The 72,089-nt window shown below is 40.5% G+C and overlaps 2 protein-coding genes and 2 long non-coding RNA genes across 5 annotated transcripts in view; 3 read left to right on the top strand and 1 right to left on the bottom strand.

Moving 5' to 3' along the window:
• The window catches only part of LOC119725849, a 15,245-nt gene extending 1,182 nt beyond the window's left edge, over positions 1 to 14,063 (top strand). The window contains exons 2-5 of one of the 2 annotated variants that reach the window (XR_005270742.1): positions 9,935 to 10,084; positions 11,160 to 11,208; positions 11,536 to 11,599; positions 14,022 to 14,063. This is a non-coding gene — a long non-coding RNA (uncharacterized LOC119725849). Of the gene's footprint in view, positions 1 to 9,934; positions 10,085 to 11,159; positions 11,209 to 11,535; positions 11,600 to 11,851; positions 11,882 to 14,021 lie in introns of those variants that run through there. The other variant, XR_005270741.1, reaches the window with a different exon arrangement.
• Positions 14,064 to 22,396: 8,333 nt separating this feature from the next.
• On the top strand, positions 22,397 to 37,422 carry LOC119731824 (centromere/kinetochore protein zw10 homolog; the record flags this gene model as incomplete). The annotated part of the gene is made up of 14 exons (XM_038205101.1): positions 22,397 to 22,423; positions 23,292 to 23,348; positions 23,665 to 23,800; positions 23,989 to 24,066; positions 24,273 to 24,352; positions 25,336 to 25,513; positions 25,872 to 25,951; positions 28,767 to 28,834; positions 29,770 to 29,842; positions 33,986 to 34,105; positions 34,307 to 34,431; positions 35,160 to 35,241; positions 35,882 to 36,067; positions 37,304 to 37,422. Coding segments are annotated over 14 exons (1,323 nt in total), but the record flags the coding sequence as incomplete, so codon positions are not given.
• Positions 37,369 to 49,256, top strand: LOC119731832. Its single transcript, XM_038205112.1, has 5 exons — positions 37,369 to 37,396; positions 38,108 to 38,166; positions 41,008 to 41,106; positions 42,285 to 42,430; positions 47,466 to 49,256. Exons 1-5 carry the CDS (start codon positions 37,369 to 37,371, stop codon positions 47,494 to 47,496), a joined length of 363 nt encoding a protein of 120 aa, XP_038061040.1. The 3' UTR covers positions 47,497 to 49,256.
• A 15,798-nt stretch (positions 49,257 to 65,054) lies between these two features.
• The window catches only part of LOC119725860, a 9,007-nt gene continuing 1,972 nt past the window's right edge, over positions 65,055 to 72,089 (bottom strand). The window contains exons 2-3 of the long non-coding RNA XR_005270743.1: positions 67,572 to 67,748; positions 65,055 to 65,727 (exon numbers count right to left, since the gene is read on the bottom strand). This is a non-coding gene — a long non-coding RNA (uncharacterized LOC119725860). The remainder of the gene's footprint in view (positions 65,728 to 67,571; positions 67,749 to 72,089) is intronic.

A 72,089-nucleotide genomic window follows, 5' to 3' on the forward strand; every position in this document is an offset into this window, starting at 1 on the left:
TGTAGAAAGTTGTAATCTTTTTTCCAGTGCACTTTTTACAATGCCTGTACACTTTAATAGTTGTTTCTACTGTTGCTGTGATATCGCTTTAGGTATTTCACATTTACAGCTTTGTGATTTTCTGTGTAACTTGTGAAACTAAAATTCATTGCATTGAAAATGTACATATTATGTACACGTAGCAGTTTGTTGTTAAAGTATCTGACTGACTGCCTGTGCCTCGTGCACAATGAACAAACAGTCACATCAACCTCAACCAAAACACTTTGTAACTTTCCGTCCTTAAACAGCAGTGACACCGAAGTTCCAGCTCATGACATCACTGTATTGCTCATGAATATGGAACTTGGCACTTTCTTAAAAGTATTTTAAAGCCTGGAGCATCGTAACCCTTCATCAACTAAAAACCTCAAAATCTGTTTCAAACACACTTTAAATATCTGCAGTGGAAAATGTAGGGTCATACTGTACAAATGTACAGTGTAGATGTTTGTGCCAATTCATGTAGATTTTCACACAGACAAAATTTAAAAACAAACTTGCTCATTTAAACGCACACAAAAATCTCATTCAAGTAACATTTAACCTGTACATAAGTATGCAGTTTTGTAATCCATTTGCCTAGACGATCATTTTCAAGTATTTCTGAACCAAGAATGTAAGATTTGCTGTGATCTGGCAGATGCAAGATAGGCGCAGATACAAGTGGCGCTTTCAGCGTGCTCAATGCATGTTCCTGTGCCTCTTCCCATTTCACATGATTTGGTTTTCCTTTCTTAGACAGATCTGTAATCGGTACTGCAATAGCTGAAAAGTTCGGAATGAATTTGCAATAGTAATTCACAAGGCCCATTAGTGATCGAACTTCCTTTTTCATTCGTGGACGAGATGCGTTCAGGATTTTTGTGATCTTTTCCGGCTGTGGCTTTACACATCGTTTCCTACAATGTGCCCTAGAAAATCAAGGGAATCATATCTGGCCATACATTTTGTTGGTTTAGCAGTCAAATTAGCCTTGCGCAAGGGGTTCAAAACATCTTGAATTATTTTGATGCGTTGCTCCCAAGTATCCGTGTATATCAGAATTTCATCAATGAAATTCACGACATGCTGTATGGGGCTGAAGAAATATGTAGCACATAGAATAACAAAATTAATATGGAGCGCCTCAATGGTTTTTGCTAATTCCCAACACTATTTTTGTGCTTCTGTTCGACTCACACAGATCTGCTCATCTTGCCAAGTTTCAGTTTGTGTTATCGGTAGTAGTTTTACCTCCATCATTCCTTCTTCGATCTCGTCGTCGATAACACTGTGGCTAACGTGGGTGAGACTTGCCATGGCATGGGTGATTTCTGGTGCGTTTTGGGTTTCTGATCGAACTACATTGTATGTACTTTTTGAGGAGATTTGTGTGAAATGTACGCAGCTTACCGTTCATCTCGATACAATAGTCACGTTGTGCAACTTTCTGTAATACAGGAAAAGACCCTTTCCATTGCATCAGTAATTCGTTCACGTCAGTTGGCAGGACAACTAATACTCGGTGGCCGGTATCAAACTTTCGATCTCAAGTACCCGCGTCGTAGTATTTCTTATAGCGAGTACTGGACTTCGCGAGTTCTTCTCAGGCTAGTTCGCAAGTAGACTCTAGCGGTTCACACAAGTCTATGACATATTGATAAGTTGTCTTTACCTCTTCATCTAATTTTTCTCCAGTCCATAACTCTCTGAGGATAGTAAGAGGACCTCGTACTGAATGACCGTACATGAGCTCAAAGGGAGAGTAGCCCGTGCTCTCTTGCGGAGATTCTCAATACGTGAACAACAGCGCAGGGATATACCAATCCCAATCACGCGGTCTCTCACTGCACATGCGCCTTAACATTCATTTCAGTGCACCGTTGAATTTCTCAACAAGTCCATTACAGATTGGATGGTAGGGTGTAGTTTGCAGTTGTTTCATTGACATAAGTCTGCCTATTTCTTTTATTAGATCGGAGGTGAATTGTGCGCCCATATCTGATAGCATTTCATTTGGATCGCCCATTGGAGTGAAGATTTCGAACAACGCTTCCACTACGCATTCTGTTTCAATAGGGCTACGGCTTCCGGCTAGCGCGTCGCATAGTCGACCAAAGTCAGAATGTATCTATTGCCTCGTTCCGTGATGGCGTGAATTGGTCCTATCAAGTCTACGGCTACTCGTCTAAACGGCGTATCAATAAAGGTATTCTACCTACATGTAGAGTAACCTGGCCGACACGACCTTTTGCGACCGTTATTTGGCATATGTCACAGGAAATGCAGTATCTTTGGACGTCGCCTTGCACGCCTGGCCAAAAGAAATTTGCAAGTACGCGGTCTGTTGTTTTCTTGATACCAAGATGCTTTGCCATGGTGGAATTGTGTGCATGCTTCAATACCTTCGAGTGCATTTTCCTTGGGAGTACCAACTGTGTGACACGATAGTTTTCTGTCGACGGTGAAGCGAATTCATGGTAGAGTAATCCGTCCGAGACGTAATACCTAGTTTCATTATCCTTACCCTTTCGTCGGCTTTGACCTGTTTCCGCGAGGGTCAATAGCTTTTCCAACAACGGATTTTCATGTTGCGCTTTAATTATTTCCGTACAAGATTTGGAGAGATTTTGCACTTCGGGAACTTTAAGATGACGCAAGTTCGTGACTTTCTTTAGCTTTTGTGCTCTTGTCTCAACTGCTGCTGTTTTCTCGTCGCGAGGGCTTTGGCATTTCTGTTCTGGTGTGTCATTTCGTTTACCTGACCAACTGGGATCAGGATCACGTGGGTCTCTAACACCTGTTATGTTTCCCTATAAGATTGTACAAGGGAATTGGCATACACAATGCATTCACGGTTCCTACAAACTACAGCGAATCTATTTCAATACGCACGACTGAAAAATTCCGTGTACTGTCTAGAAGAACACACTTTTGTTTTGTCTCCAACATTTGTTCCTTCTTAACTAAACTCTGTTTGACGATAACCGTACCACATCCGCTATCACGCAGAACCTTAACCGTTTTGTTGCCTTACTGGAATTTGATTACCGATTGTACACGTGACACTAATCATGGGGACTTCATGCCCACAAGACAGTTTCAAATTTTCTCCTATTTGACCTGCACATTCGCATAGCGCAGGCCTCGATCTTGGGCAAAAAAGGGGCAGGCCACTTTGGCCTTGCCCCCATCAAAATTCCACAGGGCACCAAGGCCAACTCAAGGGGGCACCAAGGCTAATCATTTAAAAACCTTTAATTTACATTTATTTACAGCCAGTGTACACACGCCTATTTTCTAGGTCACATAAACAATCTCAGAGTATTCAGTTCTCGTACAAATGTACACATGTCCAAAGAGCTTCGTTTCCGATTTCGCTTTATCGCTTGTAGCTTTTAATGTTCTGATCAAATTTTTAAATAAATCGCTTTCTTTGTAATATAATACAGTTGATGTTTCTGTAAGATAACATTTGACTAATGTTGATCTGGAATCTTCAAACTTAGGCACCCAAATAGCACTGTTAGCAGGCGGAGCCGAATGAAGACTGAGTTTTGTAAAATCTCGGTAACGGTCGCCAAATTCAAAATTGTACATAACACAGCAAAAAATTTGCCCATACGATCCCAGTATATTTGACGCACAGTTTTCTCTAAACGAAAGCAATGAATATGAATTATCAACTCATTTAAAATAAAATTAATTAGCAGTTAGCAGTTAATTAAACTATATTATACTCGGGCGCTATCCGATTGTCGGCGAAACTTCAGACATTTTCGGAAAAAGGAGGAATTCCTCCCGTTTTAGTCATGTGACGTAAATTGTAATACAATGTATTACTGGAGGCTATCGGACCTAAGATTCATCAGGAATAGTCAGAAATCTTTTGGTCTGGGAACCAGACTAGCTTATCGAGCCGCATTCGGAGCCGCTTCAACCTCCTCCTCATGGGTTTCAACCTCCTCCTCATGGCGACCAACTCGCAGTTGCATTTTGTCCAAACATTGCCTTGCGCGATACCCATTGAGACGAGGTTGAGACGGCTCCGAATGCGGCTTGATAAGCGCAGACCCGCCAACCTTTGGGATCAAAAAACTGTATTCTGAATCTCCAAAAATTGTATTTTTCATTACAAAACTGTATTTTTCAAAAATATGCATAGACGGGCTATACGAACAAATAAATGTGGCTGCAATGCTCCATTTTTAATACATCTTAATTAAAGTTATAAAAACAATGACCAGAGGTCTTCCTGCGGGTGGTAAACCCAATCAAACAATTTGCATGAATAAGGATATTGATCATATACCTTACTCATAAGCAAACTGCTTTAAAAACTATTTAATGCATGTCTACTTAAACATAAACTAAAGACTAGACTTCTTCATGTTTGAAATAAATAAACCATTAATGCAGGTGAAACATTCATTTGGCCATGTTCAGACACCGTGTTGGCTAAAACGGTAAAAGTTAAAATGGTCGCTCGCCACGGGAGGTCCGGCCGTCGTAAAAAATAAAACTACCGAGCGTCCAGACATCGTTTTAAGTATAGCAAGTTCAACTCGAAGCAGTTTATCTTAGTTTCTAAGGTCACGTACAACATCCGCCTCAGCAAAAACCGCGCGCTAAAAAGAGCCTTCACTCTTTTGTTTTGACAGTTCGCTACACGTGGTCTGAGCCTCTCACCGTGTGATGCGTGTTGCCATGCTGTGTTTGACATCGCAGCCCCGGCCGGTCATGTAGCGTGGCACACCGTAAACATGACGACAGTCACTTGTCCAGCGCGGCGATTCCCCCATTTTTTAAGTATCGTGTACATGTAGGCCTTACACCATTTGTGTTAAAATTTGGGGGGCTATTTTCTGTACCTTTCGTGGTGCAGAAAGACATAAAAATGTTCTAAAAAGTTGATTGAAAACAAACACGTCATTGAACAGATTTCACTGCACTCATCAACTTGACAACTTGCCCGCACAATATGTCAGTCACGTGAAAATACACATGATATTAACGTTGCAATATTGACCAATCAACGCCAAGGTTTTCCTGGTAGTTGAATATATTAGTGTAGTATGATAATTACGCTCCGGTTAGCGGTTGTTGCATTGGCATATATGCATAATGTACATCGTACAGTGGCACCGCGCCGTATGTTGGGCCATAGCCGGGAGATCGGGAAGGGCTGCGCGCTGGGGTATGGTGTATCAGATGACCCGCCTGTGTACGTACATACGAACACAACAACGATAACCATAAAAAGACGTGTATTATTTTCGCCGCGACTAGACGTTTGTTGAATGGTGTTTGTATGCACAGATCCTCTACACAATATCTGTGATGTATGATTGTCATGACGGGACATGCAGAGGTAAAATACAAACATGACAAAATGGCATGTGGCCGAGTTGGCCGCGACGTGTGTATTTTCTGAAGGGGCATTGCGGCCAAGTTGGAAGGGCATGCGGTCATTGGCCGTAGTGGCCGCTGTAAAGATCGAGGCCTGATAGTGATGACTTTTTGGTTATGCACCCAGCAACTTCTTGTATTTCTTGCCCTGTTTCTTCGTCGGTTCGTTCTGTTACTTTCACACTTGCATATTGAGCTAGATAGCCCTATGAACAAGAACAATACAAGCACTATCAAACTAATCCTAGCGCAAGTGCGTTTGTGAGGGGAGATTCTAGAAATACCTAACTTACGCAACAACAGCTTGATTCCATGTGACTTAGTGCGCGTTACATAATCGCCAACATGACATGACAATCTGTCTATAGGCATCGCAATTTGGGCTTCTCAATGCACGCTGCCTAGCAAGGGCTTCCATAAACCACCTTGAACATCTATCCTGTATAACCACACACCTGAGACTACCGGCTTTTCTCAATTTGTTTTTTTCATTTCCCGGACGAGCCCCCATTTGTCACATTCCCTGGTTTGCTCCTCCCCAAGAAATATAACCCTCAGTAGTCTGGTACACCGTCACACAAAATAAATTGTCGAGTAAATTGACAATTTATTTTGTGTGACAATTTATTTTGTGTGACGGGTGTACCAGACTTCTGAGGGTCATATTTCTTGGGGGGGGGGGGCAAACCAGGGAATGTGACACTGACAGTTGGTTGCAATCTGTTCTGGTCCTGCACATTACTAATGACACAGGAAGTATTGACAATTCCCTACTTTAAAGTAAAATACGTTTCTATTCCTGATAATATGCTGTGAATGTTTCTCGTTACCAGTAAGGTGTTTCATGGTAATATGCGCCAATCACAAGATGAAAATCAAATTAAGTTTCGCCCTTCTCCGACGTATATACACTGTTTACTCAGTGTGTTAAGGGCCTGTCACATTATATGCGATCTCATAGGAGACCTTACGGCGACCAAAAATATTTCATAAATTTATGCGAGGACATAAAGAAAATGCAGCCAGGACACAAGAAAATGACAGCTTTCTGTATCAAAGATTGATATTATTGATAAGTCTGAAGTCTGAAGGCAAAGTATAAGTTGTCCCCAGAGTATAAATAATTGCAGCTGAAACGTTGAGTGAGTTCAGAATGAAAAAAAATGGCAGTATTGATGATAACCATACAGAGGACCTTGCCTGCTCGCTTGGGACAATTTGGCAACTGTGCTGATTGCTTGCACACTTTAACTACTACAAAGATGTACAAAGCAAGAGTGGCTACCAAACAGGTAGTGTTGGTAACGAAATTAATCCAAAAAATGATGTCTTTAAAGACAGTCTCTGGCAAGAATATCGGAATCACACCAACAATAATTGTTGGCACCCAGAGTCCTGCTGATATCTTTGCTGCTCGAGATTTAGAGGCTTTTTCCTTGAATGTCAGAGGATTACGCACTGCAGAGAATCCCTCAGCTGCTATGATCTCTACAAAATACATGTAACTAGAAACAATAACAAATATGTAATTGAATCCCAGGACATACCCTTATTTTGTTTTACCGTTTTGGATTTCCTCAAAAACAAAAACCGTGAACGAACAGTTTACAGTTTTGTAAAACGGTCAAACGGTATTAAGTCGACACACAAAAAATACTTTTTGTTGTTGTTTTTAATTGTAGAAAGCGTTAAACGGTTAGTTGCTTTATTTTTAGAGTGTTGTTTTACAAAATCATGACAATGACAAAACGGTCAATAGTCTTGCCGACCATTTTTTTGGATTTAGGTTTGGCAATTAAGCAATGCTCCAAGGAATGTTAATGCGTCCTTGGGATCGAGTCATTGCCTGTGCCCTCCTTACATTTTCGTTCTCACGACAGAATTTGCGAATTAGCTATTGAAGAGCCGCGTCGACTTAAACTCCAATTTCCTTCAAAATATCTGCAACTTCATCTAACGTCTTACCATCCTGTATCCATTGTGAAAAGTAATGCCCTCCCTTGCAGTTTTCCAGCGCCATTTTTGCTTGCAACTCTTTAAGCCCCACCAACTGAATCACATGAGAAGGGGTCAGGGTCCGCGCCAGGAATCACACCACGCATTAATTATGGCGAGCCAACACTCGTGTAAAGCAGGGTCCCCCTCCACCCCCTTGCCCACCGCCACAAAATGCACCACGGACTGTTAACTATGACACTAAAATAAAAAAAACAGTGTGTATTCAATACTGACCGTTTTGCTGTTTTTCAAAGTTATTTGTGTAAAACTGTAAAACAAAAATAATGGATCGTTGTGCTATAATGACTTTTCCTAAACTTATAAAACGGATAAACCATATTTATGTTAATACTGTTTGTCGTTTTATAAAACTGTAAACGACAAAACGGTCAATGGTTCGTTTACTGTTTTTGTTTTTGAGGAAATCCAAAACGGTAAAACGAAATAACAGTATGTCCCAGGATTTATTTGACACTCTGGAATGCTTTGTACACTTCGGATGAACACAATACAAATATACATTGAGTCATAAGGAAGAGCAAGTCAGCCACGGCCAGATTGGATAAGTAGATGTTGATGATTGTACGCATTGACTTCACTCGAATGACTGTGAAGAGAAAGACAAAGTTTAAGAGGAGGCCGATTGGTGCATTGATTTCAGTAATTAACCATGGTATTTGTTAATTTCTTTTATGAGTCTTGATAAAGTTCTCAAGGTGCTTTTCAACTTCATCGTTCTCCATATCCAACATTTGATTCAGATGTAGCAAAGAGTGTTCTGTCCTATTTCAAGATCACTCCAGTTTTATACTAACAGCGAATATAAGACATGGAGCAATGTGTAATTGAAATAAAAAGCTTCTGCATTTTTTCCCCTTAGTGTTTCTTTATCTCTAAGATTTGTAAGGATAAGTTCTTTGTTCCTTGTTTTGAATGCATACTAAACCAAAGTTGACATTAGAGTTTCACAGTTGACTTTGGCATACTTTTTTACATGTTCATTGTGTAATCCGTCACTAAGGTTTTGCTCAAATCTAAGTTATGCCCAAAAAAAGAGTTTTTTTTTCAATGAAAGATGATGTCTCAAAACCGCCAAACTCAACGGTTTGACTGGAATCCTGCTGCTGCACAATTTTAACGTGTTTTTAGATGGGGTTATGGTCGAGAAAAAGCTTTATGTGGCCTCTCTGGACTCCCATACATTTGCACTAAGTTTTATAGTCGGGCACCATTTGCAGTCATCAGCCGACATTTGAAGCAACAAACCAGGTAAAAATAATAATAAAATAGCCGCGTCGCCACACCACTTTTTGGGCAAGCTCCATACCAGAAACCGGAGACTTTTTTTTTGGCCTTTCTTTAAAAAAGGTGAAATGGCACTCTGCACTTTTTACATGTAGAGTTTTGCAGCTCATAAAAGATCACAGACATAACGTAACACTTGAATTATCTGTAACTGAATAAAATTAGATGCAGATCAAAAAATGACACAAAATCTTTCAGGTCGTTCACTACATTTTGCTTACAACATATTTATTTATATCTCACATATAGAAACTTGACACAAGCTTTAGATTTGGTGTTTGGATAATCAAGAAAGACATTTAAAATACAGATACAACTGCATCAACAAAGATTTGAAACCATGGAATTCCTACACTGTCTTGCTTGAAATTGAAAGTGTACTTAGATTTCTGCTATCAAATGTTATACTAAGAAATTACCCATGATTGGCTCCCGTCCGTACATTATTGATACTGATTGTGGTGGGGGGGGGGGGGGACCAGCCTACCCAGCAAGAACAGAAATTATGTTTGGCAGCCAATAATTTGGAATTGTAAAGTAATAATTCAATAACTGAACGTGAGCTTTTTTGTGTTTGGTGTTTCATTCAAAAGTGAATAACTTTTGTATTGCTTGAAAAATAGCAGATTGGTAAAGAAATCTGTTTTTCGGGATGAAACTCGAAAATAGCACGGAACTTTAAGTAAATTCAGTACCTCATCTGGCATTTGTTGAGCAAAACTGTTATGTGGACAGTTTTCCTTGTTTTTTTTCCTAGAAGGTACCGTACAGCATTAAAGGTTGCATATGTCTGTGTAGAGTGTGTGTGCGATTTACAGTTTCAGATGATTCTTATTTTATCTGATAAACTGTCTAAGTTGAACACATTACCCTCATTGTTTCAAGCTTAAACTTTAATTTGCAATGCACCACCAGAACTATGAACTGAAGTAAGGAGAATGGTTGTATGTAGAAAGATGACAAGTTCCACACACAATCCATTACCCTTTGGAGATACGGTGGACACAATACGAGGGCGCTATTTGGTTTGGGTCTAGTCTTTTGCATAATCTAGCCCAATATACCCAAATCAAATAACACCCTTGTATTGTGTCTGCCATATATCGCAAAAGGATAGCAGTTGAGCTATTCACTTTTTCCAATATTTGTTAAGACTCTGGAAAAACTGAATGTGCTTTTCACATCTTTTTCCAATCTACAGGTTCAACAACATGCTGACTCCACTGTGGAACCAGCTGTATGAGGACCAGCTATCCACCAAATAGACCAACACCAGGGAGTTTCTGAGGAATTTATCCAAGATGCTGCAACGGAACATTGGGGAGATGTCTCCCTGGCTGAAGCAACAAAGGTGAGCTACTCACCAAAGACACGGGATGGTTGTGGGCCAGAATGGAAATGTGATCTTTGTTGACAAAAAAACTGTTTCCAGACACAGTTTTCTGGCAAGTGGACTTACATGTACATGATGTACATGTACAGCTGCCCTGAAATTTCATTTAAAAGTCCAGAAAATGATGCCTCATTTTTCTTGAGAATCAATTAAAACTCAGCAAGCTTTGGGCCAACTTCTGAAATAAACTTCCTTTCCACATACAAAAGTCCCAAAGATTAAAAGGGGGGGGGGAGTTGGTAAAAAAATGTTTACAAACAAAAAGCAGAAAAATGAACACAAAACCAAAACTTCACAATTCATAAGCTGCTCGAATGAGACTCGCACCAACAATCTCCTGCTTCCTAGTGCAAATGTCTCAGGTACTTGACCATCAGACTTGCTGGGGTTGGCTGGCTGGTCCCAATCTGATACAGCAGGTTGTTACAACTGATAATGTAGTAACCAACGGATAATGTATCACCAACTGATAATGTCACACAAATTGACCGATACTGTATCACTAACCGATAATGTAACAGAAATTGACCGATAGTGTAGTAAAAATGTACACACTATCAGTCCATTGTTGTTACATTATCCGTTTTAATTGATAATGTAACAAATATTAACCGATAGTGTAGTAACATTTACTACACTATCGGGCAATTTCACTATCAGTCATTATCAGTTGTAACACAGGTACTACAACCAATGAGTTTAATTAATTGTTTACCTAGGGGAGTTGTGAATGTGAATACCTGGTTTTGACCTTCACCAATGTAAATTTGAATGCACTGTATATTAGTGCTGTCTGAAAGCTTACGAGCAAAGATTCTGCAAGCTTGCTTGGGTGAGATATGAACCCATGACCTCCTGCTTACTAGTGCAGACATCTTAACCACTCAATAACAGAGCTTGCAAAGATTAGTGGGCCAGTTTGAATCTTGTGCATATATAGCTGTGGTTACCACAAGAAATTTACAAGCCTGTTGGAGTGGGATTCGAACCCACACCCTCATGTTGAATAGTGCACTCTTCATTTGATTGACAGGAAGAACCACAGTAGGATGGCATGTGAGTTGGAACCAATTAAGCCATCGGTGAGTAAGCTAGGTGACAAATATTTGTTGATAAAAATATAGATTTTATTTAAATTTATTTGTAGTATTGTGAATGATTTTATGAATTATAATCTCAATGATAGTTCACATTGGCACATAGTGTTAGGTTAATAGCTTGACTGGTGTGATCTTTGAACTCGGGTAGATAGATAGAGTCACCTTACTTGTACTAAATTTATATTTCAACCTGGATTTCTTGTTAGATAAACTATACAGCATGTGAATCTTTTGTGGGGTAAATATTCCTGACATTGGAGATGTCTGATTTGTTCCTTTCATTTTCATTGTTTGTTTGCACAATCACAGCCAGTATTAGAGAGTTATCGCAACAAGTGTGAGTTTACCATCGGCAAGAGTGTAGATGGCATCGGTGAGTGAAACTGGAATTTATATGCAATCTCTTCATTTTGTGTGTGTAGCACTCCGTTCACAAGTACCCCCTCGCCTGGATATAAAGTGTGCACACATGTACTTAATGCACCTGTTATGAAAGCTGAACAGAAAGTTCCAGGATTTTTTCTCAGTTGTTCCCCAAATTTTTTTTGTCAGGTCTGCATGAAAATTGGCCCTGGATAAATTGTGCAATAGTTTCAGTATCATGTCTTCTTATTTTCATTGACAGATAACACTGTTGGTTTCTGGCTTGGCGCTTCCTCTGAAGTTCCATTTTGGTAAAAGACGTAGATCAGCTTTTATGTTTGATTGGTTTGGCTGTCAAGGGGCGTGGCCTATTAGTAGTTAATGCTGATCAATTCCAACCAATCAGAATGCAGCACACAGAAAGATTGACAGGTGTACATATTGTGCATTGTCTATTATGTCTGTCAGGAATTAAAGGGAAAATACAACATTTGCAAACATCAAAAAATAAAACTACCAAATCATTTTGAAATACCTTGCTGGACTGTTAGTGAATGACAGTGTAAAGCATCCTGTAAAATCATGGCACCTAGTATACTGTCATTTTCAAGAAAAGTGGTATTTTTGTATCCATTTCCAACGCTGATCGGCCGATCAGCGTTGGAAAAAACTGGCTTTTTTTCAAATACTGGCCCCAGTTGACCATCACACTTGTTTGCAATCGATTACAAACCTATGAACGGGTACAAGCCAGCTAGACTGGTTCCCTGACCTTACAATTCCCCAATATATTTAAACTGCTCTGTTTCTTCTTAAATGGAGTCAGGGAACCAGGCTACAGGAAAATGATTGTTTTTCTTGGTTTTTATAGCATTTTCGAACCCAAAACCTCAAAAAAGTCAGTGTAACTAGATTTGCTATATATTTCCTACCCCCCAATTCCATCCATTTCTGAAAATTACAGCAAAAGCAAATGATGTATATTCCCTTTAATTATTGAAAAGAAAGAAACAAGCCACAAAAGACTTAAACCCTTGTCATCCCCTTTGCTGACCAATATGTTGTCTTACTTTTCTGGCATGAATATTGAGGGTATATGTTTGTAATTCCAACATTGTCCAACAAGCTCTTTTACTCAGTATGGATTTTTCAACAATTACTTTTGTACAAGCAAGAATTAGGTTTTAAATAAAAAAAATTCAGAAAAATCACTGTTTGTTTAAATGTTGCTAGTGTACACTTTTATTTATCTTATCACTGATCTTGCTTTTACACGAAAATTTGTTTGCCCTATAAAAAGTTTGTGACATTTAGAAACATGGTTTGCCCTGCAATTTTTTTTAAGTATTACTAGGTATCAGAAAGACGTAAGAGCTCAAACACTGATTTGGTGATTGTACATTTCTGTATTATTTGTGTTTAGAGTTTTAAATTACACAAGGAAATTGCAGCTTTGATGAACATATAAAAAGCAGCAATTCCTTGGATACTGTGCAAATTAAGATACATCTTGTACGATGCTAACTTTACAACGACATTCATATTTTACAGCATTGATTTTTCAATTACCCACATTTGAAGTACCTTTGAGTCCATCTAAAAGAAATATTAGAATATTGCTTTGCATTTAAACATCATACAAACATGGAGCTCATAATGTAATACAACAGACTAGTGGTGCTACACAGATTATATGTACAATAATAGAGCATGCAAGTCTCGCCAGTTCACATTCACTTTTCATGTGAACATCTTGGTACCAAACACTGACTAGTCTAGCCACAGACTCCCGTGTTTGAATTCACCCAATTCACCCAATGAACGGAAGTGGAGGTCAACATTTTTTCAATTTACTAAAGTAATCAACTTGCAATATTTTTTTAATGTGTTGTAAATTGGAAAGATTTTTTTCTTGTTCAGAACCCATTCTTTGCCCTTGACTGGATAAACCTAGTAAAATCACTGAGGTTTTTGAGGTCAACTTGCACGCTCTATTGACAGAAGTGGAGTACAAATTGCTGACTTCAACTATCAACTACATTTTTTCCCAGATAGTAGCTGTGAAGACACCTTTAATACACCAGACTTAAATCCCATACTGTACATCTAAAGCCTACAATGGCCTGTGCTCTGCAGCAAAACATCTATTCAATTGGATTTCTCCTTGCTAAAGATAGAATTCAAGAAAGTTTGAACAAAAATTCTGCACTTCATTTGGTCTGCAAAAAGTATTTTCCACGTTGTGCTACATGTACATGTATGCACAAAGATTGGTGTAATGTATTTGGAATCAGATGCTCTTAATGCATAACTTGCAACTTTGTTGATCTGTTACTTAGGCTGTGTCTGAAACGGGCTTCTAGAGCTATGAAGACCTAGACAATATAGCTCTAGCCGTATCAATTTTTTTAATCTGTTCATTTGTCTATCAGGTCTTGACCCACAAGATAACCATTCCACCAGCACCTCTGACGTACCGATGACTGGTGCTGCCATAACGGATCCTTATCACTATCTGACACAACAGCACTTCACCTCAGAGATCTTCAAGATTGAGATCCAAAACCTCCCAAGACATTTTGGATTGGCGGTGAGTTTGCTCCTTAAACATTCAACCCTCGATTATGATAAACAAACAGCAACTGAATTAAAGGGCCATGGAATGAATTTGAAAATGAAACATGAAAATAATCATATATGAAAGTAATGGTAAACAGCTCCACACTTGGTATCTTTTTGATGCGCACTTTTTGCAATGCCTGTGCACTTGCACAATTGTTTCTAATGTAGCTGTGATGTCGATTTAGGTATTTTACTCTTAACATCTTTGGAATTTTCTTTGTAATTTTTGAACCTAAAATTTATACATGCAGAGATATCAGTTTGTGCATATATTAAAGTATGTCATTGACTACATGTACCTGCTAAATAATGAACAAATCAGTGACATCAACCGCAACCAAAGCACTTTGTAACTTTTTGTCCTCTAACAGCAGTTACACTGAAGTTCCATCTCATGACATGTCTGTATTGCTCAGGAATATGCAACTTGGCACTGTCATAACAATATTTAAAACCTGAAACATCCTCAGACATAGATTATGGAGGTGCATTTCCTGAAATAAAAACCACAAAATCTGTTTCAAAAGCACTTAAAAAGTATATTTACAGTGGAAAATGCCACGCCATATGTTAATACATGTAGTGGCAATACATGTATATATTCACACAGAAAAAAAAGAAGAAACTTGCTCATTAAACATGCAACCATGTACACAAAACCTCATTCAACTAACAATTACAATAATTTCTGAACCACTTGCACATCCATTGAATGAGTTCCCAGCTGTTCCCTTTACTGATAGTTGGTTGCGATCTACTCTGGGCCTGCACATTACTGATGTCATGATTTGTACATGTATTGGCAATCTCGAAAGGAATTTTCATTTTCAATGCAGCATATACATTGTATATTATACTGTTCATGTTTCTTGACATCAAATGTACTTGGTATTCCACTGAAGAAGGTGCATGAAAAAGAGAAGCCTTCAAACCACTCTACAGTTTGAACTCTACACAGCTAGTTCAAGGCACACTGACTGTGCATACTGCCCAATTTACACGGATGATTTCCACTCATCAGTTACCAGAGAACATTGTTCTTGACAACTTTCAAATGGTGGACTCCCTTCTGGTTCTGGATGTGCATACTGCTGCCCTTGTGCTGATGGCTCGGTGCCAGTCAGCCCAGGACATTGTTCCTGAGTACTTGCAAGTGACTGCTGGCTCTCTGCTGGTTCTGGATGTACACACTGTTCCCCTTGCATGGATGGCTTGCAGTCATTGTTCCTCATGTGAAATTGCAAGCGCTGGTTGCTGGTTCTGCATGTACCTCAACATGCACTTGAACATGCTGACTGTGCATGGATGCCTTGCTGCTGCTTTGCCTGGAACATTGTTCTTGACAGCTGTCCAGTGACTGCTGACTCTCTGTGTGTTGTGCATGCCCTTGGCTTGGTGGCTTGCTGCTGCTTGGCCTGGCAGCATGGTGCTCTTGGTCATTTTCTGCCTGTGGAATCACATGAAGCTCAATCTGCTTCCCTGGCTGCGATGGTCGGCTGGGATTCCGTCTTGGGCAGCAACGACAGCACAGTATGAGGAATGAGAAAGCCTTGACTACAGCTTGACGAAAGTCAGTGTTTGTGGCACTGTAGACTAAGGAATTAATTGAGCTATTGATCAGTTGCAAAATTATAATGCATGTACCCAGAATATGAATTGTCTCCCCAAGTTCCAGATAGGCAACAATCTGAGCAGTTGAAGTTAACTTGGATGCAAGTGCATGTATTATCATAATTGCAGCTACAGTGTACAGTGAGTTCAGAATGAAGAAAACAGCAGTGTTCATGATAACCATGCAGAGGACCTTGCCTGCTCGCTTGGGACGGTTCGGAAACAGGGCTGATTGCTTGCACACTTTCAGTACTACATAGATGTACAAAGCAAGAGTTGCTATCAAAGAGGCAATGTTGATAATGGAAAGAATCCCAAGGTAGACTTTAGAGAAGACATCATCTGTTAATGGTAAGAAAATCAGAATCACACCAACAATAATTGTTGGCACCCAGAGTCCTGCTGATATCTTTGCTGCCCGAGATTTAGAGGCTTTTTCCTTGAATGTCAGAGGATTGCGTACTGCCGAGAATCTCTCAGCTGCTATGGTAACCACAAAGAAATTAGAAGTAGCAAGGAACGTGTATAGGGCACTTGATGTTGCCTTGTTGACCAATAAGCTGGACTCTATAGGTGGAAACACTGCAAATATGAAGTGAGTCATAAGTAGGAGGGAGTCAGCCACAGCCAGATTGGATAAGTAGATGTTGATGATTGTACGCATGGACTTCACTCGAATGACTGTGAAGAGAAAGATAAAGTTTAAGCAGAGGCCAATTGGTGCAATGATTTCAGCACCTAACCATTTCATTTGATTAGTTCTTTCTTCACTCATGTAAAAGTTCTCAAGATGCTTTTCAACTTCAGTTTTCCACCCAGTTGATGGAGTGGAGCTGTTTTGGTAGCCATCACCCATAGTTCATGCACAATGTAGCATTGAGCTCTGTGAGCCACATGTTGTTCAGATGCAGCAAAGAATATTCTTCTCTATTTCAAGATCACTCCAGATTTATACTTACAGGGATTGTAAGACCTTGAGCAAAGTGGAATTGAAACAGAAAGTTTCTTGTTCTTTTCCTTCCCCCCCCACATTTCTGTCCGATTTTAATGCATGTGACTATCTTGTGGTATCAGTTCCTGTAACCAAAGCAGATGCATGTAAGTCAGTTTCACTACTTGCACTGACATGAAATCTGAGAATTGAATTTGTTTCAGTTTTAACTGGAGGTTCGCGTTTGTTGTTACAAACGCAGAGTGGTTGGGTAGACAACTATTTCATTATAGCCTACATTGTCCAGTAAAGTTATGAATATGTTTATGTTAGAGCAAAGATTCTCGCACTTTAATCTTTCCAGAGCAACCAATATATTTTGCACAAAAAATGCATCTATTAGCAGATGATAAATTTCAGTATACATTTTAGGAACACGCACAAGTTATTTTTGGCTTGATAATGCATTAGTTAAAAATGGGAAGTGAATTCTCATATAGTTCGGAGTGGATAAATGTTAATTGTGAAGTTAAATAACGTCACAGTATTTGGACGCAAAAGGAGAACATTGTAATGGATATCGTTATTTGGGCTACGAAAATGTAGCCTTATGGTCTGATGGATAGGGGTAATATTTATGAGGCACGTTGTGACTTTAGTGTGAAGTTTTATTATAAGGGTGGCTGTGTAGTTACAGGCCTTGTTCCTATAAGAAAAGGAAAAATCAAGTTATTGAACTCACAAACTCAAGTTAGGATGTTTAAAACCCACATGACTGTCATGAAAAGAGGGCAGGGTTTTGATTTTTTGATGGAAATTTTGGAGTAAAATGACAATGAAGACAACAAACCCCAAAACACCAAAATAGCGATAGCGATCACCCCGATACACCGTGAGTGTGCACAAAACGTTGATTTCAATGGCATCAACTGAAAAAAATATGTAAAAAAAACTGCATTTTCTACCAAAAGATACTGTTCAAATTAACAAAATATGTTGTCATTCGAATTGAAACAAATCTTCTTTAGGTTGCAGAAGTCATTTTGAAATGACCAAAATACTCTTGCCTCTAAAGCCCGTTTTAGACATCGTGCTACTGCTGCGTCGAACTTAATTATTTATGAGTGTGGCATTAGCTCATCTACAGCGCATCAGTGCTCTAAATGCCGAACCTAATAGTTGAAATTGAATGAACCTGGAGTAACTGGCCAGGTTACAGCAGTTCGAGCAGTTCAATGAACATTCAAACTGTTTGCGCCAATTTCACTTAATGTGATGCGGACACAAGGGAGGACATTAAACGTTTGCCCAACTTCGAATTGAATTGACTTGCACGGCTACGGCTCGGTGTTTAGAACAGTGCTGTGGCACTGACTCTCTGAATGACGACAGCTCGGCAGCCCTGTTGAGCCAAAGGATGGTGCCGTGCCGAACTCAATTTACCTAGACATATATCTAAATGCTGTACTATCACCATCCCAAATTAAAAACGGGCAAATTAATTGTGTTTGGCACAGCTGGAGCACGGCGTCTAGAACAGGCCTTAGGCTAGGTGCACACACTTCCAAATCTGTTTCAAAAGCACTTAAAAAGTATATTTACAGTGGAAAATGCCACGCCATATGTTAATACATGTAGTGGCAATACATGTATATATTCACACAGAAAAAAAAGAAGAAACTTGCTCATTAAACATGCAACCATGTACACAAAACCTCATTCAACTAACAATTACAATAATTTCTGAACCACTTGCACATCCATTGAATGAGTTCCCAGCTGTTCCCTTTACTGATAGTTGGTTGCGATCTACTCTGGGCCTGCACATTACTGATGTCATGATTTGTACATGTATTGGCAATCTCGAAAGGAATTTTCATTTTCAATGCAGCATATATATTATACTGTTCATGTTTCTTGACATCAAATGTACTTGGTATTCCACTGAAGAAGGTGCATGAAAAAGAGAAGCCTTCAAACCACTCTACAGTTTGAACTCTACACAGCTAGCTCAAGGCACACTGACTGTGCATACTGCCCAATTTACACGGATGATTTCCACTCATCAGTTACCAGAGAACATTGTTCTTGACAACTTTCAAATGGTGGACTCCCTTCTGGTTCTGGATGTGCATACTGCTGCCCTTGTGCTGATGGCTCGGTGCCAGTCAGCCCAGGACATTGTTCCTGAGTACTTGCAAGTGACTGCTGGCTCTCTGCTGGTTCTGGATGTACACACTGTTCCCCTTGCATGGATGGCTTGCAGTCATTGTTCCTCATGTGAAATTGCAAGCGCTGGTTGCTGGTTCTGCATGTACCTCAACATGCACTTGAACATGCTGACTGTGCATGGATGCCTTGCTGCTGCTTTGCCTGGAACATTGTTCTTGACAGCTGTCCAGTGACTGCTGACTCTCTGTGTGTTGTGCATGCCCTTGGCTTGGTGGCTTGCTGCTGCTTGGCCTGGCAGCATGGTGCTCTTGGTCATTTTCTGCCTGTGGAATCACATGAAGCTCAATCTGCTTCCCTGGCTGCGATGGTCGGCTGGGATTCCGTCTTGGGCAGCAACGACAGCACAGTATGAGGAATGAGAAAGCCTTGACTACAGCTTGACGAAAGTCAGTGTTTGTGGCACTGTAGACTAAGGAATTAATTGAGCTATTGATCAGTTGCAAGATTATAATGCATGTACCCAGAATATGAATTGTCTCCCCAAGTTCCAGATAGGCAACAATCTGAGCAGTTGAAGTTAACTTGGATGCAAGTGCATGTATTATCATAATTGCAGCTACAGTGTACAGTGAGTTCAGAATGAAGAAAACAGCAGTGTTCATGATAACCATGCAGAGGACCTTGCCTGCTCGCTTGGGACGGTTCGGAAACAGGGCTGATTGCTTGCACACTTTCAGTACTACATAGATGTACAAAGCAAGAGTTGCTATCAAAGAGGCAATGTTGATAATGGAAAGAATCCCAAGGTAGACTTTAGAGAAGACATCATCTGTTAATGGTAAGAAAATCAGAATCACACCAACAATAATTGTTGGCACCCAGAGTCCTGCTGATATCTTTGCTGCCCGAGATTTAGAGGCTTTTTCCTTGAATGTCAGAGGATTGCGTACTGCCGAGAATCTCTCAGCTGCTATGGTAACCACAAAGAAATTAGAAGTAGCAAGGAACGTGTATAGGGCACTTGATGTTGCCTTGTTGACCAATAAGCTGGACTCTATAGGTGGAAACACTGCAAATATGAAGTGAGTCATAAGTAGGAGGGAGTCAGCCACAGCCAGATTGGATAAGTAGATGTTGATGATTGTACGCATGGACTTCACTCGAATGACTGTGAAGAGAAAGATAAAGTTTAAGCAGAGGCCAATTGGTGCAATGATTTCAGCACCTAACCATTTCATTTGATTAGTTCTTTCTTCACTCATGTAAAAGTTCTCAAGATGCTTTTCAACTTCAGTTTTCCACCCAGTTGATGGAGTGGAGCTGTTTTGGTAGCCATCACCCATAGTTCATGCACAATGTAGCATTGAGCTCTGTGAGCCACATGTTGTTCAGATGCAGCAAAGAATATTCTTCTCTATTTCAAGATCACTCCAGATTTATACTTACAGGGATTGTAAGACCTTGAGCAAAGTGGAATTGAAACAGAAAGTTTCTTGTTCTTTTCCTTCCCCCCCCCCCCCCACATTTCTGTCCGATTTTAATGCATGTGACTATCTTGTGGTATCAGTTCCTGTAACCAAAGCAGATGCATGTAAGTCAGTTTCACTACTTGCACTGACATGAAATCTGAGAATTGAATTTGTTTCAGTTTTAACTGGAGGTTCGCGTTTGTTGTTACAAACGCAGAGTGGTTGGGTAGACAACTATTTCATTATAGCCTACATTGTCCAGTAAAGTTATGAATATGTTTATGTTAGAGCAAAGATTCTCGCACTTTAATCTTTCCAGAGCAACCAATATATTTTGCACAAAAAATGCATCTATTAGCAGATGATAAATTTCAGTATACATTTTAGGAACACGCACAAGTTATTTTTGGCTTGATAATGCATTAGTTAAAAATGGGAAGTGAATTCTCATATAGTTCGGAGTGGATAAATGTTAATTGTGAAGTTAAATAACGTCACAGTATTTGGACGCAAAAGGAGAACATTGTAATGGATATCGTTATTTGGGCTACGAAAATGTAGCCTTATGGTCTGATGGATAGGGGTAATATTTATGAGGCACGTTGTGACTTTAGTGTGAAGTTTTATTATAAGGGTGGCTGTGTAGTTACAGGCCTTGTTCCTATAAGAAAAGGAAAAATCAAGTTATTGAACTCACAAACTCAAGTTAGGATGTTTAAAACCCACATGACTGTCATGAAAAGAGGGCAGGGTTTTGATTTTTTGATGGAAATTTTGGAGTAAAATGACAATGAAGACAACAAACCCCAAAACACCAAAATAGCGATAGCGATCACCCCGATACACCGTGAGTGTGCACAAAACGTTGATTTCAATGGCATCAACTGAAAAAAATATGTAAACAAAACTGCATTTTCTACCAAAAGATACTGTTCAAATTAACAAAATATGTTGTCATTCGAATTGAAACAAATCTTCTTTAGGTTGCAGAAGTCATTTTGAAATGACCAAAATACTCTTGCCTCTAATGCCCGTTTTAGACATCGTGCTACTGCTGCGTCGAACTTAATTATTTATGAGTGTGGCATTAGCTCATCTACAGCGCATCAGTGCTCTAAATGCCGAACCTAATAGTTGAAATTGAATGAACCTGGAGTAACTGGCCAGGTTACAGCAGTTCGAGCAGTTCAATGAACATTCAAACTGTTTGCGCCAATTTCACTTAATGTGATGCGGACACAAGGGAGGACATTAAACGTTTGCCCAACTTCGAATTGAATTGACTTGCACGGCTACGGCTCGGTGTTTAGAACAGTGCTGTGGCACTGACTCTCTGAATGACGACAGCTCGGCAGCCCTGTTGAGCCAAAGGATGGTGCCGTGCCGAACTCAATTTACCTAGACATATATCTAAATGCTGTACTATCACCATCCCGAATTAAAAACGGGCAAATTAATTGTGTTTGGCACAGCTGGAGCACGGCGTCTACAACAGGCCTTAGGCTAGGTGCACACACTTCCTATTTTTAAGCCGAATCGCCGCGAATAGCACTTCTTGAGTAAATTAGGGATTGTTGTTGGCAGCCTCGGGATGATTCTGTTTGTTCGGTGAAAGATTGTTTAAGATCGGGAAGCGCCCAGACAAATTTGAAGGTGTTCAAAATTGTTGGGGTGATTCGGAAACCAATTTCAATTCTTGGTTTAAAACTTGTTGTATCCACAACTAATTCAGAAATGTGTGAACCTAGCATTATACTTGACCTAAACTAAATGGGGGCCATAACTACACAATCGTCTTTATAAGCGCCTTATTTTATTCTGTGATTCCATGCTGTAGACTCAATTTAGAGGAGGGAATTATGGTCAAACATCGGAAATCATTATTGACGAATCAGTTTGTTTTTCTTATAATTTCATCCTCCTCATTTCAAGAAACCATGCTTTCCTGACGATTCTAATGATTTGTCTGTTTGTTTTGTTTGACAGGTTCAAAGTTTACTGACAGATTTTCAAAGCTTCGTCCAGAACAGTAAGTTCAATGAATTGGTAAGAGACAAATGAAAGTAACTTTCCAATCAATTTAAGATGAGATTTGATTTCTATTTTCCAAATTTAGTTTGTTTAAAAAGCAATGCAAAGTTCTTTTTTTTTGTAAGAACTTTACTTTAAAGGGACACTAGGTCCTGGAACATCCCAATTGGGCTACAAAACGCACTTTGAACGAGATGATGATAATCGGAAATATCATTTAAATGTAGGATATAAACATCCACACAACTATCCTTTCAAAACTGGGCATTTTTGTGTTATTCCTGTTTTAGAACGAATTTCGGGGTCCACTTTTGCGACCCCATAAATTTGAGCTGTTTGGAAGCTAGTTGTGATTTCATTCGTACAAGTAAAGTGTTCGGCTTTAGCGGACGTTGAAGAAACCACAATTTTTTGCATTGGTGACCGTCACCGTGCACTGTTCCCGAGACACACAACGTGTATAGGGTACACTGAGAACGACACGAAAAATGTATTCGTACTCCGTTATGTCCGATGTTAACAAGCGTTTTTTCCGTCTTTTTTCAGGAACAGTAAGACATTAGGTTGGTTTCCAAACAATCCAAAACATAACATTTTGGGGGATTTCAGGACCTAGTGCCCCTTTAAAATAACAAATTTCCGGTTATTGTAGTAATTGTTGAATCCACTGTAATCGTGTTGTACTTTGCATATGGACAGTGAAATTTCGATGAGTCCAAATCTGATAACTCAAATCTACTGTTAAGTTAAACATGGATTTTAGTATAACAATGATATGAAACCCTGCCTTACTCAAATTTCGAACCTATTCCCTTGAGGTTTGACTTATCGAGATTTCACTGGATTTCAAATTTTTTTTCATGCAGAAATCTGCTTTCATTGAAGACGAATACTGTGAGCTGAAAATTGTCAAGGCTCTAAGGGTAAGGAGCTTATCCGTTGTCTGTTTACTTGCAGCAGGCCAGTGAGGATGCAGAAAGTGAATTGACCTATCCCGTTAGAATCACATTAGAATTGCGTCAATGCAGCTTGTAAAATATTGTCCAATTTACAGATATATGGATGGACATGGAACTCGCAAAATCTGAGACAAACTAAACGTCGTGTACCAATATTCCTTAGGGTTGTCTAAAGGGGCGTGGCTAACTCACAAACGGTGATAGGTCAGTTGGGATGACGTTGAATTTTGCCAGCCAGAGAGAGACATTGCTGATAAGAGGTTTTTTTTCCCCGTTTTAGTCTGAGCTGCGAGTGAACCAAGAGACGCTGCTGCATCATCTAGGAGAGGCCTGGTCTGCCATGACTGTCTGGACCATACCCCATGCCAAAGAACCCGTCACCCTGACCAACGTCAGCCAAGTCCAACTCAAACTAGGTAGGTCATCAAGACAGTGGGACGCTATGGCATGTAGTCTGGAGTATCGTATTCAAGTTCTGTAGGTTATGGGTTCGAGTCCAACCCGGGGTAGCGGTGCTGTGCTTGTGTCCGTGTGCATGACATTTTGACACTCATTGCTTTCCCCACCCAGAAGTACATTTTGTTTTGCAATTTTTTTTCACCAGTTCACAGTGAAAATGCTGCGGTGACTGTCAATGCCATGAGTCAGGTTGGAATTCTGAAGAGCAAAATGCAAGTTTTCGGTGAGTTTCTTAAATGTTTGTCTTCTCTTTGTGACTGTTTTTCAACACCGAGCTTTGATAAACCAAAAGTGCATTGACGGAACAATTGTATATCACCACATTTGGAACAGACTTTGCTCCTTGTATCCTTCAGTTCCTTTAAAAATGTCAGCCGCATATTGACTGTTGTGTTTTTAACAAAAAGGCTGTTAATTTTCCATTTTCAGGAAAGAAACTGATGGAGCATATTCTGAAGCCAGTTGTGTCGCTGTCAAATGTTGCGCCATCAATTAACGCAGCTAAAAAGGTACTGTCATTCTCCATTAAGTCTTAAGTTACAGTTGAATTTTGCTTTGGTTTTTTTTTCAGAACTAGAAGAAATGAATATTATACAAATTGTACAAGTTTATAAGTTCATAAGTATACAACCTGTTTTGCTGGGTAAAACGGTTTTATATCAACCACTGTTGGGTGTGGGTTCCTCAGTCTTGTTTTGCCAACAGCTACATTTGAGAAAATTGTGCTAAACGTATACAATGCCGCTTCATAGCATAGATTTGCTAATGTTTCCTATCGTGCTCACAAAAATCCTTTTCATCAGTTATAAGCTATTTGCTGTGCTGACTGCTATTTTCCTATAACAGACACATCCTCTGTTAGAAAAAATGTGTTAAACACTAATTTCTTGCGGGGAAATTCAGCGGGGAACTGGTCTAAGCCAAAAAGTAAAACATTTTGGCTGGTAACCTAATAATGTGTATTTATAAAGTGCATGTATCCACCAGTATCCAGTTTGTTAGTAAAAACGTCATACATGCACGCACACCACTGATAATTAGCGCCCATTGGATATACACGAGGTGCGTTAGCTTCCGGTTCCATTTGTACTATGCTACACTGTGTGAAGAATGCATGGTTAAATTGAGATGACGTCACACTAACGAAGCGAATTGGTGCTCAAGGCGCTACATCGTTATTACCCTGCTCATTGGACCAATGAACTATGGTGCCATTTCGGCACAAAGAAGCTAATTCAATCACAATAACCATCTCTGCCCTCACAGGTACTCATTTACTCCTGGGTGGAGAGAAGCAATGAGTGACAAAGTGCCTTGCCCAAGGGCCCACGCACCATAACATTGCATAACCACTGCTGGACTCGAACCCACAACCTGCAGTGTTACCCACAGACCACAAATTCAATGCTCCAGACCACGAGGCCACAGCACTCCTCAGCAAAACCTTTTTTTGTGCGTTTAGTGAATGAATGTGTTAACATCTTCTTTGCAGTCGCAGTCAACCACCGTTAGATTCAAGGTGCTATCCAAGAGCTCTGAGGAGCCGTCCGATCCCGTAGCTGTGTACAAGAGCACTCTGGCAATACTGAAAGCACTGAGCAGGCCGTTACTTAGCCTCAAGACAGAGGGTAAAAACAGAGATGAGAACACAACGCTGATGGCTTTGCTAGGTAGGGACAATCTCATTAGCAAATTGGGAACAGCTTTTGTTTTTTTCCTACAATTTTTTTTTCTTCCTTTTATTCTTTTCCCCCGATTTTGTACATATGTTGTGACAACATTTCAATTTCTTTTTGAGGAATCCTTGGTTTCATTACCAGAAATGATTAATAATAATAATAATAACATTCATGAAGTAACGGAGGAGTTTGCAGGATTTTAGGCTGTATGCAATTTTTACATGGAGGCAGTTGGAGGATTTTGCAGGATTGAGGTTGCATCCTAGCAAAAATGCCCAGGGAGTTAATCATTTTGTCCCTCTGACACATAAATTAGGGCGTTAACCAAATGTTTCTTTGACCTTTACAGGAGAACACATCTGGCCAGAGCTGTCCAAGTGTATCATCACACATTGTCTGGTGCACTCGATACCCACAAGCAGCTCAAAGGTAGCCACACAGCATTACTTTCTTCAACCATTCTTTAGGGTTTATCTTAAAATTAAAAAAAAGCATTGCTTATTTAAAGATTTGTTATCTGTATCGTCATCTCTGAATTAGTGTTGTTGTTTTTTGCAGAAATTTATGTGCACATTTATTTTAAAATCTTACTTAAACATTAAAAACCAAATTGTGAGGTTTTCAATAATGGAATAGACCTGAAGGCCTTTTCACACTACGAAAAATCTCCGTGTTGTACACGGGTCTGACACGTGTAAACTGGACTAACCTTTTCACACTCCGACATTTAAACACGGCACTGACTTGTGTAGAATGCTCGACCCGTGTCAAACTTACCCTACTCGGGAGGTGGGTTGAGAATTCTCGATCCGTGTTGAGAAGTCCGACACATGTTGAAAGCCGTAGTATGAACACTTCTGGGTTACGTTTGACCCGTGTACAACCGCACATCGACTCATCGGACGCGGACCGGCCGGAGTACGAGTGCGTGCATGCAGCATCACGCTGTAGTTGTTACTTTTTAGCATGCAGCGAACATACAAATAACCTTTGACCTGCTGCCCTGTTACGCCACCATTGGTGTGATATGAAAATCGGATTCGTGTGAAAATCGGACTTCTTTTCCCTTTTATTGGTTAAACCCTTTCACGTGATCGGTCCCTCTCCTAATTAGCTATGCATGAGCATGTGCAATACCTTAATGGGTCCGTATTTCATAACGCCTGATATTCTCGCTACACCTGCCGGCCGCGCTTGCTTTTTCGTAAGGACTAGAAAGTAGAAACGGCCGAACACGTTTGGTTTTTCGTGTGTTTGTTTCGGCCGTGCTTGCTTTTTCGTAAGGACTAGAAAGTAGAAACGGCCGACCATGTTTGGTTTTTCGTGCGTTCTCAGAATATTTTATCCTCCGACGTAAAATGGGACCAAAATCAGAAAAAGGACTGACATGAAGTGTGGGTCCTTTGCGCTGACCATCCATGGAGCTATATAACACGTGTAGGGCGGACGGCCGTGTGTGAAGTGTGAAACGATCACGCAATACACGGGTCGAAACATTACACGCATGGCAAAAACGCCGCGTTTGCAATGAGTAGTGTGAAAACGTAGCGAAATTGAACGGTGTTGAAATTTTTAGAAGTCGACACGGGTTGGAACCGTGTAGATTTCGACACGGGTCGGACGTTCATAGTGTGAAAAGGCCTTTAGACATAATGACGTCCTGCTTTGTTTACATGTGCGCTTTCCTATGGGAGCCAGGTGTCTTAGGTCTATTCAGGCATGCAACTTTTCCTCAGATCTGCTGATTTCCTCGGTTGTTTCACTTCTCGGTCTCTTACTAACACAACCTTCTCAAAAGAGAAATATCCACCATTCTGCCATTGTTATAATAAATAAATTGGAATATAACCCACCCCATCTTACCTTATTCGTTATATTCAAACCACAAACCCCTCAACTACCATGGCAAGAAGGAAACTCAACCAAGAAACCAAGAGATCAATACATCAACTGAAGTCTAACCCGACTTCTCTCACAAATGCAATCGTAAACCAAACGAGCCAACTCCAATCATTTGCGCTCATTAGCAGAACAAAATATCAATCCTTCATAACCATTCTATCCAAAGCAAAACCATCGCAAACCGAAATATTTGCTTGTTGGACAAGGCCTCAACATCTTACCTACTTCTGCTAAACCAAACCGCAATCACTCGTAAGCAGCATCAATAATTATTTGGAGTGAAGACTACAATTTACATTAATAATGCGTAACATACGCTCTATAAACCATCCTTTCAACCACCAATTGGCATCCGAAATCATATTCTAGTGAAACGCTAGAAAATACCCGGAAGCCACTAATTTTAAACTTGCCCACAGGTTTAACACATACAATCTTAGGATGAAGAAAAATTAAAACAAACTCCACCTGTCTTCACCACGACATACAACCCAACCATAACACACCGTCACTTAAATCGAGCAATAAACAACCATCACTGGAACATAATCCAAGGCAACAAACTACTGTGCGGAAACATTTCCCGAATCATAATTCGTTGCCTTCAGAAAAGCCTTAAATCATATCCGGGAGTAACTACCCAAACAAAATCAAGAGTTAAACCCACTCCCGACCTACTCCGGCTCTTCCAAAAAACTAACCGAACCCGATTGCTCTCCTCACTAGAGGAACAAGTTGAAACCAACTAAAGTCACATGGTTGTAACCACAACACTTCAAACTTACGATACATGATTGGAATACAACCAATCCCAACCACAACTTTTCCGCGAGTCAGCCTCGTTTCTTTTTTGAATCACCTATTTGCAACTGAAGAGTGCCCAACAGCAAGGCACGAAAGCATGCTATTGCTAACAAGAGGATTTGCGAACAAAATCCTCTGCTCGCACCCTTAATCACATTTGATTACCCAACCTATCATAGTCACTTAATCTCTTATGTCCGCCCACTCTACATTTCACTCGGACATAACCGGCAAAGACTCAGTCATGCTTACAACCCATACTAAGCCATACAAGTCACCAGAGAAGAAGTGTCACTGAATGGGATAGTGCCATCCCTTTTCCAAACTTCTCATGAATGCCATCACAAACTGGAAAATACAGTACAAAATGTTGGTTTGGAATTTCCTCGTTTTTTCTCAATTATCAGTTGCATGCCTGTCTATTGAATCGGGAATAAATGCTATCCGGTTGATGATTGAATATGAAAATATTTGGTATATTCTCTAAATAATGTATGATAAAGATATTTTGCTGATTTCATCATATTCACCATTTTAGCTCAATGAGTACAAAGCTGTCATCACGGCTACTGAGAGATTTGAAGCTTCTCTCCGGAAAACAGGTCAGTCAGCAGTTTAAACAACAACCAAAACAAATAATTGCACAAAAGATATAATAAAATGCTGCCTTGAAGCTTAATATTTTTAAGGGAGAGTAGTTTATTTGCAGCTATCCAAAGAGTAAGTAACCAAATTATTGTTGAAAAGCATACTTGGTTTAAAGATAATGATAGCACTACACTCCCTGTGAAATTATTCATTCTGGCATGCTGTCATTTTGAAGAAAACAATAAAAGAAGGTCATTTCAAAAGATGTGTCAAGTGACGCATTTTTGGAAATTTCCGTTTGTAGTTTGTTTGTAGTTGTGTTTGTAGTTTGTTTGTAACACGCACACGCTCGCGCGTTGTTGCTATTACTCATCAGGTTCAGTTGCATGACATCTCATAGCTGCAATCAGCTGAATGAGAATGTGTCCCGGATACTGATTTCGGGTGCAATTCAAAATATGAATGGGCAACTTTTGAATTGAAATGAAGATCCTAGAATATTGTTTTCTCGAAATATACAGCATTCACAGAGCTAAAACTTCATCAGGTCAGTTGTAAAGCATCTGTCTATAGATTTTGAGCACTTTTGTTGTTTCAAATGAAGCAAATTGCAAATGTTCTTATGAATGAAAGGTTTGCGGAAACACCTTGTGGGAATAAGTTTCTCAAACTAAAGAGAATGGTCAGAGCACACTGACCAGAACGTGGAGTCTTTTCAGAACCATTCACTTTAGTTTGAGAAATATATTCCCACATGGTGTTTCTGTAAACCTTTCATTCATCTCCACCATGCAAAGCCTCGAATCTAACTTTCACATGATCTACTCTGCCTTTAATTGTAAGAGATCTTTCTGTCTCTGATAAAACAAGTGTCGGTGTGTACCTGACACCGTGCTGGAGCAAAATTCGTCACTTAAGAAAGTTTCTTATTAAAGAGATCTTTCTATCCCAAGGTTTATTGCAGAAACTGCTTCTCTGCTGCTGACCTACGCCAGAGATGTCAATGTCCATTTTGCTAACAAAAAGGTATAAACAATTTTTTTTTTTTTAATGTCTATTATTTTTAAAAATCTTGTGCAGTGTTTTAGTCGAGGCCACAACCTCCAAGGCCAAGGCCGAGGCCACAACCTCCGAGGCCAAGGCCGAGGCCACAACGGCGAGGCCAAGGCCGAGGCCACAACCGCGAGGCCAAGGCCGAGGCCACCACCTCCGAGGCCGAGGCCAGCTATCAAAACACGTAATAAAATATAAATCACTAAAACAAGGCTAAGATTATGTTGGTGTTTTAACATCTTTTTAGTTGAATTCACTGAGTTTTGGAGTGCCTGGCTTACAAATTTACTGCTTGCAATGGGTTTCCTCTAGTAGGGAGTCAGGCGAATTTTATTTTTTAAAGAAAGAAATCTCAAGTTTTGTATCACTGAAAGCAAATTACACAACAAAATCAATGGCGTTTGAGTCAGGCTCATACATGTAGGTGTTTGCCCTTTGGAGATACAACCAAAACCAAATTAACGGCCAAATTTAGAGTTTCTATTCTGTAAGATTTACATCATTTACTTTTAGCATGTTTTATAAATCTTATTTTCCAAACCTATCAAAATGCTTAATATCATAGGAATCCCCATTAAATAAACACCAACTTGATTTTTGAATCAGGTTTTTACCACTCATAACCAAAAAGTTACGACCCCCCCCCCCCCCCCCCGACCTTCGCACTGTCCAGGCGCGCGCCGAGCAAACGCCGCGATGCGACCAGACAATGCCAGACGGCCCGCCATTACGCACGGGCAAAGCATAGTTCCAATCCCGCTCCACATAATGGGATAAGTGTCCACGCATCATCACTGTTAATACCGCGGTACCAGGCAAAGTCTGGCAATGGCCAATCCCGCTCCAAACAACACGGAACATGCGTGCATGATATCACTCAATTCATCAAAATGACCATGAATTCTCGGATCATCCGATTTGAATCCAATGGCTTCGAAGAATTTTAAGATCATGGCAAGAGGTAGGGAGTCCAGAGGTTTTTTGGCCGTATATCTGTAACCACGCAAAATTATTCAATTTCAAACCGTGCTTATACATGTAATAAGTATCAACATGGCTCTAAAATAAAAGTATCCTGCTACCACGAGGAATACTGACTCCTATTATTAAAACATTCATTCAGAACTTTGCATTCATTTGGATGGAAAAACGAATTCTGAAATCGCGCTTTCCATATCGACCATTTGCGCCAAACATTACCGTGTGAGCCGGAACTTTCTTTTAAATCACCGTGTAAAAATAAAATCTACTTGATAAATTGTAATTGTTTTTATCATATCTTTATTAGAAAAAAAAAGGTTAAGGACTAATACACTCGATCGTACCCAGAAAGTTCAGACTTTTACTGAAACAGTGGCCTATAAAAAGAAATGATTAAGCTTGCCGCACCTTGCCTCAAATCATTTTTAAAGGTCGGGGTACAGAGGTGAAACGAGAAAATTGTGTTCAACACTGCAACCAGACCAGTCTACTACGACATGTTATTGTACGCAAATGGGATTGGTTCCAGACTTATGTAGTCTGGCACGCGGTAACAGTTATAACGCTTGCACGCACGTGGAAAGCTGAAGCGCAGGCTAGGCGAAGATGCTACGTGCGTGAGTACTTTCAATGCAACCATTTCAAGTTCATTCGTCCATACATTGTATATGCGTTCGTTTCACGTAACCCAATGCGGAAGAATCTCGAGGGTTTGATACGGTAAAAAACTAAAATTAATTAGAAAAGAAAACACATCAAAATGGGCGGCCTTGAGCCGGCCTCGTCCGATTCGCCGAGGCCGGAAGGCTCCGAGGCCAAGGCCGAGGCCTTGCACCTCCGAGGCCAAGGCCGAGGTCATGAAAATCGGCCTCGAGGCTGAGGCCGGCCTCGAGACCTCCAACACTGATCTTGTGGGAACATTTTTTGAATGGCAACAGTTGGACTGTTTGGTCCCTTCTGAATCTTTGGTTCATCTCATTCACATATGATCCTCCAGCCAGTGTTGGAGCAAAGGCTTTGACCCTCAAGGCCAAGGCCAAGGCCAAGGCTTTGACCCTCAAGGCCAAGGCCAAGGCCAAGGCTTTGACCCCCAAGCCTCGAGGCCAAGGCCAAGGCTTAACCCTCAAGGCCAAGGCCAAGGCCCTGTTTTATGTAATGACCACTGATATAGAACTAATTATAGTCACATGAGTGACACATTATCACGCAAGGGCGGATCCAGAACACAATTGGCGGGGGGGGGGCAAAGAAATTTTTGGTCCCCCCCCCAAAAAAAGGGGGTCAAAAAATTACGGCTTGGGCTTCGGGGCCCGCTTAAGGGCCCTGAAAATTGTTGGATTCGAGATGCTCTGTGGTGCGATTTGAGGCAATTTCTGACCATTTTTGAGGAAAAGATGGTGGTGTACTCATTGCCTGCCTTTATTACGACGTCATATAAAAAAAAAATGGTTTCGTTTTTTGGGGGGAGGGGGAGGGATGGCCCCTTTTGGCCCCCCTGGATCCGCCCTTATCATCACGAATTGCTCGTTACGAAGAACATTTGTTTAATTGCAATCAACATGCTCGCATAGACCTACACCGTTTTATGACTGCACTGTATCTATTAAAGTATAAGTTCAGGTCTTCAATATGGTTTAACTAAACAAAATAATGATTTACTTCTATATTGACACACAATTCTCCCAAGTGTAACAAAAGGGGGATCCAAGAAACTGATTTGGGAAATTTTTATTTGCTGGCCCAACATGGTCAGAAATATCAGCATTATCTAAAACAGATACATGCAAATCTTTAGCACTTATCAGGGAGACATATACAACCAATCAGATCTATTCCATAGTTATATGCAATTAAAGTGATCATCTCATTAGCCCCACAAGTGTATGGAATATTTGTGCAGCAAATCTACTACAATGGTAACAACATGTGATGCTATAAAAGTGGAAGTGTGCCCAACACACAAATCTACAGGGTGCTTCCCTCCTCCATGGTAATACGATTAAAATGGTAACAGCACAATTTCGAACAGATTTATCAAGAAAATGCAAAAATCTATGGGCCTTGAAGAGCCTTGCCTCAAAATTGCAAGGCCCTGAACCCTCAAGGCCAAGGCCAAGGCAAAGGCTTAAGCCCTCAAGCCTCGAGGCCAAGGCCAAGGCCCTAAAATCCAGCCTTAAGGCAGCCTTAAGGCCAAGGCCCAGCATCAAGGCACTACATCACTGCCTCCAGCAAACCAGTCGGAAATTGTATGGCCGCATTTTGAAATACAACCTGTAATACATAGAATGTTGATGATATTTGGGAACTGAAAAAATCAATAGCTCCGTCAGATTTTGTCCGATTCCCATATTCTATACATCATTGGAAAGTTCATTTAATGTCCTTTCCAATAAGCTCAAAATCCTGGTTTTCAAAAATTGGCTCTGGTTTTATGCTGGAGGGTGACACAATTATTTTGGAATGCATCAATAAACTGCTCTGAACTTTGGGGTAAAAAGCGTTTTTGCCTTCAGGACAAGGACATTCTAGTCTCTCAAAAGCCTATGATGAAAACTTTTTGTAAGTTTTCCCAGAGTGGACTTCATCACAAATGCTCCTGCTTAATGCAATACTACAGCAATCCACCATATTCTGCATAGTTTGAATCTTCATCAATTTTTAACCTCTTCTTCAAACTTTTGTTCATGGATGTAGTCCAGTCCATCACAAGTCCTCCAGTCCCAATTCAACCCACAAGCAATTTACAAGAGTTTTGACAAAGGCATTCCTTTATTGTTCATCCACTGTTACTTGTGACTGGACTTAATAATAATAATAATAAGCAAAGATTTATATAGCGCCCAATCCATCGAAAAAACAATGCTCCAGGGCGCTTACAAAGTAACATAATTATAGAAAATCCCTTTAAACACAAAGTAATTATTAGAATTAACAAGAAAAATGTAAAAATCAGTTTAAAATCAGACTTGTGACTGGACTTGTGACTGGACTTGTGACTGGACTTGTGACTGGTCTTGTGACTGGACTTGTGACTGGACTTGTGACTGGACTTGTGATTTACTTGTGGCTGAACTTGTGATGGATTTGACTTCATCCCTGACAGTTTTCATGTTCGGTTTATTTATTTTTGGAAAGTGTCAAGAGCTGATAGTTGAAGCCCGCAAGCTGATGAAGAGAGAGCTGCACAATACAAAGAGAGTCGGTACAATGAAGGTTGACAACAAGAACGTCAAAGATCAAAAACAAGATGCCAAGGTTAGAATTTGTTGGAAATTGTGCGCTTCAAGACTAAACTGGATTTGATTTTGTCATTCTAATCAGCCTTTAAGAGTTCTTGCAAGTTTAAAACATTAAATGAAATATTTATTGTTGAAATGTGTTGAATGAACTTATCGTATTAAATATGAAATTTCACTTGAGGACACTTGCAATGTAATTTTTTTTTACTTCTTTCAGGACAAGTGCCACGTCAGCGAGGGTATCTTTGCACTGCCTGAGTGTGCAGTCAGTGAAAGCATAGAGTGTCTTGTTAATCTAGCCTACCAGACATTACAAGAAGCTGCTAGTAACACACCACAATGGTGAGTTGGACATAGATTAATTTGGGGGGCTAATCATCCTTACTCGCAGCAGAAGCTGAATTGTAAAGGACACGGCTACAACGTGGTTGAGCCGAAGGCATGTTATGTACAAGCGCCTCAAGCAGCCATCGTATGACCCTCGTGGCACAGGAGAGAATTAATTAATTAACAACTCTACTCGCATATTACCCGATCCGGGAATCAACCCAGGCCACAGCAGTGAGAGGCAAGTGCTTTACGCACTGCGCCACCCATGCCAACTGCCTGATGTGATGTGTTTATGCTATTCTCACCATAGTAAAGTAAAGTCTGTCGTGAGCCAATATGGCCCATCGGGCCAGCCGTTATTTATGGTTTCCTTGGTATGAAATGATTCAATATTTCTACTCCCCCTGGATGGGATGCTAGCCCATCGCAGGTTACTCCCCAGCTGATTCTAGTACCCATTTACATCCTGGGTGGAGAGAGGCAAGTGGGGGTAAAGTGGCTTGCCCAAGGACACAGCATATGGCCAGCAGCTGGATTCAAACCTCTGAGCCTCTGATCAAGAGTCACGAACCCAAACCACTTTGCCACACTCCCCTGTGTTGGAATTTGTCCCATATCATGTGAAAAAGCAAAAGTGCCTTTTTTCCATGCAAATTGAAATGTGTTGAACATTTTATAGGTCAATGTGCACAATATTCAACTAAAGGATTCCTGAAAATGTCTTATTTTTATGTTTGCAGTGCCATCCAACTGTTCTACACAGTGCGAAACATGTTTGAGATATTTTGCGATGTCGTACCCACATACCACAGAGATAGTCTGGTGAGTCAACTTCTAGACTTTTTCGAACAGTCATCTGGTATTTCACTGTCATCTGCTTGTTGAGCCAAATAAAAAAAAAATGCACAGAAGCAAATGTTTCCATGTACCTTTAACAGGCATGCAACTGGGAATTTTGAAAAAAACGAAGAAATTCCAAACCACACATGACTTTGTTCAGTGTTTTTCAATTTGTAATGGCATTATTATTATTATAATTATAATTATTCATGAGAAGTAAATAACGAGGAAATCAGTGGATCCAAGGAAAAATTGCATGCCTGCTTTAACCAGTTTGCGCCAGAGGCCGTGTATACACGCAAAAGTTTTGGGTACTCCGAACCGATGACAGATAAACACGCAGGGAGAGAGTCCGGAAATATCTGTCAGCGACCCACTCGCAGCGAGCAAGGCCAGAAATATGAGTGTGCTGCCCGAGGGTGATGGCTTCAACCGGCCTGGCTTGAGGTCGAGTGAAAATATATCCCGCGTCTCGTTCCGTTCTTGTCAAAATAATCCCAGCGTGAACAGGTTAAAGCAAGGATGAAAACAACAACCAAAGTAATGTTGATATTGTCTTAAAAATTCTTTACAGAAATCTTAACTTCTTTATTATTTTTGCAAAATTTTTCTTGTGAAACAGCAAAAGCTACCTCTGGAGTGCGCACTCCACCACAACAACTGCATGTACATCGCCCATCACCTGCTGACTCTAGGCCATCAGTATCGTCAATCCTTACCCCCGCCCCTCTGTGACGGCACATCCACATTTGTCGACCTCATCCCTGTCTTCAGGAAGCTGGCATCCGAATGTTTCTTGGCTCAAATGGTAAAACAGCAGCCTATTTTGTCTCATTTATACCCAGTCACCACAGCTTCCAGGCAGTAGATTTCTACTGTACCTCCTGATATGTCAGTAGAACTAAACTTCATCACCGAGTTTATTTGATTTGCGTAGAACTTTTATCCCCTTGTGAACCCTAACCCTGTCAGATGCAACACAGTGCATCAGGTGCAAACATCTGTGGGACATTGGTGCACTGAGCCTTCAAAACCAGTGCAAAAAACAGCCAATTCTGAAATGCCACAGTTGTATCCTGGTGCAGTTGGTGACCACAGACTCTGAGGCGGTTTAGCCTCAGAAGCGTAAGCAGAAGTCAAACCTTTTATTAATCTCCATTTAGCTAACTTTGTAAAATCGTAGTGGCCATTGTTACGACAGCTGTAATGCAATTTTCAAATACTATCTTTATGGAATTTGAAAAAAAAAATAGAGCAGGTTTTAATCAAATTTTTATTTAAGTAGATTTCATTTTCTTTTTTGAAAATTGGAGGATTTGTTGAAATAGGGAAATAAAGTCATAGAACCATTTTGTTGATTCCAACAGCCAAAGATCGTGACATTGAATACTGTATTGACCTATCGCTGTTTGCAAGTTAGCCAAGCCTCTTCACAACCCTACAGAATTTGTGTACACTAAGTATTATTGTCTCAGATTTTGCGCGTTCCGCATCCATCTGCATATCATGTAATTGGATAATATTTCACAAACTGCGTTGACGCCATTCTAAAGCGATTCTACCGCGATAGGTCAATTACGTCAGGGAACCAGACACTTTTGTAACAATAGCAGTTGAAAGTCACGTTACGTCTGTCATAACGATAAAGTGTTTCATGGTAATATGTGCCATCTTGCCCGCTGGGCAATTTTACACGTGTTCTGTGTACACATCGTCATTGGAAAGTTTTGGCGCTTCCAAGTCAACATGCGTTCAATCCAAAGTGCGCCCGCGTCTAGCAACGTGTGTTCTTTGTGCCCCGCGAATAAGATTACGCACATTACCAGGAAACACCTTATTGCCATGGCGTTATTATTTCATATGCCCTCTCCTAAAACAATTTCTTTTGAATGGATATAAAAGTAAGGCTTAGTTCCACCCCACTCAAATACAGTACTGGTACAATTGAATTTTCTGCAACAAATTTCCAACTTGGTAATATGCCTAGTAAATGGATTTCATAGGTTTAGCCCTAGGTGAATAAATTATTATTTTATTTCCTCAGAAAATGATGTTGACTCAACTCAGTTCAACTTGAATCTGGCTGGCAGTCGGTCCTCCGGCTGTAACATGGATCTGAAACTACAGAACCAGCTGAGTAAATACATGTACCTAGTCCCAGGTAGACAAATATTTGCATTTTTTCTCCTTTGCAGATTTGTCCTTTACCTACATTTACTTGCAGAAACCAAAACACCAATTTCAGTGACATTTTTGCATAAGCTTGTTTTACATATACACACCTTGTGTTCAACTTTAAGTACTTTTACTGTTAATTTGTGCCAATTTCATGGGGCAAAAAGAGCACGCGTTCTTGAGTAATGCACATCAATTTGAAAACTTTTGCGCTTCCAAGTCATCATGCATTCAGCAACATGTATTCGTTTTGTCCTGTGATTGATGCAACTTGCATAAAGGTGATATACCCAATGCTCTTCATAAATAGAGGGTTTTTTTCTCCTTACCAATTCTAAATTGTTTTGTTTTGTGACAAAAAGTATTTTATTCTGATTTTGGGCATCTCAACTCACTGAATAAGGGCTTTCATTTTGGGCACAAGAACCCGCTTTGCGAGAGCAGAGTTATTGTCTGACGGCCGATAATTTAATTTTTTGGAAAGAAATCATTCAATATCTATAAACGTAGGTGGATTTTTTTCCGTCGATGTCACAAAAAGTGAATTCAATAAAAACAAAAAATTAGCACGGGAAACACGTCTTTAAACAAATTCTATGAAAATGCCCCATTTCAAATCTGTGCATCTTTGATGGCATAATTGAAAATTTTGCCTTTTTACTAAATCTTGCAGAGTTTGACGTTGGTATAGATGATGTTGGGGAAATCGTCAACATACTTAATGTCATCAAGGTAAGAATTAAATCTTTACATTCCAGTTAGTTTCAACCTCGTGTCAAAAAAACATGTCCTACTTTTGACCCTAAATAACTCTGTTGTTTACCAATGAAGTTAAACCGAAATTTCAGATCATGTAAACCAGTGTTGGAGGTCTCGAGGCCGGCCTCGGCCTCGAGGCCGATTTTCATGGCCTCGGCCTCGGCCTTGGCCTCGGAGGTGCAAGGCCTCGGCCTTGGCCTCGGCCTCGGAGCCTTCCGGCCTCGGCGAATCGGTCGAGGCCGGCTCGAGGCCGCCCATTTTGATGTGTTTTCTATTCTAATTAATTTTTTTTTTTTACCGTATCAAATCCTCGAGATTCTGCCGCAGTGGGTTCCGTGAAACGAACGCATATACAATGTACGCACGAATGAACTGGAAATGGTTGCATTGAACGTACTCACGTACGTAGCATCTTCGCCTAGCCTGCGCTTCAGCTTTCCACGTGCTTGCAAGCGTTATAACTGTTACCGCGTGCCAGACTACATAAGTCTGGAACCAATCCCATTTGCGTACAATAACATGTGGTAGTAGACTGGTCTGGTTGCAGTGTTGTACACAATTTTCTCGTTTCGCCTCTGTACGCCGACCTTTAAAAATGAATTGCGGCAAGGTGCGGCAAGCTTAATCATTTCTTTTTATAGGCCACTGTTTCAGTAAAAGTCTGAACTTTCTGGGTACGATCGAGTGTACTAGTCCGTATCATTTTTTTTTTCATAAAGATATAATAAAAACAATTACAATTTATCAAGTAGATTTTAAAAAGAAAGTTCCGGCTCACACGGTAATGTTTGGCGCAAATGGTCGATATGGAAAGCGCGATTTCAGAATTCGTTTTGCCATCCAAATGAATGCAAAGTTCTGAATGAATGTTTTAATAATAGGAGTCAGTATTCCTCGTGGTACCCGTATACTTTTATTTTAGAGCCATGTTGATACTTATTACATGTATAAGCACGGTTTGAAATTGAATAATTTTGCGTGGTTACAGATATACGGCCAAAAAACCTCTGGACTCCCTACCTCTTGCCATGATCTTAAAATTCTTCGAAGCCATTGGATTCAAATCGGATGATCCGAGAATTCATGGTCATTTTGATGAACTGAGTGATATCATTCACGCATGTTCCATGTTGCCGTGTTGTTTGGAGCGTTATTGGCCATTGCAAGACTTTGTCTGGTACCGCGGTATTAACAGTGATAATGCGACACTTATCCCGTTGTGTGGAGCGGGATTGGAACTATGCTTTGCCCGTGCGTAACGGCGGGCCGTCTGGCATTGTCTGGTCGCATCGCGGTGTTTGCTCGGCGCGCGCCTGGACAGTGCGAAGGTCGGGGGGGGGGGGGTCGTAACTTTTTGGTTATGAGTGGTAAAAACCTGATTCAAAAATCAAGTTGTTGTTTATTTAATGGGGATTCCTATGATATTAAGCATTTTGATGGGTTTTGAAAATAAGATTTATAAAACATGCTAAAAGTAAATGATGTAAATCTTACAGATTAGAAACTCAAAATTTGGCCATTTAAATTGTTGTATCTCCAAAGGGCAAACACCTATGAGCCTGATTCAAACGCCATTGATTTTGTTGTGTAATTTGCTTTCAGTGATACAAAACTTAAAATTTCTTTCTTTAAAAAATAAAATTTGCCGGACTCCCTACAAGAGGAAACCCAATGCAAGCTGTAAATTTGTAAGCCAGGCACTTCAAAACTCAGTGAATTCAACTAAAAAGATGTTGAAACTCCAACATAATCTTATCCTTGTTTTAGTCCAGGGGTGTGAAATCTCAGCTTTAAAGCTGATTTCAGCTTTTTTGGTTTGGATTTTAGCTTTTTTTCCCTCACTTGCTATGTACAAAAGTACAGGAGATTCCAAAGTTCAGCTTTTTACCACCTTTTTCAGCAGTTTTCAGCTATATTTATCAGTGGTCACTCACACCCTTGTTAGTCATTTATATTTTATTACGTGTTTTGATAGCTGGCCTCGGCCTTGGCCTCGGAGGTGGTGGCCTCGGCCTTGGCCTTGGCCTCGCGGTTGTGGCCTCGGCCTCGGCCTTGGCCTCGGAGGTTGTGGCCTCGGCCTTGGCCTCGGCCTCGGAGGTTGTGGCCTCGACTACAACACTGATGTAAACGACGCATCACATTTTATGGAGCGAGTTTCATCAGCTTTGTGCAAGAGGGGGAGATTTGAACTCAATACGAAAAAAATACATGTACTCACTTTCAGAATGTCGATACAGCACTGGAGACGATGGCAGAAGGTGTGTGCTGCAGCTAAAAGCTTCTTAAGGAATACAGGATCACCCCTGATGTCATTGCACACCTCCTCGATCGTGTCTTGCGCCAAACGATCAAGGGGGCGTGCAATGACATCAGGGGTGATCTTGCATTCTTCAGAAGCATGCGACAGCAACACGTGCCTTCCGCCACCGTCTCCAGTGCTGTATTGACATTGAGGGCGCCTAGTCAAAAGTCGCAGATTCTGAAAGAGAGTATTTTCTGCTTATGGCGATTCAATCTCACCCTCGTGCACAAAGCTGATGAAACTCGCTTTGTATAATTTGTCTTGCCTTGTTTACATGATCTGAAATTTTGGTTTAATTCCATTGGTAAACAACAGAGCTATTTAGAATCAAAAGTGGAACATGTTGGTTTGTTTTTTTACACGTAGTATAATGTTCACAAAACCGATTAAATGCTTGGTTTGGGGTTCTTTGTCTAATTGTAACTTTTTTTCAAACATTGGGGGGGGGGACCATGTTAGCATAACTCCTGCAAATGACACCCTTCCACATCATTTCTGTTATTTCTTCCCAAGTTAAATGCGCATCAACATCTGAGAAATTCCGTCTGTTGATTGGACTGTTGTGTGAAGTGGATCTGTCAATAACCAACATTGAGGAGCACTATGAACAGGTATAGACATCAAAGGCATTGGAAGTGGGGGGGGGGGAGGGGACGAGGCTCCTTTGCCCCCCCCCCCCCCCCCCACACACACACACACACTTTTTTTAAACTTAAATAAGGCATGTAAATGATATACTTTATGTATAAGGCTCTAAATGAAGGGGTCACATACACAATGAACGTTAAAGGTCATATACAACATTTGCTCTTATTTTCAGACATGAATGGATTTGGGGGTTAGTATTTTATAGCAAATAGTGTATACACTGACCTGTTTATATTTTTAGTTCAAAGATGCTGGGGAAAATCAAGGGAAAAAAAACTATTCTTGAAGCCTGGTTCCTTGACCCTACTTCAGACAAAACATAGCACTTGTAGACGTCGGGGAATTGTCAGGTCAAGGAACCAGACTAGCTGGCTTGCACCTGTTTGCTGATGTGTAACTGATTGCAAACAAAATGTGGACTAACTCAATTTGGTAAACTGGGGGCAGTATTTGAAAAAAGTCAGTTTTATCTAACGATGGTTCGGCTAACCATCGTTGGAATCGTTACCAAAATTCCACTTGTCTTGAAAATGACAGCACACGAGGTGCCATGATTTCACAGGATGCTTGAGACTATTCACTCACAGTCAAGTAAGGTAGTTCACCATAATTTGGTAGTTTTGTTTTTTTATGTTTGCAAATGTTGTATATACAGTGGAACGCTGCTATAATGAACACCGCTAAACCGAACATTCGGCTATAGTGAACATCATCCGTGGCTCCCGGTTTTAATGTACAAAAGCTACGGATTATTAAATGCTATTTGGGTCACTTTTAATTCCTGAACATCAAACCACCCATGGTTACATCATGTTTGAATGTCGGAGAGCGATAGATCGCTATTATTTCCCCAAGGAGTAAAAGGGAAAACCACCAGTTGCTAAAGTTTCGTGACGACTCCTCGTGTAGCCGCAGTATTTGAGAAATGCCAGTTCACTATTGGTCAAAAGAGTGAACTGTTGATTCAAAATCACTATACCGAACGATCGTCATTACAAACACTTTCTATGGATCCCGGGATGTTTGTTGTAGCGGCGTTCCACTGTACTACCTTTAACACAAGTTTTCAATTTCTACTTGCACTCAACATTTCTGTTGATGTGTAGTTATTTATGTGATCCCCAAATATTTCTTTGGACAGCTGTTGGTGAAGAATCGCATCTTTCATCTGCTGAGGATGTTTCCTAATGTTGCTCATCCGTTGCTTGATGTCATCGCCAGGGCAACCAACAGATGCTGTCCACTCGCTTCTCTTCCTGTCACCATCGGAAGAATTGAAAAAGAGAGGTATAGACTGGCACGTTATCCAGAATTGTGGGTTTAATAGTGGTTTTTAAAAAGAACCTCTGAAATATCCATATTATATTTTCTTTACCACTTTGAATATTTTCAGTCCAAGAACTGCACTTGCTTGATCTTACTTTATTAGTTTTTTTGGTCATTTTCTTTTTAAATTGTTTGTAGTTGTTTTTTTTCTTTTTAGTGTTCTTAAGTGGAGAAAATCACAGTCCCATGAGTTAGCATTATTAGCGGAATGAACAAACCACCCTGCCTGTTACTCTCTGTACTGCCCCAAACCACCCTGCCTGTTGCTCTCTGTATCGCCCCAAACCACCCTGCCTGTTACTCTCTGTACTGCCCCTAACCACCCTGCCTGTTGCTCTCTGTATTGCCCCAAACCACCCTACCTGTTACTCTCTGTACTGCCCCAAACCACCCTGTCTGTTGCTCTCTGTACTGCCCCAAACCACCCTGCCTGTTGCTCTCTGTATTGCCCCAAACCACCCTGCCTGTTGCTCTCTGTATTGCCCCAAACCACCCTGCCTGTTACTCTCTGTACTGCTCCAAACCACCCTGCCTGTCACTCTCTGTACTGCCCCAAACCACCCTGCCTGTTGCTCTCTGTACTGCCCCAAACCACCCTGCTTGCTTCTCTCTGTACTGCCCGAAACCACCCTGCCTGATACTCTCTGTACTGCCCCAAACCACCCTGCCTGTTGCTCTCTGTACTGCCCCAAACCACCCTGCCTGTTACTCTCTGTACTGCCCCAAACCACCCTGCCTGTTGCTCTGTGTACTGCCCCAAACCACCCTGCTTGTTTCTCTCTGTAATGCCCCAAACCACCCTGCCTGTTACTCTCTGTACTGCCCCTAACCACCCTGCCTGTTGCTCTCTGTACTGCCCCAAACCACCCTGCCTGTTGCTCTGTGTACTGCCCCAAACCACCCTGCTTGTTTCTCTCTGTAATGCCCCAAACCACCCTGCCTGTTACTCTCTGTACTGCCCCAAACCACCCTGCCTGTTGCTCTCTGTATTGCCCCAAACCACCCTGCCTGTTGCTCTCTGTAGTGCCCCAAACCACCCTGCCTGTTACTCTCTGTACTGCTCCATACCACCCTGCCTGTTACTCTCTGTACTGCCCCAAACCACCCTGCCTGTTGCTCTCTGTACTGCCCCAAACCACCCTGCTTGTTTCTCTCTGTACTGCCCCAAACCACCCTGCCTGATACTCTCTGTACTGCCCCAAACCACCCTGCCTGTTGCTCTCTGTACTGCCTCAAACCACCCTGCCTGTTACTCTCTGTACTGCCCCTAACCACCCTGCCTGTTGCTCTCTGTATTGCCCCAAACCACCCTGCCTGTTACTCTCTGTACTGCTCCAAACCACCCTGCCTGTTACTCTCTGTACTGCCCCAAACCACCCTGCCTGTTGCTCTCTGTACTGCCCCAAACCACCCTGCTTGTTTCTCTCTGTACTGCCCGAAACCACCCTGCCTGATACTCTCTGTACTGCCCCAAACCACCCTGCCTGTTGCTCTCTGTATTGCCCCAAACCACCATGCCTGTTACTCTCTGTACTGCCCCAAACCACCCTGCCTGTTGCTCTGTGTACTGCCCCAAACCACCCTGCTTGTTTCTCTCTGTAATGCCCCAAACCACCCTGCCTGTTACTCTCTGTACTGCCCCTAACCACCCTGCCTGTTGCTCTCTGTACTGCCCCAAACCACCCTGCCTGTTGCTCTGTGTACTGCCCCAAACCACCCTGCTTGTTTATCTCTGTAATGCCCCAAACCACCCTGCCTGTTACCCTCTGTACTGCCCCAAACCACCCTGCCTGTTGCTCTCTGTATTGCCCCAAACCACCCTGCCTGTTGCTCTCTGTAGTGCCCCAAACCACCCTGCCTGTTACTCTCTGTACTGCTCCATACCACCCTGCCTGTTACTCTCTGTACTGCCCCAAACCACCCTGCCTGTTGCTCTCTGTACTGCCCCAAACCACCCTGCTTGTTTCTCTCTGTACTGCCCCAAACCACCCTGCCTGATACTCTCTGTACTGCCCCAAACCACCCTGCCTGTTGCTCTCTGTATTGCCCCAAACCACCCTGCCTGTTACTCTCTGTATTGCCCCAAACCACCCTGCCTGTTGCTCTCTGTATTGCCCCAAACCACTCTGCCTGTTACTCTCTGTACTGCCCCAAACCACCCTGCCTGTTACTCTCTGTACTGCCCCAAACCACCCTGCCTGTTGCTCTCTGTATTGCCCCAAACCACCCTGCCTGTTACTCTCTGTAGTGCCTCAAACCACCCTGCCTGTTACTCTCTGTACTGCCCCTAACCACCCTGCCTGTTGCTCGCTGTATTGCCCCAAACCACCCTGCCTGTTACTCTCTGTACTGCCCCTAACCACCCTGCCTGTTACTCTCTGTACTGCCAGGGTAAGTCTTAAGGATTTTTTTTTGTATAGCAAAACTGCTATGCAAATTTTGATTTGCCTAGCAGTTTACCAATTTTGCATAGCAGTTTTGTTATACTCAAATTTAACCTCAGCTTTGCAATTACTATTTACCTGTCAGTGTCAGACTGTACAAATTACAAAGCAATAAAGAAGTAACTTACGTTAAGCTGTGAACTTAATGACTCATCAGTTGTTTTCGTAGTAGCCATGTTTTCATCAATATGCTACACAGCGCACAAACGACAACACAGCTGGGATTTGGACGTTTTAGTTCCCACGAATCCCACATGCGTATCAAGTGATTTACTTGAAGGGGTAAACCCGTTTTCTGTGTCGGCAAAATGTTTAAGATATACCGACAAATATCTAAAGAATAGTGATGAGAATGTTTAAACTATGTAAATTAATTATCATCTATGAAATAAACCCATTAGGAATTCAAAACAAATGTATTTAAACCATTAAAATACTCGCTAATAGTCGCTGGACTCTCATAATGAATGACCCTCACCCCTAATCATCAGAATGAAACAGTCCAATTAGTGAGGTCACACTAGGGTCAAAGTATTATCTATGAGTGGATTCATTGGCTCATTCTGTGACCTTTACCAACATGTACATGTACTGCATACACTGTACACACACGTACACAAGTAACAGTACGCGATAGAGCAGCATCATGTCAGCAGTCACTGAATCGAAAATGGTTTGTTTACAAACTAAACACATACAGACTTTTTACAGCTGAACAAAATTGATGTTCTTTTTCAGTATTTAAGCTTAACTAAATCAAAACATGATGGATGTTTACCATGTCCGATAGTTGTGGAATTCTGTGGACCGAAATTTGGTGGCAAGTACACTTTGTGTCAACTTTTCATGATCAAAATGTGGTAAAGCAGTTTTGCAATGCACTTTCACAATTGCGTCGCAGTCGGCCTCGAATGTGTCGCAAATTGCGATGTGATACCGCTTATTGCGGACCCTGTGTACTGCCCCAAACCACCCTGCCTGTTGCTCTCTGTACTGCCCCAAACCACCCTGCTTGTTGCTCTCTGTACTGCCCCAAACCACCCTGCTTCTCTGTACTGCCCCAAACCACCCTGCCTGTTGCTCTCTGTACTGCCCCAAACCACCCTGCTTGTTGCTCTCTGTACTGCCCCAAACCACCCTGCCTGCTACTCTCTGTACTGCCCCAAACCACCCTGCCTGTTACTCTCTGTACTGCCCCAAACCACCCTGCCTGTTGCTCTCTGTACTGCCCCAAACCACCCTGCCTGTTGCTCTCTGTACTGCCCCAAACCACCCTGCTTGTTGCTCTCTGTACTGACCCAAACCACCCTGCCTGTTACTCTCTGTACTGCCCCAAACCAACCTGCCTGTTACTCTCTGTACTGCCCCAAACCACCCTGCCTGTTGCTCTCTGTACTGCCCCAAACCACCCTGCTTGTTGCTCTCTGTACTACCCCAAACCACCCTGCCTGTTGCTCTCTGTACTGCCCCAAACCACCCTGCTTGTTGCTCTCTGTACTGCCCCAAACTACCCTGCTTCTCTGTACTGCCCCAAACCACCCTGCCTGTTGCTCTCTGTACTGCCCCAAACCACTCTGCTTGTTGCTCTCTGTACTGCCCCAAACCACCCTGCCTGTTACTCTCTGTACTGCCCCAAACCACCCTGCCTGTTACTCTCTGTATTGCCCCAAACCACCCTGCCTGTTGCTCTCAGTACTGCCCCAAACCACCCTGCTTGTTGCTCTCTGTACTGCCCCAAACCACCCTGCTTGTTAATCGCTGTGCCGCCCCAAACCGCCCTGCCTTTGCTCCCTGTACTGCCCCAAACCACCCAGCCTGTTACTCCTTGTACTGCCCCAAACCACCCTGCCTGTTACTCTCTGTACTGCCCCAAACCACCCTGCTTGTTGCTCCCTGCACTGCCCCAAACCACCCTGCCTGTTAATCGCTGTGCCGCCACAACCCGCCCTGCCTTTGCTCCCTGTACTGCCCCAAACCACCCAACCTGTTACTCCCTGTACTGCCCCAAACCACCCTGCCTGTTGCTCTCTGTACTGCCCCAAACCACCCTGCTTGTTGCTCTCTGTACTGCCCCAAACCACCCTGCTTGTTAATCGCTGTGCCGCCCCAAACCGCCCTGCCTTTGCTCCCTTTACTGCCCCAAACCACCCAGCCTGTTACTCCTTGTACTGCCCCAAACCACCCTGCCTGTTACTCTCTGTACTGCCCCAAACCACCCTGCTTGTTGCTCCCTGCACTGTCCCAAACCACCCTGCCTGTTAATCGCTGTGCCGCCACAACCCGCCCTGCCTTTGCTCCCTGTACTGCCCCAAACCACCCAACCTGTTACTCCCTGTACTGCCCCAAACCACCCTGCCTGTTACTCCCTTGAAACAGCCCTGCCTGTTACTCCCTTGAAACAGCCCTGCGTGTTACTCCCTTGAACAGCCCTGCCTGTTACTCCCTTGAAACAGCCCTGCCTGTTACTCCCTTGAAACAGCCCTGCCTGTTCTACCCAAACTTCCCTGCGTGCCTCAATTTAACTTTTAGAATTTTTTTAAATTTCTGTCTAGGTTCCACCATCACTCCTTCAGTCCTCACTGACTGTAGGTGTCGTCAGTTCTTCAGGAGCTATGGAGTCTCTTACGGACATCCATAAATGCATCTTGCTGCAGCAGCAGCAGCGTCTACGCCTGCAGCTGGAGTTGCTACAGGCTCAGCGACTACAACAAGCGTTGCCTCTGAAATCTGACTTTCAGACAGCAGAAAACAAGCAACGCAGCTGTGTGTACCATCCCAAACCCACCCATGGCTATAATGGAGCAACCCGTGCCAGCAAGCTCCACTGTGATTGGTCCATTGAAATCATCAGCTCAGCCAATGAGGATGACCAGAAGTTGCAGTCAGCTTTCCCAGCAGCCAATCAGGGGAGCTGTTGGAAACAGACACAGCGGCAGTGACATTCAGGCTTTGGATCTCAGATCGCCGGAAAGACGGCTGGCTTCAGAAAATGTTTCAAGTAAAAACGTCACCGCGACATTGATAGAAATTGTGAAAATGTTCCCGAGAAGGGTCTGTACCCCTTGACTTGTCCTGCACTCTTACGCCCACCAACAACACAGGGAACATGATTGCTACCAATGCCGCTTTCGAACCGATGACTGGGTTGTAGCAACAGAAACCAGACGATGAACATGTCAACATGATAAACCAATCCCAATGTCAAAGATTTGAATTTAGTCAGATCCCAGAGGTAAGGTCCCCCATGTTGAGCCCTTTTCACACTAGACAATCTTGGGGTTGACACAGGTTTGAAAACATCAAATGTTGGAGGACATCAAAATCTTTCATTGGAGTTGTATGTCAGTTGGATGGCATGTAGTTAAGTGTGATTTTTGGTCCACAAAAAAAATCTGCTTTTTGGAGGGCTAAAATCATGGATTTTGGTGAACATGTAGCCCCTTGTTTTAACACGCAAAACGTAACTGTTATTGTGGTTTTTTGTTCAGAGGGAGAGGTTGAAATTCCATGCTAAATAAGTGTTTTGATTGAATGCAATGTATTACAATGTCCTTTTTATGTAACGAAAGTTACATAGGCCTACAAATATAAAACCATTGCCAACCCGCCCGGAAAAGCTTTCCAATTCGTTTTCATTTATTCAAACAGACTGTGTTACAGTGTTGACATAACACAAAAGTCTGACTGTTGAAACCAATATATCAAGTTGTGAGACGCATCTGTACGTCTCAAAGCAATTAAAGTTACCGTGGAATTGCCCCTGTATTTAATGTCAGATTTCACTTGAAATTTGGGCGAGCAGGTGTATGTCACAATTGTAATTGTTGCAGAATAGAAATATTGAAAAGAAATCTAGACTGAATTGTGTGTCCATAAATTGCTGATTTCATAAACAGAACACCGTATATTAAAATAATATTCACTTTGCTACCCCATTTTCAGTAATCAAGTACCTGTAGTTATAGAAATAAGTGCAAAAGTAATATTTTTCAAACAAAATTTCAATGTTCTAAATTGCAAGATAGTTTCGTATACATTTGTATTTGCCCAAGGTAAACTTCAAAATTACAGTGTATTTCTGAAATCCCTGTACTTGTATATACATTGTATGTACACAACAGCTGATGTGAATTTATGTGATTGTTTTACCTATCTTTTTTCAAACGAAAAGAATCAGATTTGATCTTTGATTGAACACGAATGTATACTGTTTTACAGTCAGTTGTAACGAATAGCTTTTGTTCATCCGTGGATGTGATGTAAAACGTTTCAATTACACATGTATCAGAATAAATGTATCGGCTGGAATAAATGCCCAGAGTACTGAGGCAAACGAATATGAACACTGTTGTGATTCTTGTATTTATCAGGTGTACGTACTTGTTGTTAAGAGAAAAGTCAGTTTTTTACATTTAAATGTTACTGTAGGCCTCAGGCTGGGTCCTTGATTTTTTTCCTTCGATTTTGGCAAAAACGGAAACGAAATTGCTTTAAACTTGCAGAAAAGAAGATGCTTAGAGGACCTTTAAACACATTCCAACAAAATTTCTAGACCCATGTGCTTCTCAACCGAACATTGCATCGAAAATCTTATACTTATAGAGTATTGATTGATGGTCCTCTTGCATTCAGATGAATTTCTGCAATCGTCGCGCCTAGAGGTACGTACCGCTAGAGGCGACCATCAATTGTCGCCCCTAGAAGTAGGTACCGCTAGAGGCGACCATCAATAGTCGCCCCTAGAGGTACGTCCCGCTAGAGGCGACCATCAATAGTCGCCCCTAGAAGTAGGTACCGCTAGAGGCGACCATCAATAGTCGCCCCTAGAAGTATTTGCCGCTAGAGGCGACCATCAATAGTCGCCCCTAGAGGTACGTAGAGATGAAATGCTGTGGAAAAAATAAGATAAAATCGGCCCAAAAAACAATTGACGAAAAATGTAAGGCTAACCCCTTGCATTTTTTTCAATTTTGGCCAAAAAATGAAATACCCTGAAAGTTGCTAGAAAGATGCCTTAAGGGTCCTAGAACGAATTCCAAATCGATTGCTGGACAGTTGTGCTATTAAAGGGGAAATTCTGTCGAAAAATAAGGTTAAATCGCTCAAAAAAAAAAAAATTCTCCAAAAATTGACGATTTGGGCCCAAATCTTCAAAATTATGTGTGTTAGAGGATTGATTGACTGGTCCTCTTGCATTCAGATGAATTGCTGCTTTGTTTTGAAAAAAGTCCATTTTTGCCGATTTTGACGAAAAATGTAAGGCTAACCCCTTGCATTTTTTTTCAATTTTGGCCAAAAAATGAAATTTCTTGAAAGTTGCTAGAAAGATGCCCTATGGGTCCTAGAACGCATTCCAAATCGACTGCTGGACAGTTGTGCTATTAAAGGGGAAATTCTGTCGAAAAATTCATGTTAAATCGCTCAAAAAAATACCCTTTTTTCTCAAAAAATTTGACGCTTTGTGCCCAAATCTTCAAAATTAATAGCGTATTGATTGATGGTCCTCTTGCATTCCGATGAATTTCTGCAATCGTCGCCCCTAGAGGTACGTACCGCTAGAGGCAACCATCAATAGTCACCCCTAGAAGTAGGTACCGCTACGGGCGACCATCAATAGTCGCCCCTAGAAGTATTTGCCGCTAGAGGCGACCATCAATAGTCGCCCCTAGTGGTACGTAAAGATGAAATTCTGTGGAAAAATTAAGGTTAAATCGCTCAAAAAATTATTATTTTTTCTCCAAAAATTGACGATTTTGGCCCAAACTTCAAAATTATGTGTGTTACAGGATTGATTGATGGTCTTCTTGCATTCAGATGACTTTCTTCCTTGTTTTGAGAAAAATCCGTTTTTGGCCGATTTTGACGAAAAATGTAAGGCTAACCCCTTGCATTTTTTTTCAATTTTGGCCAAAAAATGAAATTTCTTGAAAGTTGCTAGAAAGATGCCCTATGGGTCCTAGAACGCATTCCAAATCGACTGCTGGACAGTTGTACTATTAAAGGGGAAATTCTGTCGAAAAATTTAGGTTAAATCGCTCAAAAAAATACCTATTTTTCTCCAAAAATTGACGATTTTGGCCCAAACTTCAAAATTATGTGTGTTAGAGAATTGTTTGATGGTCCTCTTGCATTCAGATGACTTGCTTCCTTGTTTTGAGAAAAGTCCGTTATTGGCCGATTTTGACGAAAAATGTAAGGCTAACCCCTTGCATTTTTTTCAATTTTGGCCAAAAAATGAAATTTCCTGAAAGTTGCTAGAAAGATGCCTTAAGGGTCCTAGAACACATTCTCAATCGATTGCTAAACAGTTGTGCTATTAAAGGGGAAATTCTGTCGAAAAATAAGGTTAAATCGCTCAAAAAAATGTTTTTTTCTCCAAAAATTGACGATTTGGGCCCAAATCTTCAAAATTATGTGTGTTAGAGGATTGATTGACTGGTCCTCTTGCATTCAGATGAATTGCTGCTTTGTTTTGAAAAAAGTCCATTTTTGCCGATTTTGACGAAAAATGTAAGGCTAACCCCTTGCATTTTTTTTCAATTTTGGCCAAAAAAATGAAATTTCTTGAAAGTTGCTAGAAAGATGCCCTATGGGTCCTAGAACGCATTCCAAATCGACTGCTGGACAGTTGTACTATTAAAGGGGAAATTCTGTCGAAAAATTCAGGTTAAATCGCTCAAAAAAATACCCTTTTTTCTCAAAAAATTTGACGATTTGTGCCCAAATCTTCAAAATTAATAGCGTATTGATTGATGGTCCTCTTGCATTCAGATGAATTTCTGCAATCGTCGCCCGTAGAGGTACGTACCGCTAGAGGCGACCATCAATAGTCGCCCCTAGAGGTGCGTACCGCTAGAGGCGACTACAATAGTCACCCCTAGAAGTAGGTACCGCTACGGGCGACCATCAATAGTCGCCCCTAGAAGTATTTGCCGCTAGAGGCGACCATCAATAGTCGCCCCTAGAGGTACGTAAAGATGAAATTCTGTGGAAAAATTAAGGTTAAATCGCTCAAAAAATTATTATTTTTTCTCCAAAAATTGACGATTTTGGCCCAAACTTCAAAATTATGTGTGTTACAGGATTGATTGATGGTCTTCTTGCATTCAGATGACTTTCTTCCTTGTTTTGAGAAAAATCCGTTTTTGGCTGATTTTGACGAAAAATGTAAGGCTAACCCCTTGCATTTTTTTCAATTTTGGCCAAAAAATGAAATTTCCTGAAAGTTTCTAGAAAGATGCCTTAAGGGTCCTAGAACACATTCTCAATCGATTGCTAAACAGTTGTACTATTAAATCGCTCAAAAAAATATTATTTTTTCTCCAAAAATTGACGATTTTGGCCCAAATCTTCAAAATTATGTGTGTTACAGGATTGATTGATGGTCTTCTTGCATTCACATGAATTTCTGCCTTGTTTTGAGAAAAGTCCATTTTTGCCGATTTTGACGAAAAATGTAAGGCTAACCCCTTGCATTTTTTTCAATTTTGGCCAAAGAATGAAATTTCCTGAAAGTTGCTAGAAAGATGCCGTAAGGGTCCTAGAACACATTCTCAATCGATTGCTAGACAGTTGTGCTATTAAAGGGGAAATTCTGTCGAAAAATAAGGTTAAATCGCTCAAAAAAATTTTTTTTTCTCCAAAAATTGACGATTTGGGCCCAAATCTTCAAAATTATGTGTGTTAGAGGATTGATTGACTGGTCCTCTTGCATTCAGATGAATTGCTGCTTTGTTTTGAAAAAAGTCCATTTTTGCCGATTTTGACGAAAAATGTAAGGCTAACCCCTTGCATTTTTTTTCAATTTTGGCCAAAAAATGAAATTTCTTGAAAGTTGCTAGAAAGATGCCCTATGGGTCCTAGAACGCATTCCAAATCGACTGCTGGACAGTTGTACTATTAAAGGGGAAATTCTGTCGAAAAATTTAGGTTAAATCGCTCAAAAAAATACCTTTTTTTCTCCAAAAATTGACGATTTTGGCCCAAACTTCAAAATTATGTGTGTTAGAGAATTGTTTGATGGTCCTCTTGCATTCAGATGACTTGCTTCCTTGTTTTGAGAAAAGTCCGTTTTTGGCCGATTTTGACGAAAAATGTAAGGCTAACCCCTTGCATTTTTTTCAATTTTGGCCAAAAAATGAAATTTCCTGAAAGTTGCTAGAAAGATGCCTTAAGGGTCCTAGAACACATTCTCAATCGATTGCTAAACAGTTGTGCTATTAAAGGGGAAATTCTGTCGAAAAATAAGGTTAAATCGCTCAAAAAAATGTTTTTTTCTCCAAAAATTGACGATTTGGGCCCAAATCTTCAAAATTATGTGTGTTAGAGGATTGATTGACTGGTCCTCTTGCATTCAGATGAATTGCTGCTTTGTTTTGAGAAAAGTCCATTTTTGCCGATTTTGACGAAAAATGTAAGGCTAACCCCTTGCATTTTTTTTCAATTTCGGCCAAAAAATGAAATTTCTTGAAAGTTGCTAGAAAGATGCCTTATAGGTCCTAGAACGCATTCCAAATCGATTGCTGGACAGTTGTGCTTTTAAAGGGGAAATTCTGTCGAAAAATAAAGGTTACATCGCTCAAAAAATACCCTTTTTTCTCCAAAAATTGACGATTTGTGCCCAAATCTTCAAAATTAATAGAGTATTGATTGATTGATGGTCCTCTTGCATTCAGATGAATTTCTGCAATCGTCGCCCCTAGAGGTACGTACCGCTAGAGGCAACCATCAATAGTCGCCCCTAGAAGTAGGTACCGCTAGAGGCGACCATCAATAGTCGCCCCTAGAGGTAGGTACCGCTAAAGGCGACCATCAATAATCGCCCCTAGAGGTACGTACCGCTAGAGGCGACTACAATAGTCGCCCCTAGAGGTACGTACCGCTAGAGGCGACTACAATAGTCGCCCCTAGAGGTAGGTACCGCTAGAGGCGACCATCAATAGTCGCCCCTAGAGGTGCGTACCGCTAGAGGCGACTACAATAGTCGCCCCTAGAAGTAGGTACCGCTAAGGGCGACCGTCAATAGTCGCCCCTAGAAGTATTATCGCTAGAGGCGACCATCAATAGTCGCCCCTAGAGGTACGTAAAGATGAAATTCTGTGGAAAAGTTCAGTTTAAATCGCTCAAAAAATTAATTTTTTTTCTCCAAAAATTGACGATTTTGGCCCAAATCTTCAAAATTATGTGTTACAGGATTGATTGATGGTCCTCTTGCATTCAGATGAATTTCTGCCTTGTTTTGAGAAATGTAAGGCTAACCCCTTGCATTTTTTTCAATTTTGGCAAAAAAATGAAATTTCCTGAAAGTTGCTAGAAAGATGCCTTAAGGGTCCTAGAACGCATTCCAAATCGATTGCTGGACAGTTGTGCTATTAAAGGGGAAATTCTGCGGAAAATTCAGGTTAAATCGCTCAAAAAAATACCTTTTTTTCCTCCAAAAATTGACTATTTTGGCCAAAATCTTCAAAATTATGTGCGTTAGTATATTGATTGATGATCCTCTTGCATGCAGATGAATTTTTGCCTCGTTTTGAGAAAAGTCCATTTTGGGCCGATTTTGAATAAAAATGTAAGGCTAACCCCTTGCATTTCTTTTCAATTTTGGCCGAAAAATGAAATTTCCTGAAAGCTGCTAGAAAGATGCCTCAAGGGTCTTAGAACACATTCTCAATCGATTGCTAGACAGTTGTGCTATTAAAGGGGAAATTCTGTCGAAAAATTAAGGTTAAATCGCTCAAAAAATTACCTTTTTTTCTCCAAAAATTGACGATTTTGGCCCAAATCTTCAAAATTATGTTTGTTACAGGATTGATTGATGGTCTTCTTGCGTTCAGATGAATTTCTGCCTTGTTTTGAGAAAAGTCCATTTTTGCCGATTTTGACGAAAAATGTAAGGCTAACCCCTTGCATTTTTTTTAATTTTGGCCAAAAAATGAAATTTCCTGAAAGTTGCTAGAAAGATGCCTTAAGGGTCCTAGAACGCATTCCAAATCGATTGCTGGACAGTTGTGCTATTAAAGGGGAAATTCTGTCGAAAAATTCAGGTTAAATCGCTCAAAAAAATACCTTTTTCCTCCAAAAATTGACTATTTTGGCCAAAATCTTCAAGATTATGTGTGTTAGAGTATTGATTGATGTTCCTCAAGCATCCAGATGGATTCCTGTCTTGTTTTGAGAAAAGTCCATTTTTGGCGGATTTTGACTAAAAATGTACGATTTTTGCCAAAATCTTCAAAGGTATGTGCGTTAGTGTATTGATTGATGATCCTCTTGCATCGAGATGAATTTTTGCCTCGTTTTGAGAAAAGTCCATTTTTGGCCGATTTTGAATAAAAATGTAAGGCTAACCCCTTGCATTTTTTTCAATTTTGGCCAAAAAATGAAATTTCCTGAAAGTTGCTAGAAAGATGCCGTAAGGGTCCGAGAACGCATTTTCAATCGATTGCTAGACAGTTGTGCTATTAAAGGGGAAATTCTGTCGAATAATTAAGGTTAAATCGCTCAAAAAATTACCTTTTTTCCTCCAAAAATTGACTAATTTGGCCCAAATCTTCAAAATTGTGTGTGTTAGAGGATTGTTTGATGGTCCTCTTGCATTCAGATGACTTTTTTCCTTGTTTTGAGAAAAGTCCGTTTTTGGCCGATTTTGACGAAAAATGTAAGGCTAACCCCTTGCATTTTTTTCAATTTTGGCCAAAAAATGAAATTTCCTGAAAGTTGCTAGAAAGATGCCTTAAGGGTCCTAGAGGTATGTACCGCTAGAGGCGACCATCAATAGTCGCCCCTAGAGGTAGGTACCGCTAGAGGCGACCATCAATAGTCGCCCCTAGAGGTAGGTACCGCTAGAGGCGACCATCAATAGTCGCCCCTAGAGGTAGGTACCGCTAGAGGCGACCATCAATAGTCGCCCCTAGAGGTACGTACCGCTAGAGGCGACCATCAATAGTCGCCCCTAGAGGTACGTACCGCTAGAGACGACCATCAATAGTCGCCCACAGGGGTATGTACCGCTAGAGGCGACCATCAATAGTCGCCCCAGAGGTAGGTACCGCTAGAGGCGACCATCAAATGTCGATATTGCTCGTAAAAAGGGGTGTGACTTTTTTTGCCATCAAGGTTGCTTCCATTCAGATTTTATTTTCACGTTTAAAACACTTAGGCCTAATTGTTTCGATCTCAAGTGCTTTCCTGTTGGACGAACCCCAATGATTGAAAATATTGATTGAAAAATCCTCCTGAATGTGATACATTATGAAGAGTTATTGGACGGAATTTCGATTCAATACAATCAGTAAACCGCTACCCGAACCTCGGAGAGTATTTTTTAACGGTTAAAACACTAAGTTGTTTCGGTCATATTATTTTTGTTGGTTGAAAAGTTCTCTTGAAATGAAATTGGCGACCGTAACACATTATGAACAATTACCAAACGAAATAATGAGTTAATTCATTCAGTATTCCTTGATATATTGCCCGAACCATCCTATCGCCTAGTTTTTTCTGCGTTGACACAAGACACTGTTGAGGGAGAAAAAAAAAATTTTGTCTAAATCTTCTGTCTAGTTTTTCTATTTTTCATGATAAATCACCTGGCCACTGTTCAATTTTATGCATTACTTAATTTTTGAGATAATTTGTCGACAAGGACTATCGTTTTCGAGCAAAAAGTGAGTAAAATAGTATGTTTGGACTGGGACTGCATCCTATCTCCAAGTTTTTCTCTGCGTTGACACAAGATACTGTTGAGGGAGAGAAAAACAATATTTTGTCTAAATCTTCTGTCTAGTTTGTCTGTTTTTCATGATAAATCACCTGGCCACCGTTCAATTTAATGCTTTACTTAATTTTTGAGAAAGTTTGTCGTCAACGACTATCGTTTTCGAGCAAAGTGTGAGGAAAATAGTATGTTTGGACTGGGACTGCATCCTATCGCCAAGTTTTTCTCCGTGTTGATATAAGACACTGTTGAGGAAGAGAACAACAATATTTTGTCTAAATCTTCTGTCTAGTTTTTCTATTTTTCATGATAAATCACCTGGCCACTGTTCAATTTAATGCATTACTTAATTTTTGAGATAGTTTGTCGACCAGGACTATCGTTTTCGAGCAAAAAGTGAGTAAAATAGTATGTTTGGACTGGGACTGCATCCTATCTCCAAGTTTTTCTCTGCGTTGACACAAGACACTGTTGAGGGAGAGAAAAACAATATTTTGTTTAAATCTTCTGTCTAGTTTGTCTATTTTTCATGATAAATCACCTGGCCGCCGTTCAAATTAATGCATTACTTAATTTTTGAGATAGTTTGTCGTCAACGACTATCGTTTTCGAGCAAAAACTAAGGAAAATAGTATGTTTGGACTGGGACTGCATCCTATCGCCAACTTTTTCTCCGTGTTGATACAAGACACTGTTGAGGAAGAGAACAACAATATTTTGTCTAAATCTTCTGTCTAGTTTGTGTATTTTTCATGACAAATCACCTGGCCACCGTTCAATTTAATGCATTACTTAATTTTTGAGATAGTTTGTCGTCAAGGACTATCGTTTTCGAGCAAAAAAGTGAGAAAAATAGTATGTTTGGGCTGGGACTGTATCCTATCGCCAACTTTTTCTCCGTGTTGATACAAGACACTGTTGAGGGAGAGAACAACAATATATTGTCTAAATCTTCTGTTTAGTTTGTGTATTTTTCATGATAAATCACCTGGCCACCGTTCAATTTAATGCATTACTTAATTTTTGAGATAGTTTGTCGTCAAGGACTATCGTGTTCGAGCTAAAAGTGAGGAAAATAGTATGTTTGGACTGGGACTGCATCCTATCGCCAAGTTTTTCTCCGTGTTGATATAAGACACTGTTGAGGAAGAGAACAACAATATTTTGTCTAAATCTTCTGTCTAGTTTTTCTATTTTTCATGATAAATCACCTGGCCACTGTTCAATTTAATGCATTACTTAATTTTTGAGATAGTTTGTCGACCAGGACTATCGTTTTCGAGCAAAAAGTGAGTAAAATAGTATGTTTGGACTGGGACTGCATCCTATCTCCAAGTTTTTCTCTGCGTTGACACAAGATACTGTTGAGGGAGAGAAAAACAATATTTTGTTTAAATCTTCTGTCTAGTTTGTCTATTTTTCATGATAAATCACCTGGCCGCCGTTCAAATTAATGCATTACTTAATTTTTGAGATAGTTTGTCGTCAACGACTATCGTTTTCGAGCAAAAACTAAGGAAAATAGTATGTTTGGACTGGGACTGCATCCTATCGCCAACTTTTTCTCCGTGTTGATACAAGACACTGTTGAGGAAGAGAACAACAATATTTTGTCTAAATCTTCTGTCTAGTTTGTGTATTTTTCATGACAAATCACCTGGCCACCGTTCAATTTAATGCATTACTTAATTTTTGAGATAGTTTGTCGTCAAGGACTATCGTTTTCGAGCAAAAAAGTGAGAAAAATAGTATGTTTGGGCTGGGACTGTATCCTATCGCCAACTTTTTCTCCGTGTTGATACAAGACACTGTTGAGGGAGAGAACAACAATATATTGTCTAAATCTTCTGTTTAGTTTGTGTATTTTTCATGATAAATCACCTGGCCACCGTTCAATTTAATGCATTACTTAATTTTTGAGATAGTTTGTCGTCAAGGACTATCGTGTTCGAGCTAAAAGTGAGGAAAATAGTATGTTTGGACTGGGACTGCATCCTATCGCCAAGTTTTTCTCCGTGTTGATATAAGACACTGTTGAGGAAGAGAACAACAATATTTTGTCTAAATCTTCTGTCTAGTTTTTCTATTTTTCATGATAAATCACCTGGCCACTGTTCAATTTAATGCATTACTTAATTTTTGAGATAGTTTGTCGACCAGGACTATCGTTTTCGAGCAAAAAGTGAGTAAAATAGTATGTTTGGACTGGGACTGCATCCTATCTCCAAGTTTTTCTCTGCGTTGACACAAGATACTGTTGAGGGAGAGAAAAACAATATTTTGTTTAAATCTTCTGTCTAGTTTGTCTATTTTTCATGATAAATCACCTGGCCACCGTTCAAATTAATGCATTACTTAATTTTTGAGATAGTTTGTCGTCAACGACTATCGTTTTCGAGCAAAAACTAAGGAAAATAGTATGTTTGGACTGGGACTGCATCCTATCGCCAACTTTTTCTCCGTGTTGATACAAGACACTGTTGAGGAAGAGAACAACAATATTTTGTCTAAATCTTCTGTCTAGTTTGTGTATTTTTCATGACAAATCACCTGGCCACCGTTCAATTTAATGCATTACTTAATTTTTGAGATAGTTTGTCGTCAAGGACTATCGTTTTCGAGCAAAAAAGTGAGAAAAATAGTATGTTTGGGCTGGGACTGTATCCTATCGCCAACTTTTTCTCCGTGTTGATACAAGACACTGTTGAGGGAGAGAACAACAATATATTGTCTAAATCTTCTGTTTAGTTTGTGTATTTTTCATGATAAATCACCTGGCCACCGTTCAATTTAATGCATTACTTAATTTTTGAGATAGTTTGTCGTCAAGGACTATCGTGTTCGAGCTAAAAGTGAGGAAAATAGTATGTTTGGACTGGGACTGCATCCTATCGCCAAGTTTTTCTCCGTGTTGATATAAGACACTGTTGAGGAAGAGAACAACAATATTTTGTCTAAATCTTCTGTCTAGTTTTTCTATTTTTCATGATAAATCACCTGGCCACTGTTCAATTTAATGCATTACTTAATTTTTGAGATAGTTTGTCGACCAGGACTATCGTTTTCGAGCAAAAAGTGAGTAAAATAGTATGTTTGGACTGGGACTGCATCCTATCTCCAAGTTTTTCTCTGCGTTGACACAAGATACTGTTGAGGGAGAGAAAAACAATATTTTGTTTAAATCTTCTGTCTAGTTTGTCTATTTTTCATGATAAATCACCTGGCCACCGTTCAAATTAATGCATTACTTAATTTTTGAGATAGTTTGTCGTCAACGACTATCGTTTTCGAGCAAAAACTAAGGAAAATAGTATGTTTGGACTGGGACTGCATCCTATCGCCAACTTTTTCTCCGTGTTGATACAAGACACTGTTGAGGAAGAGAACAACAATATTTTGTCTAAATCTTCTGTCTAGTTTGTGTATTTTTCATGACAAATCACCTGGCCACCGTTCAATTTAATGCATTACTTAATTTTTGAGATAGTTTGTCGTCAAGGACTATCGTTTTCGAGCAAAAAAGTGAGAAAAATAGTATGTTTGGGCTGGGACTGTATCCTATCGCCAACTTTTTCTCCGTGTTGATACAAGACACTGTTCAGGAAGAGAAAAACAATATTTTGTCTAAATCTTCTGTCTAGTTTGCCTATTTTTCATGATAAATTACCTGGCCACCGTTCAATTTAATGCATTACTCAATTTTGAGATAGTTTGTCGTCAAGGACTATCGTGTTCGAGCTAAAAGTGAGGAAAATAGTATGTTTGGACTGGGACTGCATCCTATCGCCAAGTTTTTCTCTGCGTTGACACAAGATACTGTTGAGGGAGAGAAAAACAATATTTTGTCTAAATCTTCTGTCTAGTTTGTCTATTTTTCATGATAAATCACCTGGCCACCGTTCAATTTAATTCATTACTTAATTTTTGAGATAGTGTGTCGTCAAGGACTATCGTTTTCGAGCAAAAAGTGAGAAAAATAGTATGTTTGGACTGGGACTGCATCCTATCGCCAACTTTTTCTCTGCGTTGACACTAGACACTGTTGAGGGAGAGAAAAACAATATTTTGTCTAAATCTTCTGTCTAGTTGGTCTAATTTTCATGGTAAATTACCTGGCCACCGTTCAATTTAATGCATTACTCAATTTTTGAGATAGTGTGTCAACCAGGACTATCGTTTTCGAGCAAAAAGTGAGAAAAATGGTATGTTTGGACTGGGACTGCATCCTATCGCCAACTTTTTCTCCGTGTTGATACAAGACACTGTTGAGGAAGAGAACAACAATATTTTGTCTAAATCTTCTGTCTAGTTTGTGTATTTTTCATGATAAATCACCTGGCCACCGTTCAATTTAATGCATTACTTAATTTTTGAGATAGTTTGTCGTCAAGGACTATCGTTTTCGAGCTAAAAGTGAGGAAAGTAGTATGTTTGGACTGGGACTGCATCCTATCGCCAACTTTTTCTCTGCGTCGACACCAGACACTGTTGAGGGAGAGAAAAATAATATTTTGTCTAAATCTTCTGTCTAGTTTGTCTATTTTTCATGATAAATCACCTGGCCACCGTTCAATTTAATTCATTACTTAATTTTTGAGATAGTGTGTCGTCAAGGACTATCGTTTTCGAGCAAAAAGTGAGAAAAATAGTATGTTTGGACTGGGACTGCATCCTATCGCCAACTTTTTCTCTGCGTTGACACTAGACACTGTTGAGGGAGAGAAAAACAATATTTTGTCTAAATCTTCTGTCTAGTTTGTCTATTTTTCATGATAAATCACCTGGCCACCGTTCAATTTAATTCATTACTTAATTTTTGAGATAGTGTGTCGTCAAGGACTATCGTTTTCGAGCAAAAAGTGAGAAAAATAGTATGTTTGGACTGGGACTGCATCCTATCGCCAACTTTTTCTCTGCGTTGACACTAGACACTGTTGAGGGAGAGAAAAACAATATTTTGTCTAAATCTTCTGTCTAGTTTGTCTAATTTTCATGGTAAATCACCTGGCCACCGTTCAATTTAATGCATTACTCAATTTTTGAGATAGTGTGTCAACCAGGACTATCGTTTTCGAGCAAAAAGTGAGAAAAATGGTATGTTTGGACTGGGACTGCATCCTATCGCCAACTTTTTCTCCGTGTTGATACAAGACACTGTTGAGGAAGAGAACAACAATATTTTGTCTAAATCTTCTGTCTAGTTTGTGTATTTTTCATGATAAATCACCTGGCCACCGTTCAATTTAATGCATTACTTAATTTTTGAGATAGTTTGTCGTCAAGGACTATCGTTTTCGAGCTAAAAGTGAGGAAAGTAGTATGTTTGGACTGGGACTGCATCCTATCGCCAACTTTTTCTCTGCGTCGACACCAGACACTGTTGAGGGAGAGAAAAATAATATTTTGTCTAAATCTTCTGTCTAGTTTGTCTATTTTTCATGATAAATCACCTGGCCACCGTTCAATTTAATTCATTACTTAATTTTTGAGATTGTGTGTCGTCAAGGACTATCGTTTTCGAGCAAAAAGTGAGAAAAATAGTATGTTTGGACTGGGACTGCATCCTATCGCCAACTTTTTCTCTGCGTTGACACTAGACACTGTTGAGGGAGAGAAAAACAATATTTTGTCTAAATCTTCTGTCTAGTTTGTCTAATTTTCATGGTAAATTACCTGGCCACCGTTCAATTTAATGCATTACTCAATTTTTGAGATAGTGTGTCAACCAGGACTATCGTTTTCGAGCAAAAAGTGAGAAAAATGGTATGTTTGGACTGGGACTGCATCCTATCGCCAACTTTTTCTCCGTGTTGATACAAGACACTGTTGAGGAAGAGAACAACAATATTTTGTCTAAATCTTCTGTCTAGTTTGTGTATTTTTCATGATAAATCACCTGGCCACCGTTCAATTTAATGCATTACTTAATTTTTGAGATAGTTTGTCGTCAAGGACTATCGTTTTCGAGCTAAAAGTGAGGAAAGTAGTATGTTTGGACTGGGACTGCATCCTATCGCCAACTTTTTCTCTGCGTCGACACCAGACACTGTTGAGGGAGAGAAAAATAATATTTTGTCTAAATCTTCTGTCTAGTTTGTCTATTTTTTTATGATAAATCACCAGGCCACCGTTCAATTTAATGCGTTACTTAATTTTTGAGAAAGTTTATCGTCAAGGACTATCGTTTTCGAGCAAAAAGTGAGAAAAATGGTATGTTTGGACTAGGACTGCATCCTATCGCCAACCTTTTCTTCGTGTTGATACAAGACACTGTTGAGGAAGAGAACAACAATATTTTGTCTAAATCTTCTGTCTAGTTTGTCTATTTTTCATGATAAATCATCTGGCCACCGTTCATTTTAATGAATTACTTAATTTTTGAGATAGTTTGTCGTCGGGGACTATCGTTTTCGAGCAAAAAGTGAGAAAAATAGTATGTTTGGACTGGGACTGCATCCTATCTCCAAGTTTTTCTCTGCGTTGACACCAGAAACTGTTGAGGGCGAGAAAAACAATATTTTGTCTAAATCTTCTGTCGAGTTTGTCAATTTTTCATGATAAATCACCTGGCCACCGTTCAATTCAATGCATTACTCAATTTTTGAGAGAGTTTGTCGACCAGGACTATCGTTTTCGAGCAAAAAGTGAGAAAAATAGTATGTTTGGACTGGGACTGCATCCTATCTCCAACTTTTTCTCTGCGTTGACACCAGAAACTGGTGAGGGAGAGAAAAACAATATTTTGTCTTAATCTTCTGTCTAGTTTGTCTATTTTTCGTGATAAATCACCTGGCCACCGTTCAATTTAATGCATGACTCAATTTTTGGAGATAGATGTCTTCTTTTTACTCAAAAGGCGGACATCCGTGTTGACGCGGTACGAGTAGCGACCACTGTGCATGTTGCGCGCCCTCTATTGAAAGATTGGCTAAAAATGATATTTTTTTATCAATTAGTCGGTGATTTTTTGCCCAAATCTTCAAAATAATGTGCTTGAATGTTGATAGATACTTATCTGATATCGAAAGAGGTTTCGGAGTCGTTTGGAGAAAAATCTTTCTTTTTTTGGCCACACATTTGAGAGAAACAAAATAATAAAAGTTAATTAAACTCAGAAATATTTCAAACCTCACACGTTATACACAGAGCTTAGTAGTTGCACTCTGCAATTTTATTCAATCTTTTCATTCCAGAAACCTTAAACTAGAAAATCACTTGAATCATAGCAAGAACTAAAACAACAAGACAAACAAATCCAGTGTTAACCTTGTAACAATTACTGAAAAAATGCAATCATTTCCAAAAACCAGAGCGTGAATTTGGACACCAATATTTGTTAGACAAAATGAAACAATGTTAAAACAAATTATACTGTCACATGCAGTTCAAATTTCCTTTCGTAACTTTGACTGAACATACTTGTACATACTTTGAGCAGATCTATTGATATTAAAGAGGGCAATAACGTCTAAGTTTTGCAGTTACTAAATCGGACGCATGGCAAGTCTGTTCAAATAGATTTCTTGTCTACTTGTATTTTTCAAGTCGAGTTTAAGAGTACATGTTGCATCAATAAACTGCAGGCTGGTAGACATTTCTAAAAAAGCAAGTCAACAATGTCAATTCTGAGCACTGAAATAAAAAATATGTCTCTAAATCTTTGAACATGGATTTTTATCAGTGGGGAAATAACGGATAATTGGAACATACTTTTTTAAATTTTCTTTTCATTATGAGGAGAAAAACATGTTTTGCATTCAAATGTTTTTGTTTTAGACAGTTACATACCCAGTTGAAAGGAAAGAAAGATACTTGAAGTGATATAATTATGATAATATTTGACAAATAGTGCAGCTTAATGAGAAATGAAATAAGTATTCAGCACTTGATTACAAGTACCTATTATTGAGAATATTTTAGAAGGATTTCTTAAGAAAACATGAGAAAGTTCTAAGAAAGGACTTTTGTTTTAGAGAAATCGTCTTTTGGGAAAATTTTATTAAAAATGTATTCTATTTTAATCCTGGCAAAATTTTTTTAATTGCTTTAAACTTACAGGATACTTGTCCGAGGCCAAAAAAATAAGTCTTTGGTTTCTGGTACGGAGCTTGCCCAAAAATTGGTGCGGCGATGCGGCATTTTTTTAAATTTGTTTTTTCTTCAAATGTCGGTGATGACTGCAAATGGTGCCCGACTAAATTTAGTGCAAAATATATGTGAGCCTACAGAGGCCACATAAAGCTTAAACTCGATAGTAACCCCATCTAAAAACACATTAAACTTGTGTAGCAGCAGGATTCCAGTCAAACCAGTGAGTTGGGCGGTTTTGAGACCAAAATCTTACAATGAAAAAACTGTTTAAGTTGGCTGTCGCGCATGGCTACAGTGACGCGCGCGCATACCAGAAACTGGAGCCTTTTGGGGGGGGGGGGGGGCCTAAAGTACTTGAGGCTCAATTCCAACACGATTTCTGGTCAGATATTCCATCCAACAGATAATCACGTCAAATATGTGGGAGAAATTGCGGTCACAAAAGATAACTTCTTTCCAATCAATAAACCAGTAATTTTTGCTCAAATCTTCATAAAAATGGATTTTTGAACACTGATTGAAACTCATCTTACATCGTAGGGCATTGCCGAGTCATTTGGAGGCAAGTCCTGTTTTGGCCAGATTTCATAAGAAATGTTAGGTTGAACCCTTGCAATTTGTTATGAGTTTTGGTAAAAAAACCCCAAAACTACTTGAAACTAAAAGAGCGAACTGTAAAGAAGGTTTAAAACTGCACCTTGAAGAGATACCTTACAATACAATGGCATAATTATCTCTAGAAATTTGGTCTTGGGGCATACAATCACCCCCCCCCCACTTGATCAACCTAGCCCCACCCCTTATTAATCTTGATTTCCCACACTAAATATTAAGCAATGCTTAGAATCAAGAATTGAAGGTGACATGTTGACGCATCTATGGCATGCATCGTTTTATGAAGCGTGGGTAGAAGCAGACGTCCCTGATATGCATGCGGTTTAGGATCCAGGTCAAGAATCGTCCAGTCCGAGACCGTAGCCTCCGTGAGGACAGGTACCGTACTTCCTCTGTGGAGGGAATAAATACAAGAAATATTCAGTACGCACAAATTTGGCTAAACTGGGGGCCATTAGATGGAACCAGGTTCAATCAAGGACCATAGTATACAAATATGGAATGCTTCGAGTGGTGTAGTAAACCTAGCCGCCTCAGGTTATCAATGGACATCTATTTCCCTGAGGGGAAGCAAAGGGAAAATTAAATGCTCCATGGATCATCGACGGAGGCTAGTTTTACTTCACCACGAGATAAGGCATTCAATATTTGTTTCATAACAACTCACCCACAGATTCTGCTAGGTTTTTAATACCTTAAATTACATAAATCTGAAAACAGTTAAAATGAACTTCTATTTCAATACAAAATTGGTGGGAACTCTTCCAAACCACCCCTTCACAAAACGCTTGAATCCAACTCTGTGGCGCGCTCTCTTGGAAACAATACGCGCTACGCGCAGGCCAGCATACATTTGCACACAAAAACTACACCATGGGTATAGTACTTTGGTTGCTAGTGGTATAGTACATGTACTTTGGTTGCTATGGGTATAGTACTTTTGGCTGTGCTCTGAAAGATAGCAAAAATAGAAAGTACCATGTGACTCGCTCTCGGCCAATCAAGACACAGAATCTCCGGGTGAGGTATTGTAATTAATTATATTTTGACAAACTCTGATGGAACGCACGCCAGTCGAAGATGGTTGGACTAGTCTAGTAGACTATTCAGGACTAGCCTACCGCGGCTGGTCGGGCCACGATTTATAGCTGGTTATCAATAGCAATTTGTCATAACATTGGGCAGAGGGGATCAACTACGATATGAACAATAGGGCAGAAAAACAAAAATTGTGAGTACTAAATTCCACTTTCATGGCATAGTTTTTCTTTGTTAGTTTAGGATTCTATCACTACTGTCACCATTGTACAATAAAATAATAAACTACGCAATCACTATTTCAATATTAGGCTCTGCCCTTCACCGATGTATAAACACTGTTTACTCAGTGTGTCCCGTCCCCCCCCCCCCCCCCCCCCAGCGAAAGTGAAAAAATCATTCTGGTGGGACTCGAACCCTTGACCTCCTGTTTTCTAGTGCAGATGTCTTACCATTCAACCACCGAGCTTAAAAGCTATTATTTGTGTAAATAAAACAGAAACACCAAGTGTTGAACAAATCTTCAGCGAATGTGCGAGCACCATCTTCTCACGGCTGTTGACATGTCAATAGTTTGACTAGAGTTGTACCCACTTTAATTTCAGTGCGCATGTGCTACGTACGTCACCAACCAACCACTATTCAACCATTGGTCCTAGATCCAACTTGCCCCTAGTTCACTCAACACTCCTTTTACCACTAAAGTTGCCGAGATCTGCAAGCGCATCTCAATTTAGTCACATTTGAAAATGACTCAGACTCGGACTCGACCATGACTCCTCGAACTCGAGCTTGGTGACTTATGACTCGAGTCACGTAATTTCATCAAAAGAAAAAACCTAACGCAGGGATGGGAAAGGATCATCGAGGAATAATGTTTGGATGATAAAACATGGAGGGAAGGGATGGAGGAGGATTTTTGTAGGGATGGGAGTTAAAAGGAAAACACATTTTGGGTCTAAACAACATGTACACACAACATTATACACTGGGATTTACTGAAAAGACAGAATGGCTGATTAAAAATAATTTAAAAAAAATATGATTGGTTTGGTGAACAACTAAGAACAAGTGACTCGTGACTCGGACTCGAGGCTTGTAACTCGAGACTTGGACTTGGACTCGGGACTTGGACTCGACGTTGGACGGTGACTTGACTACAACACTGGTACTTGGTCACAGAGTCCACTGTACCTACCAGGTAATTCTGAGTTGACCACCCCAGGGTAGACAGGCAAAGGCCCCCATGAGGTGACGACATGGAGCTAGTCCCTCAGCTCAGGATGGGTCTTCACCCGTAAGGCCAGGGTGTTGGAGTCTATGCCTGTACCGTCTGCTGTCTTATTAAGGATCATCTGGATGGACTTCAGGGAACCTGGGCGGGGAAAAAAAATTACAAGATGGAAATTATCCTTTTTTATATTGGACTTTTGTTTGCCTTTGGCCGATATATTTAGCAAACACTGTACAGTTAGTGTTGTCCGAAGGCTTAGGTGGGACTCAAACTAATGACCTCCTACACAAAGTTGGGTTAAGCACTGCTACATCAGACTCAGAACGGCCAGCTTGCCACAGCAAGCTCAGTGGTCGAGTGGTTAATGCGTCTGCACTAGGAAGCAGAAGGTTGGGGGTTCATGTCCAACCCGAAGAAAGCTTGTGTTTTTTTTCTAGCAAGTCCTCAGACAACACTCGAGTGTACAGTGTTTGTAAAATACTTCAGCGAAGGGCAACAAAAAAATTACACATATAAAAAAGAAGATCAATAATTATATGAATGACATTGAAAACCAATTGTACTAAAGTTGATTCCTACTTTCTGATTCACAATTTCAAATTTCACAATCATCCAAATAGAAATGAGATGCAGACCAATGCAAATGAGACTTCACAGATGTTTGTCTTACCTGACTGGATAATTAAAAAACAAACATTCATTTTGCAACTGTCAGTGCCACAAAACACCACCTGTATGCCCCATCACGTGGGCATACGTCATACACTGGGAATTTTAGTAAACATGGGTTTCGTTTGAAAGATATAGCTTTCACTTCCAGCGATGTTATTTTGTCACTTTACATTAGTGTGCACGGTTGTAGGATTTTATTGACGCTCATAACTGACAATATGTACAAGCAAAGGGAAGATGCTTACTTAAATTTGTCTTCAGATTTAGTTCCTTCAGTGCTGTCATTGGCCATGACATTTACTTGGAAACATTGGGATTATGTACAATGTAACCAAGAATTAAGTGTGACACAATGAAATAAGCAAGATGAAAAAAACTGTCTTTCTTTCACACAGAATAATTTGACTGAAACAAACAATTTTGTTCAGATCTACATGTATTTAATATAAAATTGCTGACTTGCGTTCTTTCAGCAAAACGAAAACAATTCACACACATTCCTATGTGATTTTTATTCTCAGTATTTTTTATTCTTATTGTTTTTTTGGTCTCAGTTAAACTTAAGGGAACAATTGATTATTTTGCATTCTCTTTCTCTCTATCTTGATTCCTCATGTTGCCATCGCCTCCGCTGTTGGCCTGTGTGCTTCGCACAAACTTCAGAGATCCGAACCTTGGGTGTCCGATGTGCATTCTTGTTGAACACCCTTGACCCCCTCCCCCCCCCCCCCACAAGTGTCAGAAGTGGGATCTGTACTTTCAGTCAGCGAACCAGTAGCGAGGGCTTGAGGATCCGTCTGTCACATCATAGTCGTCAAGATGACAACCTACGTGAAAGTACAGTCTCCAGCAGAGGAGAAAACCAGGAAGTTTTCCTTGGTTGATGGGAGTTTGCCCCTTCAAAGCCTGAAGGGGTGCTACGTGAATGCCACCGGGCTGATTCACAGAATTGACCAGGACAATGAACTACTTCTGTCGATTTTGAATTGAGCCATTCTCCCTCCAGAAGGAGGATGGAAAGTGGGAGGAGAGTACACACCACTTACCAGAGTCCAGATCAAGACAGAACCGACCAATACCGGGTTCCCCTCAGAGGAGCTCCTGCAGGCGTTTGTGGTCTGCCACCCCAAGTTGGGATGGCACCATAACCAAAATGCCCCTCATTCGAAGGACGGAACGATGCAAAGTGCGTGCTGGTAGATGACTTTGTAACAGCTACATGTACATGTATGAATCATGTGTATGACCGTTATCACAATCCGGAGGACCAACGTGGCCAGTTTTTGCTGGACTCACTCCGCCGAAGTCAGACGGTAGTGGTCCACTCTTTACTGTCCTCTGTTGAGACTGCCGAAGAGGCACTGATGTATTTAAAGACCTCATTTGGGGAGACCCTAACGAGTGGAGAGTTGCAGCGCTGTTGTTTGGAACAGAGGCAGTGAGTCCATTCGTCAGTTTGGCGTAGAGCTACAGCGACTGTTTCACTGACTACTTAAGCGAGACCCTGGACTATACAAAAATCCTGACACCATCATACAAGATCAATTCATAGATGGCATCGAGCAAAAGAGACTGAGGCACTCCTGTCGCGATTTTGTTGACCACAGTTCATCTAGTTCAAAGAAGTCAAGAACTGGGCAATGAAACGCAAAGAACGGAAACAGGCCCGGGCGCAGACTACAGACTTCCGAGGAACCACATCGGCCATTGCGGTTGGATTGAAGATTGATTCTATCCAGCGACTGGAATAGCACATGCAAGACATCATGGTATTGGTGAAATCTCTTGCTGAGAGAATTTCACCTGCTGCCAGATGAAGTCCAAGTAGATGGTGTCAAACTGGTCTGGGAGAAGACGCTGCAGGTATCATCTTAGACATCAATCCAAATTGTACAGTCAATAATTATATCATTCTTATCAGGAAAAAACAACATAATTTAACCTTACTTTGATTGTATTAAATGATGATTTCCCACACTTACTGCCAAAATCTTCACCATTATTATGCAATGTAGCAAACCTGCTAGAGTCGTGTGACTGATTCCAATCCTATATTATGTACTGATTATCAGCACCACTCCATGTACATGGATATCTGCAGCAGTTTGCTGTTGAACAAGATTCCAATCAGCCAGCTGACTTCAGCAAGCTTGGTGGCGGAGTCGGTTAAGATGCCTGCACTCTAAGCAGAAGGCTCTGGGTTCACATTCAGACCAAGTAGTTAGCTCGTGGAGTCCTACATTACGTACACTACTGATTATCAGCACCACTCCATGTACATGGATATCTGCAGCAGTTTGCTGTTCAACAAGATTCCAATCAGCCAGCTGACTTCAGCAAGCTTGGTGGTGGAGTTGGTTAAGATGCCTGCACTCTAAGCAGAAGGCTCTGGGTTCACATTCAGACCAAGTAGTTAGCCCTTGCAAACTGTCTTGCAAAGATGTTCCATCAACAAAACAAAATATGACAACATCAACTTGATTGTCAGGCAAGGCAGAGACTGATTTCAAATGACAACCAACAGCCTCAGACAGAAAGAAATAGCAGCAGATGAGCAAAAAAATCACTTTGTGATGTAAAAATGAAAACTGTTTAACTTCATTCCTTGTCGGATCAAATTGATAATCAAACAGAAAGGAAACACTGAATGAATTAATGGACAAGTATGTTTAAATAAGTCAATATCCAAGAGAAGGACATTGTTGCATTTTGAAAAGCAAATACAGCATGTATTTTTAATAATGAAAATTGTCATTTTTTTAATTACCTACTTGTTTATACCAATGTAAAATTTGCAGTTGGTGATTAACAAAGTTTCGTGTGGGTGTTACTTTCCATAATCAGTAACATGAACAAATTTAAACACTTGCATGAACAAATGTATAATCTGGAGCAAATAATTAAAACTGAAACCCATTTAATTCTCAGATTTCATGTCAATGCCAGTAATAACGAAACTGAGTTGTCTTCTTTGGTTACAGCTACTGCTGTCATGAGATATGTCACGTGCATTACAATATGTCTTAGAGGAAAGCGGGGGGAAAGGGACACAGTATCATGAACTTTCAGTTTCAACTACCCATTTCTGTAGGTGTTACATGTATTCCTTTGGTATAAAACTTGAGTGATCAGTATCACACACTTTGTTGTATTGTTGTATCTGAATGAAATGTTGGATATGCAGATCAATGCTACACTGTACATGAAGTATGGATGATGGCTACCAAAACAGCTCCACTCCATCAAATGAACTACAAAAGCATCTTGAGAACTATTACAAGAGTCGAGACAGAAGTAATCAAATAATATGGTTAAGTGCCGAAATCATTGTGCCAATTGGCCTCCTCTTAAACTTTGTCTTTCTTTTCACAGTCATTCGAGTGAAGTCCATGCGTACAATCATCAACATCTACTTATCTAATCTGGCTGTGGCCGACTTGCTCTTTCTCACGACTGAATTTATGTATGCATTGTGGTCACCCATAGAGTACAGCTTTTTAGGGCAAAAAGCATTCACAAGTGTGGAGAACATGTTCATTGATGCTTCTAATTGCTTTGTGGTTACCATAGCGGCTGAGAGATTCTCTGCAGTGCGCAATCCTCTGACGTTCAAGAAAAAAGCCTCTAAATCTCGAGCAGCAAAGATATCAGCAGGACTCTGGGTGCCAACAATTATTGTTGGTGTGATTCTGATATTCTTACCAATAACACAGTACGTCTTCACTGACATCATCTTTTGGACCCATTCCACTATCAACTTTGTCTGTTTAATAGCAACTCTTGGTTTGTACATCTATCTAGTAGTAAAAG

Source organism: Patiria miniata, unplaced genomic scaffold (assembly GCF_015706575.1).
Source record: "Patiria miniata isolate m_02_andy unplaced genomic scaffold, ASM1570657v1 HiC_scaffold_1, whole genome shotgun sequence".
NCBI lineage: Eukaryota > Metazoa > Echinodermata > Asteroidea > Valvatida > Asterinidae > Patiria > Patiria miniata.

Excerpts from the sequence above, each read along its gene's own strand:
- LOC119731832 (XM_038205112.1), top strand. The coding sequence starts at position 37,369 with ATGGATCTGAAACTACAGAACCAGCTGA. Across the intron at positions 37,397-38,107 it reads GAAACTACAGAACCAGCTGA|AGTTTGACGTTGGTATAGAT; the intron begins GTAAATACATGT and ends TAAATCTTGCAG. Across the intron at positions 41,107-42,284 it reads TTGAGGAGCACTATGAACAG|CTGTTGGTGAAGAATCGCAT; the intron begins GTATAGACATCA and ends TTCTTTGGACAG.